The following is a 60,948-nucleotide window of genomic DNA, read 5'->3' on the forward strand; positions in this document are numbered from 1 at the left end:
GGTGTACACCTCACCCCTGGCGTCGTTGCCCACCTCTCAATTTTAAATACACTTAGACATTGAGGGCTATCAGGAGGGACTATGCGCTTACCTGCTGCTCCTTGGCAGGTAGCTCCATGCCCTCCTGGGTTTTAATTGCACCTTAGAACACACATGCATCAACACTACAATGAGCGGGTGGAGGGAGGTTTGGAGTCTTCTCCCACCCCCATTCTCTGCGGCCTGCTGGAGCGGGAGGGCTAGATGGAGTTGGCCGTCCGACTGCGGTCTGGAGTGTGGGGCTTCCCTGCTGCTACGGAGTCGGGGTGGTCTGCCTCTCCCCACCGCAGGGAAAAGGGTAACACCACCTGGGTCTGGGTGCAGTTCCCCCCTCCAGGGGCAAGGGTACCTAGACCCGGTTTGTAGAGTACGCTTGGGGAGTGTGATCGTGTGTACAGCATCTCTTTATGTCTGTCTCCACGTTGGTTGAGTGTGGAGTGAGTGCATATGAGAGCATGAGGGGGGGAATGGATGTTTGTGTCTGTGTGTGCCTGTATGTCTGTGTCTATATGTCAGCTTGGGTATCAGACGCCACCTCTCTGGGGACACCTCAGGCCCTCCAAGGTTTGGAGGCCTATCTCCACCTACCACCACTTCCCCTGCCGGTGGCGGACTCCCTCAGGTGTCGGTGCGTTGGTGGTTCTTTGTGTCTGGGGGTGGGCGTCCAGGTACACACCGGCTCACTCCTTGGCGGCCGCTTATCGGGGCCTGGAGCCTGGGGCTCGCTCGGGCCCCTTCGGGGGTGGGGTGCCCCCGGCCTCTCGGCCTGGGGCTCGGTCACTCAGGCACAGCTGGCGGCCGGCGGAGCTCACGGGCGCGTCACTGCAACTCCCCCTGGCTTCTGCTCCGCGGCTGCTGAGTGAACCCTCATCTGGGACTCTCCTCAGCTCTTACTGGAACAGTGGCGCGGCTGCCCCTCTGTTGGTCTTCCATGGTTTCTTGTGTTCTGGGGGCCTCTGGATGTCTGGAGTTTTGATCTCCTCCATACCTGCTTCACACCCTGGAGGACGGGGCTGTGGCCCCCCCACACTCCCCAGCAGATCGTTACATGGAGAAACCTTTGGAATACAAGCGCGCTGATCCACACAGGTATGCACACGGGTGTTCACTGCTTGTAGACCCAAATTACACCTTTTTTGGCTGCTACTTCGAAGCACATCTGTCCTGCGTGCTGCACAACAACATTGAATATTTAGTATTTACTGCTGTTTACACTTAGCTAGATTAATGCGATGGTGTTGTGTTTAGTATGTTGCTTTGTTTTTTGTTTTTTTTGTCTTTTTTTGCTTGTTTTCTATTCTTCTCTCAACAGGTGATCCAGGAGATTTTTATTTTTTTTCTCCCCCCCTTTCTCACTGTCCCTCTCCCCTTCTGTTTTTCCTTTCCTTCCTCTTTCTTTCTCCCTTTCCTATCTCTCACTCATGTCTGTCCTGTCTGTAACATCTGAAAATAAAATATAATAAATAATAAAAACAAAGATCGACCAAATGGACCAATACGGCAATGCCACGATGATCCATTTGGCAAAGTAAATCCATTGGGTATCCTTGTTGGTCTTCAGACAACAATTCTGATGGCTAAAGAACCAAATGGGACAGGCGAAAAAAAAAAAAAAAAAAAAAAGGAACAAATAAAATACTGAAAAAAGCCAAACAATAACATTTTTAAGTTATCTAAGTGACTTATATATCATGTTTAACCTGAGTAGCGAAAGACGGCGGTGGGTTTGAAAACGATTTGCCAGGAGTCCGGTGTTCTCACGGCTCTAGTGAGCCTTGAACCCCGGCTAGCTATCGAGCTGGTGGGTAACAGACGTCTCCGAAAACGTCAGAGCGCTTTTGAAAGTATGTGGTGTCTTGATAAACTGAGCAGATATTTGAGGTTTACACAGCTACATTCTCGCCTGAAAATATGTTAAACGTTTATTTTGTGACCCAGAAAGAATAATAAGAGTAATATTAAAACTAACTAGCTGCCGCCATTGTTGGAAACTAAGCAGAGCCGTGCTATGAATTCTGGGACACAGCTTCTTCTCCTTCTGGGTTTAACAGCAGCTGGCATCCTTGTACATGCACTTGCTGCCATCTTCTGTTTCAGTCCGTTATTACACTCTTAAATCCTACTACTTATTCCTGCGTCTTTTGGGATCTTACAAAGCTTCAAACGAGGCGTCGACTATTAAATTAGTTGTCGACGATTTTGATAGTCGACGTAATCGTGACTAGTCGACTAATCATGGCAGCCCTAATGTCCACCAACACAAAATAATGTTGGGCAATTTGTTCTGCCTTGAATTTAGTGGAATGAAATCCAAACAAAAAGGAGCAGTTTCTTGCTTTCATGCAGCATGTATTGGACAACAACCACGCAGAGCTAGCACCTCCACTGATACAGGGGACAGAGTGCTGGTATTTACCAACATTTGAAGTTTATCATCCAAGAAAGCCAGACCAGATCAGAGTAGTTTTTGATTCTAGTGCACAATACAAGGGCATCTCTCTGAACAATGTTCTACTCACTGGACCAAACCTGAATAATAGTCTCTTAGGTGTCCTTATGCGTTTCAGGAAGGAGCAGGTGGCAGTGACAGCAGACATCGAACAGATGTTTTACAGTTTTGTGGTAAGAGAGGATCATCGAGACTTTTTGCGCTTTCTGTGGTACCGTGATAATAACCCAAGCAAAGACGTGGTGGAGTACAGGATGCGAGTCCATGTATTTGGCAACAGCCCTTCACCGGCAGTGGCTACTTGCCTCCTCAGGAGAGCAGCTGAGAAGGGAGAAAAGCAACATGGGCCAGACACCAAACGCTTTGTGGAACGTGAGTTTTATGTGGATGATGGTCTAGTTTCTTTGCCAACTGAAGAGGAAGCCATTTCCCTGATTAAGAGAACGGAAGCCTCTCTTTCAGAGTCTAATATAAGGCAGGATAGTATCAAACAACATGAATGTGCTGAGAGCATTTCCAGCAGAAGACCACGCGAAAGAAATCAAGGATCTGGACCTAGGAGCAGAACCTATTCCTACACAGCGCAGTCTTGGTTTGAGCTGGGAAGTGGCTACAGATACATTCACTTTTCAAGCATCGACCAACCAGCAACCTTTCACACAGCGTGGGGCTTTATCCACAGTAAATAGCCTCTTTGATCCTCTTGGGTTTGTAGCTCCTATCACCATTCAAGGAAAGTTCCTACTAAGAGAACTATCCACTTCAGTAAGCGACTGGGATGAGTCACTCCCATTGGAGAAATACAGTGAATGGGAAGCATGGAGGGACTCACTACAAGACCTCCAACAGCTGCATATTCCTCGAGCTTACACACTCAACTCTCCTTCAAATGCCAAGAAAAAATAAATCTGCGTTTTCTCAGATGCTTCAACCAAAGCCATCGGTGCTGTAGCATACCTCAAAACAACTGACGACGAAGGACAGATAAACATTGGCTTTGTTCTAGGGAAGGCCAAACTGGCACCATTAAGTGAGCCCACCATCCCCAGATTAGAACTCTGTGCAGCAGTGCTAGCGGTGGAAATGGCTGAACTTATTGTCCAGGAGTTGGACTTGGAGCTTGATGCAGTCACCTTCTTTTGTGATAGCAAAGTGGTGCTTGGATATATCTATAAGTAGTCAAAACACTTTTATGTGTATGTTCACAACAGAGTTCAACGAATTCAACAATCGACGCAGCCAGAACAGTGGCGATATGTGCCCACAGAACATAATCCAGCAGATCATGCTTCAAGATCAATCCAAGCCTCTCAGCTCTAATACGAACTGGCTGACTGGACCAGCGTTCTTATATGAACAACACAAAAATTCTGCTGAGCAGCAAGAGATCTTCAGTCTTGTTGACCCAGACTCGGATAAAGAGATCCGGCCACAAGTCACATGCTGTGCCAGTAAGAAAGAGGAGAAGAAACTTACCCCAGAAAGGGTTGAGAAATTTTCTTCATGGAACTCTTTGCAGAGAGCAGTTGCCACACTTATTCACATTGCACATTCTTTTCAGTCCATGACCAAAGCACCAATGAATGCAAAGGATGGCATCAGTGTTCAATGCCACATACTGTCAGTGAATTGTCCAAGGCAAGGCGTGTTATTATTCGCTCTGTGCAGACAGCTAGTTTCTCTGAGGAGTTAGACACTCTCTCCAAGAAAGACAATATCAGCCAGAAAAGCCCTTTTGCAAAGCTGAATCCATTCATGGTCTGCTTCGAGTTGGCGGCAGGCTAAAACTAGCTGATCTTATCAGTAAGGAGAAGCACCCAGTCATTATGCCTGGCAAACATCATGTCTCTACATTGCTCATACGACACTACCATGAACAAGTGGAACACCAAGGCCGTGTCTTCACAGAGGGTGTGATTCGAGCAGCTGGAATATGGCTGATAGGTGGCAAAAGATGCATAGGCAGTGTTCTTCTTGGATGTGTCATTTGTCGGAAGCTGCGAGGCAGAACTGAAAGGCAGAAGATGTCGCATTTGCCAGAGCAACGACTTAGTACTTCTCCCCCCTTTACTTACACGGGTCTGGATGTCTTTGGGCCTTGGAATGTAGTTGCAAGGCGCACAAGAGGAGGACTGGCCTACATTAAGCGCTGGGCGGTGTTATTAACTTGTCTAAGTACTCGTGCCATTGACATTGAAGTGATTGAGTCCATGGATGCTTCATCCTTCATTAACTGTCTCCGAAGATTCTGTGCTATCCGGGGCCCATGTAAACAATTGCATTCTGACTGTGGGACTAATTTTGTTGGCGCCTGCAACAAACTCGAGTACCACAAAACAGTAAAAGACTCAAAAGTACAGAGATATGTGAACAATTATGGTTGTACATGGGAGTTCAACCTTCCACACTCCTCACATGTAGGGGGCACATGGGAGCGCATGATTGGAGTTACAAGGAGGATCTTAGACTCTATGCTAATGCGCACAGATTGTTCCCATCTCACTCACAAAGTACTGTGCACTTTAATGGCAGAAGTAATGGCTATTATTAACTCCAGGCCTATAGTTCCTGTCTCTTCAGATGCCAACTCACCTGAAATACTTTGCCCGGCTATGCTCCTTACTCAAAAGGCAAGCGCACCACCTCCACCTGGGAAGTTTACAGAGAAGGATCAAGCAGCAATGGCAGCAAGTCCAGCACCTAGCAGACCATTTCTTGAGGCGCTGGAAAACAGAGTATCTACACACACTCCAAGCTCGTCAGAAATGGTTGAAGTCATGTCCTAACATTGAGAAGGGCGATGTTGTCCTACTGAAGGATAATGAGGCAGCCCGCAATGACTGGCCTATGGCACTTGTTACAGACACTTTTCCCAGCAGTGATGGAAAAGTTCGCAAAGTGGAGCTCAAGGTCACCAAATAAGGATCAGAAAAAAGGTTCCTCAGGCCTGTCTCTGAGGTCATTCTTCTCATGAAAAAGTAATGTTATAAGAAAATATATCTCTTTATAGTTACAGACTAATTTGTGGCATCTTAAAGATACCAGGCGGGGAGTGTTCTGCCTTGAATTTAGTGCCCCCTACTGGGCCTTGTAAATTGTTGTTAATGTGACAGTCAGCTATGTTAGTTGGGGTAAACAGGTTCACATGTGCTGAAGTGTTCCTGTAGTTATCCGCTGCAATCCTCTTTCTTGTTTATGCCTTCGAAAGCATCATCTGTAAGTACTTGTTGACTTAAGAGTATAGAGTAGTGATGTGACGTTCTGTATCGAGGCTTCGAAGCTTGTGTCGAGTAATTGAGGGAGCGTTTCCGCGATGCACGTATCGAGGCTTGCTTCATTTATGGGAGGAGCTGAAAATGATGACGTCCGAAGCCTCGCTGCCCGGCTGTACCACGTCACTGGTTCATGAAGTGGTTCAAACTTTGCCGCAAGCTATGATAGAGATATAAACCCCTCAGACTTCATTCAAAATGTGGGTGTTTGATGGAGAGTTGCGGTTAGTGAGAGTTTGGAGACAGTTTGGAGGTTTATGAGAGTGAGGAGAGAAAGTCAGGAGAGAATGGAGCCGGCTAAGAAGAGGAGGATGTCCTCCCCTGTGTGGGAACATTTTGATCTTATTCCTCCCAACAAGGTATGTAAATTTCTACAGAAGATGGTTTTTCATAATACTGATGGTGCAATACAATTTATGTTAAGCTGTCTTTACTTTTGTACAAGGTGAAGTGTTTGCTATGTGCCAGGGAGCTGGGATATAACAACAAGACCTCATCCATGCTTAGGCACTACAGAGCTTTGCATGAGAATAAGGGGAACACCGATTGTGGAGCAAGACCAGGTGAGCCATCAAATGCCATGATAATATAGCATGCAGTAATGTTACTAAATGATATAACAATATCATACAACTGTAATAAGTTACGTGTGTGATGTTTATATTTGTGCTTTGTCTTTATTGTCTTTCCTCAGGAGAACAATCTCAAATAGATGAAGACCTGGTTAGCATGGTGATTGAGGACTCCCAGCCATTTAGCATTGTGGAGGACAAAGGATTTAAAAGATTTGTTAAATCATTAAATCCTAGCTATGTTCTCCCCACTAAAAAGGTCATAAAAGCAGTGGAAATTTAGTTTTTACAGAATAAAATGTGAACAGGCAGGACTGAGGCTCAAAGCCTCAGTCTGTAGCTGTCCATACCTCAACGTTACAAAAGCACAACTACTGTCCACACCCCAACCACACCTCACCTCACAGTAAATGATCATTTCCATTTTAAGCATTTCCAAATAATCATTTTCCATACTGCCAGTATAAATATACACAGTATACTGCATCACTACAATATAGATGTTTTACACACTCCTTTTGTTGTTGACATTTACAGGCTGTGTGCAAAAGGCCACACTCTTCAAATTCATGCCAACTAATATTTTTACATCCAGTAGATGTCCTACTACAGCAAATGAAGCTTCAAGAAGCTTTGCACTGGAGTGAACCAATTGGATGAAAAGCTTCAGTGCTTCATGAAGCTTCATCTGCCCATCACTAGTATAGCGACATATTTTAGTAACATTTTGGTAGTTTTGTGTTCTAAAGCCTAACTTTGTGTATAATTATATTGCTAAGCTAATCTCATGTCATGTATACATAGGAGGACCGATTACATGGATATTTCTTTGTCTTTTGTTGCTAGCCTTGACTTGCTGTAGAGTCGATAAGGGAATTTGTAATATCAGTGTGTTAATCACCTTACTGTTGTATTCTTGTTTTTGTTTTAGTTTCACTCTGATTCAATGGTGTATGGCGGTGCAACGTAAAATAAAGCCCCTGGAGCTTGGACGCTATATCCTGACTCCCGTATTCTTTTGAATGGAGTTTGGCTGGCTGCTGAATTGTGTACCTACGCACGCATGCATGCACACACACAAGGAGAGCAGTACACAATTTGTCATTAGAAACACTCAAATTAAATTTACATGTTAAAATAAAATAAAATAAAAAGACTGTGACTATTTCAGAACAATACAGAGCTGCACTGTTTTGTAATCAGCAACTGTCAGAACAGCATGCCAGCATTGACAAAGGGAACTAATGAGCTACCTGGGAAGTTCTAAACTTCACCTCATTCCTCACCCCTAATGCTCGGGAGAATAGGTCATGATCAGCTGTACTCTGAAGTTTCCTGGAACAATAAATAACATTTTCTGAGCTGGGCACTTGTTTGTCACAAGTACCACAAATATGAGCATTTGAAAATCCGCCCATCCATCTATAATATACTGTATGCAGTGAATTTTGCCATCCAGCAGTGTGTCACCATCACCTGGAGCAGTGGGACTGGAGAGCTAATTTAGGGATATAATAAAAAGACTGCTCAACACACTGGGGTTCCCTGGCCTTCCCATGCCTCATTTGAGAGGCAACAAGAAAAAAAGGCAAATAGATGAAAGGCGGTCCCCACAGTTGGAGATGATGCAACAAGGGTCCTCACGCTAAGCAGGCAGCTATTCAAATGAGTAGCTAATTGTGGCATCTGTTAACCCGTTGAAGAGGTGTCAGTGCAGTATCATGGGCCTGTTAATTGGTACAAACAGGTAGCAGATGCAGGCTCTGGGATTGAGCATATGCCAACCAGCGAGCCAACCTCCATGAGCAGTGATTATACAGCCAAGCTGATGGAAGGAGATCAAAGCCCAGGATAAACCAGTGAATATGTTCGTTATTGACAGTGCATCTAGTTCCATGTTTTTATTTAATGTTATGTATTTATTTAGCTACTACTTATAACCAGAGAAAGTTGAACATTTCCCTTCATTCACTAGTAAACCCACAGTGTCCAGTGTATGATTGATTCTAATAACAAATTGTTGAAGAGTCAAATATAAACCAATTTCAGAGTTCCCACCATGAATGGACCTGTCATGTTGCCTTGTACCAGCAGATGGTGGTAGATAAGTGGACAACAGTCGCTCTAACCTTGAATGAAACACTCTGTTTACAGTTTCATGTTTTGCTTGAATTTTACACCAGTTTTCACTGTACTTTGATCAACAAATGTCTGGCATTTATTCAAGTTTTAGAACATTAAATCATACCTGCAGTTCTGTAACAGGAGAAAATTTCATAGAGAATGTATGTAGTTATTTGACTGATATAACGAGATATAGTATCATGTTCTGGTTCTTATTGTGTATGTATTTGTGTTTATGTGAACGTCAAAAGTGGGATATTTAAAAAGCAATTCTGTTATAAATAGATTAAAGAGGAAAAATGAATCATCTGCTTTTTTCCTGACTTTGAACGATATATCCTCATTGCGCACATTGAGGATAGTTAGGAAAGCCTCAACCACCGAATACCTGCAGAGAGTAAGAAAAGTCCTGAGGAGTCCGCTGAGAAGAACAAGATGTAGGCAATCATCACCTACACCCTGACAGTCATCATATACCCTGCTGGGATAATAAACTGCCATAGAAGCCACTAACATCAAGGCAAGAAAGCTCCAATAATGGAGGGTTTCACCCCAAGTCCAGCCCCCTGAGACTGTTCGCTAAGCACAAGGAAGAAGGCCGAGGACTAGTGAGTGTCAGAACCACTGTCCAGGATGAAACAACAAAGGTCCATGAGTACATCGGGAAGACAGCCACAACTGACCACATGCTTAGTGAATACCTCAGGCAGCAGAAACTCGAGAAAGAAGAGAAGCAAGGAGAGGAACCATCATGGAAGGACAACCCTCAGCACAGTATTTACCACTGGGGAAAAAGGAGTGATATTAAAAACCCCTACCATCTGCTGAAGTTAAAAAAAAAAAGACTGCACATATGATAGCAGCAGAAATAAATGTATGTTTGTGTTCCTATAATGACCTGTTCTGGCTTTACTTTATTAATAATGAGCTTTTGCTCCTTTACTGTGAATCTGTATTATTGCTAGCATGCTACATTTTTATTATAAAACGTTTTAAACATCACTTATACAGGCAAACAAAGATAAAAGGCAGGAAAAACTGAGGCAACCAATACTTTAGCAGAGGAGAGAAAACTAAAACCGCAAAGTCAGCCCTTACCTGAAAATCTTGTAGTTTGAGAACAGTTTTTCTCCCCCTTTCACAGCCTCTGCTCGATCCACACTGACACCTGCTGGAGTTACTGGTAACGTAACACGTGACCATAGGCACACGCAGTGTAAAAGGCACAACTCCGTTTTTATAGATTTAATAATTGGTTACGCATTTCCCATTTATGAAATGTCACATTTATACACCTGGAAAAACCACCTGATTTTCGTTTAAAGTGTGTGATCATCTCATTCAACATACGTCGTTGATTAAAGTTGGTAACAGTAGCTACAACATGAAAAACATAAAAATGCTACCAACATAAATAAATGGATCTGTAGTATGTATCCATCAATACAAAAAAACCCCAAAACAAAACAAAACGATCCTTCAGTTCTGATGCACGCAAACAAACCCAGTTTTCTGCAGATTAAAAAAGCATTTCATTGCTACTGGTATCTTTTGTATTGACCACTGTTGATGAAAATAGTGCTCACATTTTATGAGTACGAGCCTACAATAAATCAACATAAATGATGGGAAAACACCACTAGAAGTTCAGTTGATATATCATTAGCTCATAATAAACTGTGATAAACTGACAGTTCATCTAAATCGTCAGCTAATGACACGACTGCATGTTCTGTAAGAGTTTGTACTTGAAAATATTATAATTAATGAACCTGAAAGGGGCTAAAAGACATTTGACTTCCCATGTCAACCTTTTCCACAGTATACAAATAAATAACTGATGATGAAGGTGACTCTGGGAACCTGAGGAAGAACCTGTGTGGAAATCTGCGTATGAAAACTGGCCATGCTGCGATGTGGACAAACAGAAAACTGTTTCTCCTCACATCGTGCCAGCTGTTAGCTCAGGTGTGTAAATGTGCGCCGCAGCTCTCTCACCTTGAAACAGTATTATGGAGTCTTTCCAAAGTAATCTTTAAAAAAAAAATTGATAAACTTAATAAACCACATATATTCCATATATATAAAAATGTATTTAAATGTATTGTTGACATTTATATTAGATTTGAAACTTTAGTGTATGCACACTATTAAATGTAGTGACAGATTGCTACTGCTAATCCACACAAGTCACAAGAATATTAATTCCTTCTAAATCTAAATGTCTGCCAGGCAGATATATGAACTTAAACCCATCTGTGATTGACTTCTCCTCTGTGATCACTAGAACTGGAACATTTTCTGAATCATTATTGTTATATCAGAGCATTAATGACAAAATGTTTACACCGTGTACAGTTAGGTCATTAATTGTTGTACATGGACACTTTGCTTATTATATGTTTTTTTTTAAAATAATAATAAAAATAATAATAATACTAATAATTTATTTTGCCTCTGTGCACCAGTAAAGAGAAATTTGTGAAATGCAGACTTCAAACATTTTGCATTAATTAGAATTACAGTAATTTATGTCTAACAGTCCCTTATTTTTCATATACTCTAAATTAACTGGATAATTGACTGGAAAACAGTTCCTGTTCCCTTCATTATTTCATAACAAATTAAGCAAATCTGTCTTTTAGAGCATTATAATATATATTTAATATATATTTAAATATATTTAAAATATGAGGTACAAAGAAAAAAACGATCTAGCTGGTGAAGATCAAGCAATAATTTAATGTGACACGCAGGAGGGAATGTGGTGAGTATTTCTTTTGGAATTTATTTAGCCACACAGCATTTTATGCATTTTATCTTTCTTGCTGTATCTGATAAGAACGTTTCTCGGAGTCAAATTCCATTAAAACGACTCACAGAACAGAAATAAAAAGAATCGTATTAAAAGAGCGCAAAAAGATGTAGAGTGACATATGTGAGTGTGGCTGTGGCTGCCAGGAGAGGGCGCTATAGCCCACATTAACTGTGTTTGTTTGAGGATCTTTAGTTGTGCTGTCTTTACCGACACTGAATTCTGCTTGTAATTTCAACATGAAAGATGTAATGATATATAACAAATAAGCTATTATGTAACAATCGCTCAATATAATTATAATCACATGTCATACTTAGTAGAATATAATACTGAAAATAGATTTGCAATAGTTTTAACATAAAATCACTCATCAGAAGAAATGATGAGTGATTTTATGTTAAAACATGTCCATTTTTAAACAAACCCTTATAAATATCCAAACTACTGAAAAACTATTTCAGAATTGTCACACAGAGTTTCGCAAAACATCAGGTGAAGGAAACAAACAGGTTCCAGGAAGGATCAGGAAACAGGAAACAGGAAATTTGCCTTGTATGTAGTGACACACCTTTTTCAAAAGTCTGCTTGTCAGTAAATGACTCATCATTGACTGTTTACTGGTAATACCATCAACAAACATGATCAACGTTGCAATAATGCACAGTTTCACAGTAATTATAACTTTCTTATGGGCAGTAAGTCTTTAAAACAAGATGACATCGGTAACACAAAAATGGAAAACACATTTACAATCACAATTCCAAAAAACTTGGGTTGTAACATAAATAAAAAAAGAATGCAATATTTTGCAAATCTCATTCTTATCTTATTTCAATTTAAAAGTTGAGACAGGGCCATGTTCACCGCTGTGCAGCATTATCTCAGCATCAACAATGGAGAAACATCTGGGAACTCAAGAGACCAGTTACATTTAGGACAGGATTTTGTTTGTTTTTTGTTTTTGCTTTTTTGTGTGATGTAGAATTCTAGCTGCTCAACAGTCTTGGGTCTCCTTTGTTTTATGTCTTGTTTTATGATGTGCCAAATGTTCTCAGTAGGTGAGAGGTTCTGGACTGTAGGCCGGGCAGTTAAGCAGCCTGACTCTTCTATGAAGCCATGATGTTGTAAGAGGTGTGAGATATGGTTCAGCATTGTCTTACTGAAATATGCAAACAATTCCCTTAAAAAAAGACATCATGTTATGTTTTTGCAGTTTCAAGTAGATTGGTTTGGGGGAGAGGTAAGCATTGAGGGAGAGGTAAGGGTGGAGGGAGAGGTAAGTGACGGAAGTGACGGACAAGGTAAGCGACTCATGTTGTAACTGACGTCAGACGCTGGAGATTTTGGCGGAAAATTAAAGCAAATGGTAGTTTAGATTTGAACAAATTCATTTAAGCTTCAGCATTACCAAATACACTTATCAATTGTCTTATAACTAACACTATTTGTCTAAATAATCTCCAACACCCTGGAGAACAACGAGGAGAGTTTAGAGACTCTCCAAGATTATATTGATCAGTGCTTTCAGGATCTCGTGATGAAGAAGACCCAGTGTGCAGCTTCCCCGGCCAAACCTGAGACGCCGTCGTCGAAAAGACAACGCCCGGCAGATTCCCCCGGCTCAACATCGCCAGCCGGCAAAGATATTGCTGACATACTGGAGTCAATCGACAAGCGATTGTCCAGTTTCGACGCAAGGCTGTCCTTGGTGGAGATTCTTCACCGAGAATTTAAATGCTTGCGAGAATCCCTGGAGTACAGCCAGCAGCAGGTGGAAACACTTGCTGCTGAAAATGCCACGCTAAGGGAGTCGGTGAAATGTCTCACAGATAATGTTACCCAGCTCAATAGAGAAAATAAAAAAATAAAAGAAACAGTTATCGATCTACAAGCTCGTAGCATGCGTGATAATCTGGTATTTTCTGGTATTCCAGAAGCCGCTGGAGAGGACGCGGAGACCACGGTAAAAAGCTTCATCAAAACCCACCTGAAGCTGCCGGAGGACACTGTGAAGAACATCGTCTTCGATCGGGTACATCGCCTCGGCCCCATTCGGGCTACGGCCGGGAGACCAGGTCCTATCGTGGCCAAATTCGGCCACTTCAAACAAAAGCAACATGTGAAAAGCCGCGGCAGGGAATTAAAAGGAACGGACTTCAGCGTGAACGACCAGTTCCCCAAAGAGATCTTGGAACGACGCAGGATCCTCTTCCCAATCCGACGCGGCTTCATCCAGAAGGGCTCCCGCGCTGTCATCGCTGTGGACCGGCTGTACGTGGACGGACAGCTCCACCGCGACCCCGACATCACTCCGTGGCTGTATTAACCTCACACCAGATAAGAATCAGCTGCACCATTTCCCTATCCACTCACACTAACTTGCATTAACATCTGTTTAACAAATCGCATCTTAAAGTGTGATTTCATAGCAGAATTAACACCGTCACTCTCCGTCAGTGATTTAATTGGAATGTTTACGTTTTGTTTTTGTTTGTTTTTTTCTCGTTTTTTTTCCCGCTCTTTTCCCCCTCTTGGTTTTATGCTGCTCACCCCTGTCCTTGGTTTCTTTCTTTATTCCTTTCACTGCCTCGATCACCTGCTTCGACACTCATCCACAAACATCCTTTATTTCGACACATACGCACCATGCGCTCAACGGCAGCACATTTACTTCAGTCAGACAGCGCACACAGTCATATAAGATACACACACACTTAAGCCAAGCCTACTCATATTAGTAACTATGCATACACAAAGTCAGACTCAGGGAGCATCTCGCCACACATTTTTTCTCTCTCTCCTTCTCTTTTTATGAACAAGTGACGTATTCTCTCCACCTGTCTAAGCGACGCACACAGCATACATCCCTAGTTAAACACAAACATCTATGGGTACACTGAGGTTCATTACATGGAATATAAATGGAGCTGGCTCCAGAGAAAAGAGGTTAAAAATATTTAACCAACTCAAAAAACTACAGGCAGATCTTGTCCTTTTACAAGAGACCCACAGACCTCTTAGAGGTTCGAATGAACTTAAAACACCTGAGTTTCCCAATGTGTTCTCAGCTTGTTATAATTCTAGACAAAGGGGAGCAGCAATTTTAATACATAAAAATATTAATTTCACAGTACTCGATACAGTTATAGATCCAGAGGGCAGATTCTTAATCATTAAACTATCTATACTTGATAAAAAGCTATGTATTGCAAGTGTATATGGTCCAAATGTTGATGATCCCTCATTCTTTCACGGTTTTTTCAGTGCACTCTCTGAACACTTAGATGGCACACTTGTTCTTGGAGGCGACCTCAACCTTGGACTAAATGAAGACATGGATAGGCTCAATACAGCGGGAACTCAGCGTAATTGGCAGTCCACAAATATAATCAAACAGTATATGAGCGACTTTGGTCTTTGCGATGCATGGCGCTCCCTTCACCCCACCAGTAAGGAATATACTTTTTTCTCACATGTCCATCACTCCTACTCTCGTCTGGATTATTTTTTGGTCAGCAGCTCACTGCTGAACGACATTTCAGACACTGAGATTCACCCTATAGCTGTCAGCGATCATGGTCCTGTATCTTTAACACTAATGCACAAGAATAATACTACGCCAAGAAAAAACTGGAGATTTAATATATCACTACTTAAAGATGAAGACTTTATTAAATATTTTAAAAAAGAGTGGACTTCATATTTGGACTATAATGACACTCCCGAAACATCAGCTTCTGTTCTATGGGAAGCAGGGAAAGCTGTGATGAGAGGTAAAATAATTTCTTTCTCATCACATAAAAAGAAAACAAAAATATTCAGGAATTAGAAAAAAACATCAAATCACTAGAAGAAGCCTACGCGTCCCACCAAGATCAGGAAACATTGAACAAAATACGCAAAACTAAACTAGAATTAAATGAGATAATTGATAAAAAAACAAAATTCTTAGTACAAAGACTACGCCTACAAAATTATGAACATGGTAATAAATCTGGTCAATTTCTAGCAAACCAGCTAAAAATAAATAAAGAAAAAACAACTATATGTGCTGTTCAAGATTCATCTGGGAACACATTATATGAACCGATACAAATAAACAACATTTTCAGGGATTTCTATAAAACGTTGTATTCACCACAAATAAACCCATCTAAAAAAGAAATTGATCAGATTTTGGACAACATAACTCTTCCAAAATTATTGGACACTCAAGCAATGGCACTGGATTCACCACTGACACCAGGTGAACTCCAGGAAGCCCTGATAAGTATGCCCAATAATAAGGCTCCAGGTCCAGACGGCTTTCCTGCAGAATTCTACAAAGAATTCTGGTCGATTCTAGCACCAGTTTTCTACAGAACGTTGTTGGAAATTAAAGAAAAGGGCAGACTTCCATCAAATATGAATTCTGCAAACATTAATCTCCTGCTAAAACCAGGCAAAGACCCTGTATATCCCTCAAGCTATCGTCCAATATCCCTTATAAATGTAGACCTTAAAATAATCTGCAAAGCTCTCTCAAAGAGACTGGAGAAAATAACCCCCCTCTTAATTCATCCTGACCAAACTGGTTTCATAAAAGGTAGGCACTCATCAACAAATACACGTAGATTACTTAATTTGATAGACTACTCATACAGTAAAAACCTAGAAACTACAATATTCTCTTTAGACGCAGAAAAAGCATTTGACAGAGTTAACTGGAAATTTCTATTTGCAACTTTACACAAATTTGGTTTTGGATCCTCTTTCATAAACTGGTTAAAAATATTATATAATTCCCCAACAGCTTGTGTTAGAACAAATGACCAGACATCCTCCAGCTTCTGTCTCTTGAGGGGCACCAGGCAGGGATGCCCACTCTCCCCTTCACTGTTTGCAATTTTTATTGAACCACTAGCAGCAGCAATTAGACAGAAGTCAGTAATTAAGGGCATAAAATGCAAGAACGTGGAACATAAAATCAGCCTTTATGCGGATGATGTGTTACTCTTTCTCCAAAATTCACAAACCAATATCTCTGGGGTGATTGAATTGATAAACTCTTTTGCAAGAATATCAGATTACTCAATTAACTGGTCAAAATCTACAGTCCTACCGATTAATTGCTCCTTCCATAATTCCTCTTCTACACCACTGCAATCGGGAAATATAAAATATTTAGGTATTAATGTTTCTCCCAAGCTTGCAGATCTAACTAAATTAAACCATATCCCACTTTTAAAGAAGGTAGAAGATGATCTGGCTAGATGGAAATCTCTACCCATATCACTCATGGGAAGGGTTGCTGTTGTTGACGGCGTCTTCATTAATCCCATGCAAACGTACACCTATCTGGAACAACCCTGACATATTACAAAACAATAATATGATAAACTTTTCAGATTGGAGTGGTAAAGGAATCAAATATTTAGAACATATACTAGAAGGAACAGAATTTATTTCATTTGACAGACTAGTTACACAATATGGGATCAACAAGAAAAGATTTTTAGAATATCAACAAATTAAATCCATAGTAAAAAAGAAATTTAAACCGGGTCAAGTTGAACTACAAACACCACCAAGTGTGGTTCAATTTCTTACTCTTAAAACCCCCAAATTACTATCCAAAAGATACAGAATGCTTTCTAAAACAGATGAATCAATATCACTTCCTATTGCAAAATGGGAAGCGGATTTATCAGTTAACTTAGACCTAAACTTCTGGTCTCAGATTTGCTTAAAAACCTTTCATCTAATTAGAAATCCCAGTCTTCAATTAATTCAATACAAAATATTTCATAGAGTGCACTATACAGGTCATCGGATGTTCAAGATGGGCTTTACGTCTACCAACAACTGCTCACACTGCCAAACCAATTCACCGGACAATTATATCCACGCTCTTTGGTTCTGTCCACCAGTTCAGAAGTTTTGGCGCGAGATATGTGAAGACTTATCGAAGTGTCTGAAATGTAACATTCCAACTTCCCCCTTAGTGTGTTTGTTGGGCAGCTTAGATAATGTCACTTCAGAAAAGAATATAGCCCATATGATCTTCACTGCCCTATGCATAGCCAAGAAAACAGTCCTCATGAACTGGAAAAATAAAAATAATCTTAATTCTAACCAATATAGAAATTATCTATTAGATTACATTAGTCTTGATACAGCCTCTGCCACCACATCAGATCAATTGCTCTGGGCTCCTTTGATCAGCTCCATCACCTAGTGGGGGTGGGGGGTCATAGTTTGGTCCCGCCTTCACTGTTGTGATTGGTGTGGGGGTAGGGACAGGCTTAGGGCGTCGGGGGGTTCCCCGGAGGTATCTTCCTTGGGGGCTCAACCCGGGGTAGCGGTCATGTCCGGTTGGGGGCTCTGTTGGCTCTCAGGTGACTGTTTCCTCGCGGCTGCGTGCAGCGGGGCTAGGGGAGGGTCTGTGCTGACGGACATGGGTTACTGACCTGGTAGCCTGGCTGGCCCTGGGTGGGTCCGGGATGGGCGTGAGGTTCTGGGGGCGCTCCGTCTCTGGGCTGGGACCCGGACCGGGCCTCGGGGGCTTGGGTCCTCGTTGCCCACCTCTCAATTTTAAATACACGTAGACATTGAGGGCTAGCAGGAGGGACCATGCGCTTACCTGCTGCTCTCTGGCAGGTAGCTCCATGCCCTCCTGGGTTTTAAATGCACCTTAGAACACACATGCATCAACACTACAATGAGCGGGTGGAGGGAGGTTTGGAGTCTTCTCTCACCCCCATTCTCTGCGACCTGCTGGAGCAGGGGGGCTAGGAGGAGGAGTTGGCCGTCCGACTGCGGTCTGGGGTGTGGGGCCTTCCTGCTGCTGCAGAGTCGGGGCGGTCTGCCTCCCCCCACCGCAGGGAAAAGGGTAACACCACCTGGGTCTGGGTGCAGTTCCCCCCTCCAGGGGCAAGGGTACCTAGACCCGGTTTGTAGAGTACGCTTGGGGAGTGTGATCGTGTGTACAGCGTCTCTTTATGTCTGTCTCCACGTTGGTTGAGTGTGGAGTAAGTGCATATGAGAGCATGAGGGTGGGAATGGATGTTTGTGTCTGTGTGTGCCTGTATGTCTGTGTCTATATGTCAGGTTGGGTGTCAGGCGCCACCTCTCTGGGGACATCTCAGGCCCTCCAAGGTTTGGAGGCCTATCTCCCCCTACCACCACTTCCCCTGCCAGTGGCGGACTCCCTCAGACATCGGTGCGTTGGTGGTTCTTTGTGTCCGGGGATGGGCGTCCAGGTACACACTGGCTCACTCCTTGGCGGCCGCTTATCGGGGCCTGGAGCCTGGGGCTCGCTCGGGCCACTTCGGAGGTGGGGTGCCCCCGGCCTCTCGGCCGGGGGCTCGGTCACTCAGGCGCAGCTGGCTGCCGGCGGAGCTCATGGGCGCGTCACTGCAACTCCCCCTGACTTCTGCTCCGCGGCTGCTGAGTGAGCCCTCATCTGGGACTCTCCTCAGCTCTTACTGGGACAGTGGCGCGGCTGCCCCTCTGTTGGTCTTCCTTGGTCTCTTGTGTTCTGGGGGCCTCTGGATGTCTGGAGTTTTGATCTCCTCCATACCTGCTTCATGCCCTGGAGGACGGGGCTGTGGCCCCCCCACACCCTCTAGCAGATTATTACATGAAGGAACCTTTAAAAAAAAACAAAAAAAACAAGCGCGTCCATGCTCACAGGTGTACACACGGGTGATCACACCCACAAACTACACCCTTTTTGGCTCCTACCTCAAAGCACACTGTGTTCTGTTGATCTTATGTGCTGCACAATAATGTTTAATATTTAGTATTTACTGTCATATTCCCATATATCATTGTGATGTTGTTTATTCTAGTACTCTTGTTCTCTTCTGCTTGTTTTCTTTTTTCTTTCTCAGCAGGTGAGCCAGGTGATCGATATATGCATTTTTTATTTCTTTTTTTTTCTTTTTCTGCCCGTTCTGTTGGTTTTTGTCTTTTGCCCTTCTCCCCCGTCCCTCTTCTCAGCTGTTTCTCTTTCCCTCTTTCTTTCTCCCCTTCTTTTCCCCAGTCAAGTCTGTCCCGTATTCAGTAAGTGAAAATAAAATAAACAATAACAGGTGAATCAAATGGACCATTACGGCAAGGCTGGGATGGTCAGTTTGGTAAAGTAAATCCGTTGGGCATCTTTCTTTGCCTTTAGACAACAATTTTGATGGCAAAAGAGCCAAACGGGACAGGCAAAAAAAAAAAAAAAAAAAAGACATCATCTGGATGTGTTGCTCTAAAACCTGTATACAGTGGGGCAAAAAAGTATTTAGTCAGCCATCGATTGTGCAAGTTCCCCCACTTAAAACGATGACAGAGGTCAGTAATTTGCACCAGAGGTACACTTCAACTGTGAGAGACAGAATGTGAAAAAAAAATCCATGAATCCACATGATAGGATTTGTAAAGAATTTATTCGTAAATCAGGGTGGAAAATAAGTATTTGGTCAATAACAAAATACAACTCAATACTTGTAACATAACCTTTGTTGGCAATAACAGAGGTCAAACGTTTTACTATAGGTCTTTACCAGGTTTGCACACACAGTAGCTGGTATTTTGGCCCATTCCTCCATGCAGATCTTCTCGAGAGCAGTGATGTTTGGGGCTGTCGCCGAGCAACACGGACTTTTCAACTCCCGCCACAGATTTTCTATGGGGTTGAGGTCGGAGACTGGCTAGGCACTCCAGGACTTTCAAATGCCTTCTTACGGAGCCACTCCTTTGTTGCCCGGGCGGTGTGTTTTGGATCATTGTCATGTTGGAAGACTCAGCCTCGTTTCATCTTCAAAGTTCTCACTGATGGAAGGAGGTTTGGCTCAAAATCTCACGATACATGGCCCCATTCATTCTGTCCTTAACACGGATCAGTCGTCCTGTCCCCTTGGCAGAAAACAGCCCCATAGCATGATGTTTCCACCCCCATGCTTCACAGTAGGTATGGTGTTCTTGGGATGCAACTCAGTATTCTTCTTCCTCCAAACACGACGAGTTGAGTTTATACCCAAAAAGTTCTACTTTGGTTTCATCTGACCACATGACATTCTCCCATCCCTCTGCTGTATCATCCATGTGCTCTCTGGCAAAACTTCAGACGGGCCTGGACATGCACTGGCTTTCAGCAGCGGAACACGTCTGGCACTGCGGGATTTGATTCCCTGCCGTTGTAGTGTGTTACTGATGGTGACCTTTGTTACTTTGGTCCCAAGCTCTCTGCAGGTCATTCACCAGGTCCCCCCGTGTGGTTCTGGGATCTTTGCTCACCGTTCTCATGATCATTTTTGACCCCACGGGATGAGATCTTGCGTGGAGCCCCAATCGAGGGAGTTATCAGTGGTCCTTGTATGTCTTCCATTTTCTGATGATTGCTCCCACAGTTGATTTTTTCACACCAAGCTGCTTGCCTATTGTAGATTCACTCTTCCCAGTCTGGTGCAGGTCTACAATACTTTTCCTGGTGTCCTTTGAAAGCTCTTTGGTCTTGGCCATGCGGAGTTTGGAGTCTGACTGTTGAGGCTGTGGACAGGTGTCTTTTATACAGATGATGAGTTCAAACAGGTGCCATTCATACAGGTAACCGAGTGGGGGACAGAAAAGCTTCTTACAGAAGACGTTACAGTCTGTGGAGAGCCAGAGGTTTTCCTTGTTTGAGGTGACCAAATACTTATTTTCCACCCTGATTTACGAATAAATTCTTTACAAATCCTACCATGTGGATTCATGGATTTTTTTTTCACATTCTGTCTCTCACAGTTGAAGTGTACCTCTGGTGCAAATTACTGACCTCTGTCATCATTTTAAGTGGGGGAACTTGCACAATCGGTGGCTGACTAAATACTTTTTTGCCCCACTGTATATGTTTCAGCACTGATGGTGACTTTCCAGATGTGCAGGCTGCTAGTTCAATAGGTAATTCTGCCCCCCATACCATCAGTAAGCATTTTGGCCCAAATCATGGAATTGTCCCAATCCCTAAAATCTTTTGCCAGGTTATGGGCTATGGTTATGTACAGTAGATAAAAAGATATTCAAAGTCTTTATTCTGAAATTTATTCACATTTTATAGACAGTTTTTTGCAGATTGGGGAACCTCTGCCTATCTTTATAAGCGTGAGAAACCCTGCCTCTCTGAGATGCTCTTTTTAAACCCGATCATGTTACTGAATTCAAATTCAAATTTTATTTGTCACGTACACAGTCATACACAGTACGATATGTAGTGAAATGCTTTGACAACTGCTCGTGACCAAACAAAAAAGGAAAAGGCTATGAATAAGATAGGAAATAAATATGAAAAATTAAAAAGGGTAAATTTAACTAGGAAGGAATAAAATATAAATTAAGGTTAAAAATGAAATAACTGTACAACACAAATTAGAATGAAGGGTAAATTTAACTGGGAAAGAATAAGATAAAATATATAAATTAAAGTTGAAAATAAAATAACTGTACAACAAAATACACAATTTAGAACTATATAAGAATGTATGAAGAAATATAAATAAATAAATATATACACAATAACAGCAGCTGTACAAGTATTAACTGGAAATGAAGAATATAATGTCCAGTGTCCAGTAAAACGTGGCCAGTACCGCTCATTCTCTTCTTGCACCTGTCCCAACTTTTTCGAGACAAGTCTAAATACATCTGATACATTTTCTATGCTCTGTTGTGAATAAAATATGCATTTATGAACCATTGCATTCTGTATCATCGTTGCTATTTATTTATTGACATTTTAAATTGGCTCTGATTGAACTGGGGTCTGCGTAAACCAGTGATATACCAGTTGCATTTGGTAAAGTAATTCAAAAAACTAGTAGATCAGGCTAGTAAAAGTACTAGTCTTCCTAAAAGGTCGACAGCAAGTAATGTGTGCATTTAAGCAGCTCCTGCACATTTGCTAAGAGAAAAGAAGCAATTAAAGAATAAGTAAGAATTTGATCTGAAGGTTGGAAGTACATCGGAATGGAGCGAGAGCCTCATTCACTCTTTTATTCAAGTAGAAAGACACTAGTATTTATTTAAACTTTGCTAGTCTTAATGAAAACTGCTTTAAGCTATTATCCACAATAACATTCTAATACAGCATTTTTTTATTCTATGTATTTTAAGCACTTGTCTCACAGTAATGCACACATTATTATTGTGAAACCACTCTTTAGTATAGGACTTGGAAAAAAAACATTACGTAAATATCAAAGCTAAGACAGTGAAATGGAAAATAACAGCTAGTAGCTGAAAAAAATCCTGTCTTTAGACAAGTGCCTTAGAACATGTGACAGTAATATACCATAAAACATTAACTACCATTAGTTAACTGATTTGTCACTTATTACTGGGCAGAACTGAATTCCTGGCTGATTGTTCTGATAATATGTGGAAACAGACTCCAGTGTGAGCAAAGCTGTCATCCACAGCGCACACAGAACACTTAAAGTACAACTTATTTCAGAACATTTGACATTGGTCATATTTTATTTTGAAACAGTTATGAGATACAACACAACAGTGTGTGAATGTGTGTGTGAATGTGTGGATGACTGGATATGTAAAGCGCTTTGGGGTCCTTAGGGACTAGTAAAGCGCTATATAAATACAGGCCATTTACCATTTTTTACCATTTAACTCTAGTGGAATTTATTACATAACATTATGTGACACAGTCAAAATTTGATTTCCTGGCTTTGACCTTGCTGTTCCACTTCAAGGACATCATACTTAGTTGAGGTGGGAGCTAAAAGGCACATGTATGAATTCATTTCATTGTATCAGGCATGGCATAGCAAGCTTCGTTAGCCAGGCAGAAGTAAGAAAAGCAAAGCTACATTTTTCTGTAGCACATCTATCGCACAATGTGAATTTACAAAAAAACAACTCTTTGCTGAAAATTAGTTTTATTGGACCAAATAATAGCTTTATTTTGTCCAAATGCAAGAAATTCAGTGCATGCTATAAACAAGAATATAAAAATGCTGATCCATTATTTTGTTGGTTGATTTTTGTTTTGCAAGTAACTCAAGTAGTTCCTTTCAAAAATTCACCGACGTCTCAGTTATTCTATGGAGGTAAAGAAAAAAAAGTATGATTAGATTTAGGGGGAAGAGCAGATTCTCTTTTGTTCTCTTAGATGATTATTAATCACCAAATTATGTATCAGAGAACATCATTTCACACAACATGAAAAACAGTCAAACATTCAATGTCATGTACAAAGTGAACAGAAGAGCACGCACAAATAAAGCACTGCTATGACTTTCTAGCTAAACTTACAAATATAAATGTATATTTGATGTGGCAGAGAAAATACAGGATAAACATTTGACACCACTGATTAATCAACAGATAATTTCACAGGACTTTATTCTCTATTCTCCTCCCATTGCATACGTACCTGTATGTTTTCGTATATCCAGTCAATAAAGAATGGTACATTGGCATAGACTCCTGGCTTGTTCTTCAAAGCACATCCATAACCATAGCTCGTAGCTCCTGCCAGCCACCATCGATTTCCTTCTTTCACGACCAGGGGACCTCCACTGTCACCCTGCAGCACACAGAACCACAGACATATCTCAGGTTGTACACTTATTGCTACATCTCAGAGTGTGTGACAGGAGGATCAGACTGACCTGACAGGAGTCAACTCCTCCCTCCAGGCTACCTGCACAGAACATGGCCTTGGTGACTTCACCATTTAATACTTCAGGTGCATTACAAGTGGCCCTGCTGTAAATGGTCACCTTGGCTTGATTCATTATTTTGGGGGTTGGCCCTGGAAAAAGGATTATTCACACTGTTAACTCAGACAAACATGAAAGGCAGTGCTTGCTAAGTCCCATCTGAAATAATCGACAATGAAAAATGAAAAGGAGCGTTACAGGTTTCTCACTCAACGTAGTTTATATTAGACAGTGCTGTGAAAAAAGTATTCAACCCCTAAATTTGTCTTGTGTTCTTGTGTTTGTGTCAACGTGGACACAAACTACATTGACAGCTGCTGGAATAGACCCACTCAGGTCTGAATACTTTTTTTTCATTCTGAGAAGCCTGAAGCTGGCTCAAAGGTCCTGTCACTAGCGAGGTAATCCCAAATCCAAGGCCATAAACACACTGTATATTGTTTATAACAAGTAACAAAAATCCAAAACAGCGGTAGTAGTTTTTACTCTTCTGCTCTGGGTCACACACTGAACTTTGTATTTCTTTTCATTCTCAGTTGGAAAGAGTCTGTTCTGCTCACTGGCTTTATTTAATATCCATTTATGTTCCTATTAACTGAGGATATCACAGTCACTAGTTTAAGAGTCATTAAAAAGTGTTGTTTAACATGGACAGGACATGCATAACTGTTTTACTTTTTCATGGAAAAAGTGTAGTGGTAGCTATTAGTGAAGATACAATAATGAACTGGTGGTGGTTGCATTTATTGTAAAGAAGAAAAAAAAGGTGACAGTAAACATTAGATCAGTTTTGATGTCCTAATACTGACTCCATATTTCTGGTATTGCTAAAAACAGCTTGAATAAATTTAACTGAAGTTAATGAAACAGATGTTAATCAATCAATGAAATTCATTCACATATTGTAATAGTCTAAACAGTGTCTGCCTTTTTTGAAAATGCTGGTCAGTGTTACATGATTAAGAACTTACAATTAGAGATGCATCGAACAATTGGCCAGGACTGGAATCAACTAATTTCCGGTGACTTGGGTCATTTGAGCCAGCCTATTGGAATTAATGGTGTTTTGTGGTTTCTTTGTGTGTAGTATTTTGGTTTTCCTTTTCGGCTGCTATGTTTAGTTTCCATGTTGCTTTGTCGAGATGTCTCGTCTCCACTTCCTGTGTGTCATTCCATGTCTCCCCAGCCGTCATGTCTCTCTTACTTGTGCTCTCTCGTCCCCTCTCTCGTGTTCCCTCGCTCCCTCTCTCATCTGCCTTGCCTCCTGTCATGTTGACGCATGCTCACGTGTCAGTCTATGTCTCAGTGTTTCCTGTTTTACTTTGCTAGTCTCACGGTCCATGTTTTGTGTGTTTAGTTTTGCTTCCCCTGTGACGTCACTTTGTATCAGCTGTGTTCCCCATGTGTTTCCACTTTCCTCATTGCCGTTCCGTGTATTTAAGTCCTCTGCTTGGTCTGGTCATAGCAGATGACCCCGCCCCTCCCTGAGCATGAGTCTGCTAGAGGTTTCTTCCTGTTAAAAGGGAGTCTTTCCCTCCCACTGTCACCAAAGTGCTTGCTTATGTGATTGTTCCATTGTTGCATTATTGTAGAGTATTTTCCTTACAATTTTAAACATTTGGTGCTATATAAATGGTGTAAATAAATAAATATAAATAAATAAATGGTATAAATAAATACCATTGAATTACATTTTGGGTGTTATGGTAAAGGCTGTTGCCAAAGGCTGAAGGTTTGACATATTCAGTTATGGTTTTGCCTCACCTGTTGACTGCAGTGCTCCCCATCCTGTGATCCATGCTTGACGATTAGCAGAAAGGTTCAGGTCAACATTGGGGAGACACACCGGCCGAACTTTATCTGAGGCATAAGCATGTATCACCTTAGAGTGCTGGATTTGCAATCACGTAATCACAGTATCATTGAAATTAACATGTGAAATTAACTTCCAAGTACTTACTGTTAAAAGTCAGAGGTGTATCAAGCTTTAGGAGAGCAATGTCATAATTATTCGTTCTTGTGTCAAAATCTTTATGTTTGATGATTTTCTGAACTCTGCTGTTAAACATGTTTTCCAAGTTCACGTCCCCATAGTATACCCTCCACAATGAAGGAGAAGAGGAACTGCCAAGGAAAAGACAAGGTGAAATGGGCATGGTGGATTTATTAAATATTAGCCAAAACACTGTAGATAAAAGATGAACACGAGGTCACTATTGATCCATTATGAATCCTCCACTTGAGTGGAGGACTCGACAACTGATAGTTGGAGACTCGACATAAAAAGTAAAGGTGGCTCTCACTGAGAAATTGAGGACACTGTATGATACCGATTTGGCAGTTCCAGTCTTACACAGTTTTATCATCTAATTGAATGTATGGTGGTCAAAGCTGCATGGCCAAACCTTAGGCCTGCTTCAACTAAGATAGTTAATGTTAATGTCTTCTGTGGGATAAACACAGTAAGTGAACCTGTTGTCGAAAAAGAGACAAACCTACTGAACTTGCAAACACGTCGCGTGCTTCACTGCTATCAGTGACACAGTTACCTTTCTACCAACATGTGAATAAATATATTGCAATAAAGTAATATTCCCATATATCCTGTGTACTTTGTCTTTGAAGGCACACCTAAGTCATTAAGCTGTAAATATGACACACACACAGGTAGTTCTTTGAATCAGGATTACTTCCGTCAGAGGGATTATGTTTTTGCTATTGTTCAACAGCACAATGACATGTTCGGGTGAAAGAAAGCAGAGAATAGAAGCTCTCACTATTTAAAGCAGTGTGCAGCAGACAGGATCCAGTATCGGCTGATAACGGAGCCTCCGCAGCTGTGTCGACCTGAAACCTGGAGGCTGACCTGCCATGGCCAGGCTCCATTTACAGCCTCTGTGCCACCAACAATACGACTGCTCGGAGCTGCTGAACTCTTGCCACATTCTGAGGACCGAGGAGCTCAATGTTACTTTCGCTGACTTTCAAGCTTTTAAACCAATTCAGACACTGTAGCACCAGACAAATGGACAGACTAAATGATTACATTGATGTATGATCAATCATCCAAGTAAGGAAATCCCCAAAACTTGATTCTGTCCATCACTCATCCAAGTGAGGAAACGCTTCTTCACTGAAACACGACGTCCAGATAAATAGAATCAAGTTTTGGGGATTTACATTATTATTTCACGTATGTCACAGAGAACACAGTAGCTTACCAGTACACTGAAGTGTGACAGCTTTGGAGAAGCACAGTAAGCTGAAAGTGAAAGGATGAAAAAAACGGCACATTTTATAAATGCTGTGGTGTGTATGAAGTGAGCACTCAGTGATATGTGGTTGTGTATACCTGTGAGTGAGCTGTGACTGTATTAGTGAGCCACTATTACTTCCAGACTCCAGCCTCATATATCCATTGGAGGCCAAAGAACCTGCACTGGTTTGGCTGTAGGCAAAATAATCATCTCTGTGGGACAAAGAGGCACGTGTGACAGGGAGATGAGACCAGCAGACTGTACTCACACATACATGCATGTCACGCAAGGACATTCCCTCTGAGTTAGAACTTTGAAAAATATGTACTAATCAATACTGCACATTTGTCATTTCAGAAGAATATTAGTTGTTGTCTCAGTGGGTGGAAAAACTAAGTACATCCATTGTTTCCACAGGTAAGCAGTAGGTCTGTGCAGCTAAAAAAACAAACACTTTATCACCCACGTATCATACAGGCCACCAGGTGTAAAATTACAAGATGATTCTTATCATTTTTGTCAAAGGGCTGAGGAGTTACAGTAATGTGACGCACACATTATTATATCAAACGAATATCTATTATATCTAATCCAAGAAAATATTTTTGTATGTAATTTTAAAAAAATGCTTTAGTTTGGAAATTATTCAAGGTCCAGTAGCAATGCAAATCATGAGTCGTGTAATATGAGTGAGCTTTTTACACCACACATTGCAAAAGTGTGTCAGTGGGAAAGGACAATGAGCACCTGCTGTAACCAATCTGTCTGCACACAGTTCGTCCATAGTTATCATCCCAGTTGTCAGCACACACGGGCATCCAGGTCTGGCTGCTTGATGAATAACTCTCCAGCATGGAGTTGGCCCCTTGGAGGCGAACTGTGAAACATCAAGTCTATTAAAAAATAGATTCGTACACTAAATAACTGTGTGGAAGACTGAGACACTGATTTGAATGCCTTACAGCACTGAGATTCATCCTCTCCATCTGGACAGTCAATGGTTCCATCACACCACCGGGTATGGCTCAGACACATCCCACCTTTTCCACACGACTTCCCCAGTAGACACTGGTAGTATACTGTGAGCACATGCATTTACTACTGTGAATCTCATATATATACAAGAGCATGCAGAATCATGCCATATTACAATACTTAAATTATAAAAATAATTTTATGCAGCTGCACAGTCTCCAGATCAACTCACGGAAGTACCACAGCAAGAGTCCGAGCACTGCCAGGATAACAGTCACACACAGAAATGCACTCAGGATGTACTTCCAGTGACATTTCTTTCTTCCTGAAGGCCAAGATTTAAAAAAAAAAAAAAAGACAATCCTGTATCAATTTGTAAAAATTCATGGAAAAACTGTTGATTTGGGAGACAGACACTATTTCTACTTTTAAGATTAGGCTTCAAACTTTCCTTTTTGCTAAAGCATATAGTTAGTGCTGGACCAGGTGACCCTGAATCCTCCCTTAGTTATGCTGCAATAGGCGTAGGGTGCTGGGGGATTCCCATGATGCATTGAATATTTCTTCTTCCGTCACCTTTCTCACTCACTATGTGTTAACAGACCTCTCTGCACTGAATAATACTTGATATTAATCTCTGTCGTTCTTCCACAGCATGTCTTTTATCCTGTCTTCCTTCTCTCTCCCCAACCGGTCGCAGCAGATGGCCCCGCCCCTCCCTGAGCCTGGTTCTGCTGGAGGTTTCTTCCTGTTAAAAGGGAGTTTTTCCTTCCCACTGTCGCCAAAGTGCTTGCTCATAGGAGGTCATATAATTGTTGGTTTTTCTCTGTATGTGTTATTGTAGGGTCGACCTTACAATATAAAGCACCTTGAGGTGACTGTTGTTGTGATTTGGAGCTGTATAAATGTATAACTATCCCAATCATTAATGCGCAGTCACAAACAAGACACAACTGCACTGAGTTTGCCCATGTTTTAGAAATCTAAACAGCCACTGTGACGACAGATGAATATTGTGATATTGTAGTAATGTAAACCATAAAACAGTTAACAAGAAGCAATAAACTCTACCAAAGAAGAGTCATAAACACAGCTAACTTACTTTGAGGCTCATATAAACATTGTAAACCAAAATTCTTGAAGTAAATAAACACATCATTTACTTTTTCTTTTCTTTTGCTTTTAACATCTTCTAACTTTAATATTTAGAGTTTCTTTTTATTGAGCTTATGAAACTAAAACATTTCAATTAATATGAAGAGTTTCTGCATTGCACTATATAAATAAACTTTATGCAAAAGTATAACTCCACTCTGTGTTTTATTGTTTTGTTTTGTATATCTTTCATAGTTTGCAACTCTCTATGAATGCAGTCATATTCAGAAAGGTGTGTCTGGATAGTTCAGTGTCTACGTTCTGAATTTGTGAGTATCTAGTGGTTAAGAGGAAGTTACAGTTACCTATTTTATGCTGCATATTAAAATTTGCACAGTATTTAACTTGTGGAAACACCGTAAAACTCTTCAAGTTTATCGACTTTAAAAATCAGTTAATCAATAAATTCATCAGTTGGTGTAACAGTCACCACGGCTTTCTGCCTGCCAACTTTTAGACAACAACAGTTTAAAACTATTTTAGCCACGTTGTCTTGTGTCTCTAGAAAAGACTCGATTGAAACTGTATTCATTTAATCAAGGAAACAATTTTAATTATTTAGGTTAAATTAGTATGTGTGGATTTAAAATGTGGAACAAAAATAAGTTAATGATTCTGTGAATGTGCAATACATATTTCCAGATGGATATTTGCCAAGTGACAACCTTGGTCAAATCAAATATTCCAGTACCTTTTGTTTGCCTTGGATTAGCTGGTATTCCGGGTGTTGAAGTATAATACTGGTTGATGGAGGAATGGCTGGGGATCTGCTGTGTTACAGAATATGGAGGACTATATTCTTCATGTTTAAACACTTGGTTGTCATACATGGGACCGCTCACCTGGAGATATACAGACAAAAAAAAGATGAATTTATTTGCTCTACCTGTCACTGAGGTAATCATTTCATCAGCATCGGTTTGTTAGATTCAGTTATAAAGTTGAGATATCAGATCGAGCCTGTTTGTATATGTATGTTTAGTCAAATAACAACCTGAGAATAACACTTGAGGTGACCATACCTGATTATTATTCATAGTGAAACTGATTTTACTGCCCGAAGAAGAAGAACTCTGTGAAACCTGAAAAGTGATGTGTAAAATTTAAACACATTTAAATACTAGTTGTTAGGTGCAACACAGGTATAAAAACATTCACACATCTTTGCAGATTTGTATTTTTTCATTAAACTGAACAGCTTGGCCCCACAATAAGAAGCTAAAAAATAACACACACATATTAAAATGAAACAGAAATACTCGTTTACACTTTTCTGTTATTCACAAATAAGATTTAAACTGAAGAGAGAACATTTTTGAATAAATATTTGCTCATCTTACTTTGGTATGAAGGTATCATGTGATCCAGGACAGCTAAATTACTTAGAATTATTTACTAGTTCTCACCTCGAAAGTTTCCTTCGGTTCTCTGACTCTGTTACCGCACTCGTTTGTTTCTCTCTCTCCCTGTCTCATTTTCTTTCTCGCCTCGAATGTAATCAACAGCCAGAGTCACGCCCTTTCCCACTGTGTGCGCACCCAGCATGTGGTGCTCAAGTGGATTTACACACAACTGGATAAAAAAATGACAGGTGCAAAGAATATGGGCATATCTCAGTATCTTAATTCACATGTACATATTCCAGTTCGTGTACGTGTAATCAGATTTGTGTGTGCGTAGAGAAATCAGTATGTCTGTGTGTTCATGTCTGTTCTGTGAGTATGAATGGTTCAAAAGTATTAAAGCGCAAATCTCTATAAAAAACAACAACAACACACAACATCACAAGTTACAATCATGCAGTTTTACTTTTTCTCTCTTTTTTTTTTAACATGTAACTTTTGCTACGCACACACAAATCTCCACACAGACTGAAATACACACGTTCGGATTGAGACAAATACAAACAATGCTTTTGATACAATACCAGCCCCATTACAAAGCACCATACTTCAGTACAGATGAAAGACAGTGTTCTATATATATTTCCGAGAGGTTTGCAGATTGGTGTAACAATCCTGTGCATCTCATACAAGCTTAGGTTCTTTTGCATAAGGCACGTGTTTTGGTAATCAAAGCTCCATCTCTTACCAGTCTTCACAGCTCTACTCTGGGGCCTAATAAGATTCTACTATATTCTGCTAACCATAACATGAAGATTAAAAATAGGGTGAAAAGGTGTAATATATGCACTTACATTAAGTGTAAATCTCGGTCCTGTCAAAGCAAAGAGTTCCCTGAGTTTAATTTGTGACGTCTAAATAAGTGGACTTTAAAAAAAGAATGGACAAAGGACTTTCAGACCCTGTTAAAATTTAACTCTGTATGAATGTGCCAACTGTTAGGAAATGCAAAATAGAGAAAGAAAGATGACGGTCATGAAGGACAGGGTGGAGGTACATAATGTCTAAATGACACACTCACAACCTTAAACTGACTTTGAAAGGGTGTGAGGATAATGAGGGATCATCGAGTTCAAGCTAATTAGAGGAAACAAAACATCCTGCATAAAGCTAACCACTCATTGCACCCTCCTTCCCCCGGTTTTGATGAAACTTACCTTTACTGAGCAGCATATCCTGACTAGGTGTTCACCCACAGGGGAAAAACATGATACATTTCCAGCAACACTACACTTAAACCGCACCCCACAAACATGAGTCCACTAAACTCTATGGGCGAATTCTGTCTATTTAAAGACATGGATTACCTTGTGAATATTTACAAATGCTTTAGCCATCAAAAATGGTATCTGTCTAGCATCTTTTTTGTTTTACATTCTTGTCTTAATATAAATAATATAGTTTAATTCATGTTTTATCATTACAGACAAATGTTTGTTTCCCTTCAGGCAGAGAATATTTAAGAGAGGGGAAAAGTGCAGTTCTTATAATCAGAGGCAAACTGATCCTTTAAACCCCAATTTCAAAAGGTTAAAAAGACATTGCTGTTGCAGATAATGCAGCCAAACAGAGCACAGTCAATGTTATCGCTTATCTCTGGCACGTTATGTATCCAGTGTAAGAACAACTTAACTTAAGAAAGGTAGTTGCGGCATCTAGTGGCCAGTTTGAAAAACAACACAAACTGGTAATTGTAGTAATACCCAGTAAATACACACGCTCACAACAGACCAATAACAAGACAGTGCTTTCAAAAAACTATTTATTTAACCAGAGTTAAACATTATTCTATTTTTTGCACAAGACGTGTTCTCAAACAAGAGGAGTGTTTTGTACACTGGAGTCACGACATCACAGGAGTCCCGTGTTGCTGTTTGCTAAGGCCGCTGACATTAACGTAACAGATTCTTTCTTCACAATTAACAGGAGCTTATAGATGTGAGAGTCCTTTGGAACCAGCAGACAGTCACTGCACAGTTCAACACTCTTAAAGGAACAGAAGCTTCTTGCCAGGTCTTCTTACAGCTTCTGGATCAGAATGGAAGAAGCTCCGCCGCCTCCATTGCAGATGCCCGCCAGCCCGTACTGACCAGACTTCAGGTTGTGCACCATGTGACCCACAATTCTTGCACCAGACATCCTGACAGAGGAAAGAGAAATAGAGGGTAATAGTTTCTTTTCTACTCTAGGTTTAAAAAGCCATGGCGTACTACAGAAGTGCACAGAAATCAAACATGGGACTGTATTTAAGGTAGGCACACGTAATTAGTGTCAGATGTTGTTTGGTCGGAAAAAGCAAACAGTTTGTGACCGCTATGCTGTTGTGATTTATGATAAATGAGGTTGGATAAAGAGAACTGTTGAACAATAAATACAACTGATGGAATGCAATAAAGATGTTAAACGGACAAGATAAGTACGGCTGGAGTTATTGGACTGTGGCAAATTTCATTCATAACAGTGACATCACGTCAGCCCCGCCATCGAACACCTCGGCGGCTTCAAACGTAGGCTGAGCCTGCCATGAATAGTCATTTTGGGAATGATTAATTTGGACTGTTCTTTTTCCAGAGTGGAATGATTTTTCTGAGATTTTTCTTCAATGACTTTCAATAAATTGGGTAAACAGGTTTGAATTTATTTTGGATTTTCTCTCATCTATGCATGTTTAATACTATATATACAGGCTCAAATATATACATACGCACCTATTTATATTGCTTAAATGTCTCTTAGCAAGTTAATCTCGGCCATGGCACCTTTGTTAGCCATTGACAAGCTTCTAGAATAAGTCAGGCTGGACATTTGAGCACACTGTTTCGCAGAATTTGTAGAGTTAATTTAAATTATGTGGTTTGTTGGCACAGAGCTGGCTTTTTAAGCATAGTCAACAAAGTCTCAATTGCTAAGGTCAGTGCTTAGAGAAGATCCACATACCTGTGGTTAAGCATTGCTCCAGTTAAATAATTAACTCTGACAAAGCCAAAAAGGTTAGCAGGGCTGTCACGTGTCAGGTTTCTTGTTTGCGAAGAGAAACAGTTATGATGTATTGTTTGCAATATTATGGGCCACATCTGAATATTTCAGACAAATGTAAACACATTTACTAGAAAAAAATACTTTTGAGAAGAACCAGGTGAGTTAAAGCCAAGTTGTAACATTTTGTTGTGTCACCTACCCAATGGGGTGTCCCAGTGACACAGCTCCCCCGTTAACGTTGACTTTTGCTGGGTCGATGTTCAGCATCTTGATGTTAGCCAGCACAACCACGCTAAAGGCCTCATTGATCTCCCACATGGCAATATCATCCTTCTTCAGCCCTGCTGCATCCAGCACCTGGCAGACACACACACACACGGGTCTAGTCATACACATATATGGGTCTAAATAATTATTATATTATGCTTTTGTATATACTTTTAATTTAACCTAAAAATATAAATATGAACAATCTTTAGTAATCACAAAACAAATATAACCCAGGCAAATACGACATGCAGTTTCTAAATGATGATGTCATTGTGTTGTTGTGTCACCCTTTGCAGCAAGAAGCAGGATCGCGCATTTGTGATAACTGACGATGAGCCTTTCAGGTTGGACTTGGTTGAATTCTTTGTTCACCTTTTGTCTCCCATGTCCACAGAATATTTCCCAAAGGTTTTGGGTTATTTACCAAAATCATCAAGATATTTTTTGAAAAATGGAGTTTGTGTTTATTTTGGTCAGCAGTGGTTTTGTCGTTGGAACTCTCCTATTTGTGGTCAGGCTTATTCTTATATTATGTAATCTTGACTGGAAGAAGTGAGGCCTTCAGTTCTTTAGATGCTATTCTGGGTTCTTTAGTGACCTCCTACACGAGTTGTTGATGTGCTCTGGCAGTGCTCATCTTATTCCTCCTTGCACACAGGGGCAGACACCAGTCCTGATGATGGGTTAAGGACCTTCTATGGCCCAGTCCAGCTATCCTAAAGTAACTGCCTGTCTGTTCGAATCTCTCCCATACTCTTGAAATTGTGCTGGGAGACACAGAAAGCCTTCTGTCAATGGCAGATGTTGATGTGTCACCCTGTCAGAGTTGGTCTACCTGTGTAACCTCTGTAGGGTCCCAAGTATTGCCTCAGACTACTAAAAGCATAAGGTGATACAGAGACAGGCCTAATAGAGGACTAGTCTCATCAAACTAGTGAAAAAACTGAAAAGATGAGGAGGGAAAAAACTGTTGGTGGCCTCCATCTGTAAAACCATGTTTTTGGGGGTTGTGTCATTGTTGCAAAATAATTAGAAAATGTAAGTGCCAGACTACATGCTCATAACCCACCTTTGGTACAGCAAATGCAGGAGCAATGGGGAAATCAATGGGTGCAACTGCAGCATCGGCAAAAGCTGTGTAAAACAAATCAGAGAATGTACAGATATATATGAACTGTTTGGCAACCAAAAGTCATCCAAAGATACTCTCAGGAGGAAACAAGAAACACTTTCATTTCAAAAGGAGTTCATTTTACCACCGTGACTTGATATAAACAAATGCTGAAGAACTGGTGTCAGACTCAAATGGATGCATTGAAAAACAACAACTAAACAAAGCCAGCTAACGGTTTAACAACAGAAGATTTTTTATGACAGATTTTTGTTACTTTAATGAAGGTAGTTGAACAGATACCACTGGAACAAATGATGGTCAAATGTATCAAGTCAGCTTCTACCCAGTTCATTATACAGGTCCAACTATTTGGAGCCAGTCGGCCTTTGGGTTTGCAATAACCCTCTTTTAAAGATGCCTCTAACGAATATCAATGCTTAAACTTATTTGCTGTTTTCTTGTGATTTTAAATGCTCTGAAAAAAGCATAAAAAATGTGGTCAATGTGGTTCTGCCAGAGGTTTCTTCCTGTTAAATGTTTTTCTTTCCCACTGTCACCAAGTACTTGATCATATGGTGTCAGGTAATTATTGGGGTTAGGTTTTACACTGTCTTTTTGTTTTTTCCAGCAATATCGACCAGCACTGCCTCCTTCCTCACCTTGTGAGTGCGAACCAAGAGCAAACCAACAGTAAAGCTCTCCATGAAGCAAGCGTCCATGAAAAACTTACAAACAACCCTGGCCAGTGGAGTCACATTGAGTCTTTTTGCTGCATCTGCTGTCATTAAAACAAGAGCTGCAGCTCCGTCGTTCAGTGTGCTGGCATTGGCTGCTGTCACCGTGCCTGAAAACAGCAAAATAAAAAAATAACAAGAGACCCATCAAAATAAATTACACCTTTAATAACGCACAGATGAGCAACCACATTACTGTTATTAACATTTCCTGTAGCAGCAGAACTACTTGTACAATTTTTTTTAAGTTATTTTAATAAAAACAGTACACACTGTATTTGTCTGATGTTACACGTCTTAGTTAAAAATATTAAAGAAAATCTCATTTTTAATCTTTTTGTTTTATTTTAATTAGTGTTAAAGTGCAAGAAGAATGTGGATGCTTCACACAGCTTCATGTTGCTCTATAACTCATCGTTACCGTTCTCTTTCTGGAACACAGCTCTCAGTTTGGGGACTTTGCTGAAGTCGACCCGTCTCCACTCCTCATCCTCAGACACCACCACATCAGGTTTGCCTGCAAAACCCCATCAACAACATTAGCTGTGCAATAACACTAATTAAAGTCACTGGGCCGAGACAAACATGGTATATCTTCCTGTACCTTTCTGGGTAATAGTAACAGGTATTATCTCCTTTGCCAGCACACCAGCCTCGTGCGCTGCTCTGCTGCAGCTATAAGAGTTGATGGCGTACGCATCCTGCTCCTCTCTGCTGATTTTGCAGTTCTTGGCTGTGTTTTCTGCACAGTTACCCTGTAAGAGAGCAACAATATTATAATGCTCTAAATGCACATAGGCCTTATAATTTTCCAATAATAAGTAGAACATGAGGATCACCATGTGGAATTTGTTGTAGACATCAGTGAGTCCGTCCTTCACAATGAGGTCTTCCATCCTCACTCCTCCGTAGGATGGGGTCTCTCTTGCCATCACATAAGGTACATTGGACATGCTCTCCATGCCTCCTGCCACCATCACATCCTAAGTCACACATATAGAACTATAGTCAGAGTAATTTGCATTACAAAGCCAGAATAACCCATTATAAACAAAAGTTTCTTTCAGTCCTGATAAACACGTGCATTTATGCATTTATCAGGATCACATCTGTGATCGAGTACTAGCATGACAGCAAAAGATGCAGTATTTCAGAAGAATCTGCACTCGTGTTTTGTTACACCTTGTATATTTAATGCTGATAATACCTGGTGTCCACACATTAGACTCTGAGCTGCCATCATGATGGACTTCATTCCAGATGCACAGACTTTGTTGATGGTTGTTGCTGGTGTGCTGAGGGTCAGTCCTGTAGAGGCAATCAGAGACATCATTCTTACTATAACAGAAATTAGATGAAGACAACTTCTCACCAGCTCTGGATTCTGCTTGGATGCACATTTGAACTCCAATGTCAAGAGATAATATTCAAAAAAACAGTGTTTAGCTCAAGAAATTGGGAATAATTCATATTGCAGACTCAAAAATATCCCTCAAGGCACCACAGATGTATCAATATTGTGGGTTAAATATAGCCGAGAGGTCATACCTGCTCCGAGCAAGGCCTGTCGTGTGGGGGCCTGTCCTTCGCCAGCCTGAAGCACATTGCCCATGTAGACTTCCTTCACTTCTTCCGGAGCAATTCCTAAACACAAAGGCAACATACTGAACATGCACAGCTGCCTCAGTTTTAATGCAGCCCTGTTTCCACTCATGAGAGACAGATACTCAACCTATTGTATGGACACAGCGCCAGCCGACGTTTATCAAGCAACAGAGGAAAGTGGATCCGTCCGAGCAGTGAAAGTGAAGTGGCCAAACATACCTGCTTTGTCAATGGCCCCCTTGATGGCAATAGAGCCCAGTTTGGTGGCTGGAACTGAAGCTAGGCTGCCTTTGAAGGATCCCATCGGAGTGCGGACTGCGCTGACAATGACGACTTCCTATGACCATACAATTTAGTGTATATATGTTATTGTGCTCTACAGATGATTAACTATCAGTGCAGGCTCTCAGTGATAGTACTTACATTGAGGGAAGGATGAGATGTGTAGGTTCTTGACAGATACTTGTGAGCCTACAGTGACAAGATCATAAATGTTATAAATAATAAGTGAACATAAGTATTCAGCTGATATAATGCTTATGACAGGTGTCTGACCTTTGTTTTGTGGATCTGATGGACCCAACACATTTAGGGTTTTTATTAACCAATACAACAATAACAACGTATCTAAAAGTACTTAACAGATGTTTATTTTACCCCAAGTCCAAGAAATATAGATAGACCATATATATGGTTAATATTTGGTCATTTACTTCTATTGAAGCCCATTTATGAAATATGCTGTTTGATTTTTGGTCATAAAATGTAATAGAAATAGAAAATTGAATCAAATATAAAGGCAGCAAACTGTCATCACTACTGACATTTATATCTTTCAACAGATTGATATATCATCTACAAGCAGCCTTTTTGTGCTACCCTATACAACAGTGTGTGTTACATATGTACTACTTGCCGTCCACCTCTAAAACACACATTGCAGCTTGTCTTTCTGTTGCTAAGGATCAAATCAGGGAACATCTACTGACACTGGTATATTTGTAGATGGGATCTAGGATGAAGAGTAAAAATCAGCTTTGATGCCCTCCACAAGATGGACCACCATTTGTCTTGGCCCTGGTTGCACGATGCTACCAGTCAAGCTCAATGGCTCATTCTTTGGGCGAGGAGACTATTCAGTGTCACCATTTTTGATATCCAAGGGTTTGCTTTGGGGCAGGTGTTCAGTGTCAAATCCTGTCTTCGTGCTCACTTTCAGACTCTGAACTGATGGTGCTGCTTTGGCTCACCTGGCTGAGGAAGTGACCAACGTATGGAATTTAGAGCCCCAGATCATTTATTGTGTGTTATACCCCTTCACTCTCGCCCTGCGCTGATGTCTACTTTCTGCACTGTTCTATCCAATAAAGGCAAAATGACTCACGTTCTGAAAACTCTTCCCATCTGTTATCTTCCAAATGTTCTCTCTTATCTAAAAGTCCTAAAACTCCTCAGAGAATCCTTTCAACGATATGGAGAATTACAAGAATGCGAGAACAGGCAGATGAATGTGACTGAAATGTTTGAACCTCGTTTGGAAAAAGCACGAGCAGAAACACAAAACACACATTGGCGATCGTGGCTCAAGAGTTGGGTGTTCGCCTTGTAATCGGAAGGTTGCCGGTTTGAGCCCCGGCTCGGACAGTCTCGGTCGTTGTGTCCTTGGGCAAGACACTTCACCTACCGCCTACTGGTGTTGGTGATGGTGCGATATGGCAGCCTCGCTTCTGTCAGTCTGCCCCAGGACAGTTGTGGCTACAACTGTAGCTGCCTCCACCAGTGTGTGAATGTGTGTGTAAAGCGCTTTGGAGTCCTTAAGGGGGACTAGTAAAAGCGCTATACAAATACAGGCCATTTACCATATGTACACCACATAGTAGAAACAGGTTTTGTGAAACGTTTAAACGTCCAGAGGCTTTGAAACTTTCTGACACCCATCTCCACCAGAACATCTGCTGGCCACTTTTAACTATTGACAGTCTCATAATCCTATTCTGTGAAACAATAACACAGGCAGCTGCTTCACAAGTCTAAATAAGGGTACTTGTTATATCAGGCTATTGATAATTATGAAAACAGCATGTGTTATCGCGGCTAAATCCCACACAAACAGGGAAAGAAAAACATTGAGACTGTTAAAGACAACAAGCTGTGACTGTAAAGAGCAGAGTACTTACTTAAAACAATTTATAGAATTAAACATACTGACAAATGAGGGCTATATTGAATGTGACAGCCACACAGGTTTTCAGCTTTCAGACTGAGTTGGCCTGGTTTTTTCCCTCCAAGTCACCTCCTCAGCTTTGTAAAAAAAAAAAAAAAAAAAAAAAAAAAAAGAGTTTGGATGCGTTTAGTTGATGTTTTAGTCGTCTGACACTTTCCATCATCAGGTTGTTCCACACTGCCAAACAAAGCTAGAAGCAGCTCTGATGTTTTAGATACCTTTTTGAATCTAAGCAAACACAACACAGTTAAGAGGTTGCTCCTGAACTTTTGCAACGTGTCAGTCTGCGTCTGCGTTTTTAATCACACTGAAATTGCATCTGCATGCAGCTCTCCTGTTTTTTATGACACAATTACACCGAGAGTATTAGTGGGAATAAAAAAAGAAAGAGAAGTTTCTCTTTTTGTTTTTTGAGGTCAAGGACTCATTTGTAATGACAATTATTTAAAAAAAAATAGTAACAAATTATATTTTATAGTAATAGCACAACAATTCTTTAATTTTCATTGGTTTCATTACTACAGTCAAAATAATAAGTTTCTGAATGTGCAGGATGTTAGACTGTGTGTGAAGCCACTTGATGCAGCAAATATCATTTTCTGTTAAAAGTAAAAAACTTGCATGAGCAAGTAATAATTCCAATAAAATCATATTTATTCAATTACACTTTCTGGTGTTTTAGTGAATGAATACTCTATATTAGTCTTCACAATCCACAGCATAAATAACAATGAGAGATCTAGTATTAATTTTCTTACATGTGCACGTGGCCGTTTGTCTTAATTAAAAAACATTCACTTAATAATTACAAACACCAGCGCACATGACTCCGTCCCGGGGAAAAACAAACAAACAAACAAACACAACAACAACAAACCCAAATCCTGCCGCTTCACCTGTCCAGAAGCAGCAGCTAAGCCATCTGTCATAACTGGGGCGAAACGTGTCAAACACGATTACAGTGCGAGATCATTAAAATGGGTTATTTTATGTTCTTCACAGAAAATTAGCCGTTGTTGAAATAATGATAAATCTGAAAAACTTGACGTTTACTAAACAATGAAAAGGTGTCCCACAGACCCGAACATCACACGTTAGAATCAAGCTCTAGAATAAAACTGTCACCGTGAAAAATATGACAATAAAGGCAGGTATTCAGGTAATATCAGCTGCCTAATGAAGTGACAGGAGCTAGAGTTTCAATGGTACTCTTTGTGGGCGCTAAGCTAGCTGCAGCTGATGCTATAGCTAGCCTGTTTTGGTGTCAACTAGTCCTTTCTGATACACTGTCGACTGTATTGAAGCCAGTAAAGCATACTACTACTGCTTCTTTAAAGTACTCTGACCAACCAGCTACAAGTACAGTATGTTTTCAGGTGTTTGCATTACTTTAACCTGCCAAGGACGCTACTCACACACACACACACACAGAGCAAGGTTAGCACAGCTACTTGAAGTTAACCAGGGCCCTGTGCTGCCAGCCTAGCCTTCCTGTTTCTTACAACAACATGACCACGAACCTAAGATGACAGTTTCACAGCCCATCACTTACCAGACGTTTACAGATTTGAGCGTGCATGGTTAAAAGTCCACTGGATGACATTTCGGACTGAGACACAGAACTGACTAACGCTTCACCTTCAGCAGCGCACGAATAAACACATCAGCCAATCACAGGAGGAGATGTGCTTCCTACGTCATCTTTGGCTAAGCATTGTAGTTATTGTAGTTTCATCCACAACATCCAATGTGTATTGCTTAAATAAAATATATTGGGTTATATATATATATTTTAAGATCAACACACAGTAATCACATTTACCTTGAAATAAAAAATATAAATAAATATTTTATTTTACAGTATTTCACAGGTTCCAGTTCCACTGTTTATTGTTTATTCATTTAAGTGCCAGTAGGAAACGTTTCTGCTTAATGAATAAATGGCTGTAGAATATAAATTGATTCTCTCATGGTCCAGGGACTTTGAGTCAGTATTTTGGGTTTCGTGTGAGGTTTGGGCTCTTGTATTTAAGTCTGGGGTGTGTGTATTACAAGTGCATTGCTATTTTCTCTCGTCATATATTTTGTCCTCTGTAGTCTATTTATCTTCTGTTCCCCAGTCATTACCCCATGTCTGACTGGTCCCTCTGTATCCTGTCTCTGTCTTCCTTTTTGTCTGTGTCAAGCTGGTATGTCTCAGTGTTGGTTTTCTGTTTTATTTTGATAGTCCCTCATCGTTCAGTTTCACTTCCCATATACGTCCCCTATGATTAGTGTCAGCTGTTTTCCCACCTGTTCCTTCTTCCATCCTTATCTGCTATCTGTATATATTGCCTGCATCTTTCTCCCTCTGTTCTTTGTTGTGTTTTCACTCATCCCCTCACTCCTTATGTTTTGTTTCCTTGCTTCCAGTATGCATTTTTTGTCTGGCAGGAAAGTACGAAGAAGAAATCAAAGAAGCAGGAGGCCCAATTTATGCCATTGTATCTTTGGTTAGGTTAATGTTTCCCTTAAAATAATAACAATTTAAAATGTATAGTTTAATTGCTGGTATTAACTATTTCAGACTAGGTTAGAGAGTGCAATGAGTCAGTTAATACGTTGTCAGCATATTTGGAAATATGCAAAAGTATTTTCATGCAAAATGACACATAATTCCCTGCACGGCAAGCTGATCATTATCTGATCAGCTAAAGAATTATAATCCAAGTATTCGCTATAATATGGAGCACAAGCTTACCTTCAGCAAAGGTCAGATTATTAACATGATTAGCAGCTATGTTTCAATGCTGTGGAAAAGACTTTAAAGCTTATAATGAGCTAGTTGCATATTTTTTATGGAAATATTCAGTGCCAGTGTTGTGAATAAGACCAGCATTACAATGTTAATGTGTGTGTGTGTCTATAGGGGGAGATATATTCCTTAGATCTGCATGTAAAGGAATTTACGTCATGTTCATGCATGTTCACTTCATCAACAAGAACATGTTGATTTCAGTCTGAAAAGCCTTGAAGCAGGACATCAGGGTATTTCATCAGCACCGTGTGTGTGTGTGTGTGTGTGTGTGTGTGTGGGGGGGTGTCTATGTACAGATTTCTGTGTCAGGCTGTGTGGTAAGCAGAGGTTGTTTTTTCCCCTTTTTCCAAAAAAAACTAAACTAATAAATATGAGTCACTCTAGAAACATCATAATGATTAGTCAAGAAGTCCATGAACACAAAGCACTGAATCAATGACCCATGACCATGACATTCTGCTCCGTACAGATGTGTTGTTATGCCAAGAAGCCATGTTATGTATTTATTATATTGTGTGAGAATGTATTATTTATATTGGATATAATAACCAAAAAGTATCAGATGTTTTTAAACAGTTCAGCTTTTATATAAATAAGACATGTAGCCATCAGTTATTTAAAATTCATACAGTCATTTTTCATATCATAGTTAAGAAACAACAGTCTAAAGACAATGAAGTCATTTCGTGTATTTATTAGTGAATGCTCCTTTTAAAATGAAGTCATCTGAGCAATTACAACAAAACACATTTAGAAAATACATTTGAAGCTGCATTTAGAAGGTCATTAAAATATTCTCAAAATTAATTACTTAATGCAGTGCTCATCAATCTCATACCTTCTGCAGCTATAGCACAATGCAGTATTAAATCCCCCTTTAACATAATACTACTTGGTCAGTGGTTCAATTTCTCTTTAATATTCTCAAAATCTTTAGAGGGTGTTCAGTCATATCAGGATACCAATATCAGTTTTTAATTTAGTTGTTTCCAGTATAAACTTGTTTTGTTTTGTTTCAGCAAAACTTGCAGCACTAAACAATCTTATTTGAGCTGTAACTGTTGTTAAAGTACAATGAATTACTCAGGCAAGGGCAAAGATTTTGTGTCCACCTGGGATCAAAATAATTTAGCAGAGGCAAGGATGTGTAGATCATATATTTATAGATCATAGTACTGACTCCTTAAGCCCCACTTTTATTATATGTTTAAAAAGAAATTGAGAAAAGTGCAGTTTAAACGTTTTCAGTGAAGTACTTGAATAATACTGTAGGCTTTGTTTACAGATTTTTGTCTTAGTTTGCACAATTACTACATACTGTAAAAACAAAGACCCATTCGTCTAGGAGTTCGTGCAGCGCAGGAAGTAACTGTTCCTCAACACACGGTGCCGTGTCCCAGTCCCCAGGTCGTACTCATACATGTAGGGTCCACTGTAAATGTAAGTGTAACCTGCAGAACAATGGCTTAGTGTTAGTCTAAATACTAGTTAAAGAAATGGTTCACAAAAATAATACATTGTCTTAATTCAATGATATACATGAGGCCACTGCTTTCATGTGTTGGTTATACTAAACTAAAAGACGGTTAGCTTAGCTTAAAGCATAAATACAGCCAGCAGACTTTGCCAAAAAAATCCACCTACTACTGTCTCTAAGCTCAGTACTTAATACTTAACTGTTGTTCGGGGAGGTTATGTTTTTAGACTCATTATAAAGTAGGTGCTACTTTTCGGTTTTACACTGGAGCATATAGTTTAAGAGTTAAAGAGTTTTCAAGAGGTTTTAGAGCTGCTTCTGGTTCTGCTGTTATGTTAAAAGTGTGGAAATTACAATGACAGTAGCATGACTTTTAGTCTGGCAAGACATTTTTTAAAATCTCTAATTTCAGGTTAGCAGTGAGGACCACTCACCTTTGTGCTGGAAAGCTGCCGTAACTCTTCTGGTCAGGCCTGCAAAGGCCTGATTCACCAGTCTGGGATATCCCTGCTCCATAGTCTTTCTGGACTCATCATAACTGGAGAAAAACAGAAAATAGATTGATCCAGTTGACGTTAATAGTATAGAGTAGCTCACAGTGAAAATTGGAACTGGTAAACTTTCAACTCACCTGAAGTAATTATTGCCTACAAAGAAGAGAGTTTTGCCAGAGTTTACATCATGAAGGGTAGCGTCGATTTTCCTCACTCCTTTTGGCAGACCAAAAGCAGTTAGTGTTTTAGGGTAGCCCCGCACGGGCTGGTTGCCAGTGAAGGCCCACACTTTGCGACCTGTAGAAAACGATTGAAAACGCTTAAGTTAGATTCCAAAATATGGAATGTGTTTCTTACATAGATAAGGAGAAACCAGTACCTTTGAACAGAAACACTGTGTCTAACTGTCGGCTCTCATACGCAGCATCGATGTCCACAGGGGCACTGGGCCACAAGCTTCTGATGAGGCTTTGCTGTGGAGTCTGGCTCTGGGGGAAGCTACGCCACAAGAAGCTGATAATAAATAGAGGCAAACATGAGCCATCAAACAATCATTACTAAACTGTGGATTTAGATGTTTTAGCACTCTGCTGCGGCGCATATCTGAAACCTGTCTTTGAAGAAGATAATCTCTCCTCTGTGGGTTGTGACAGCATCCAATACCATGGTAGAATCACAGGCATCAGGAGTAGTGGGAGGTTTGGGATCATCCACAGAGGGATCCTTCCTAGAGTTTGAACCTAGAATTCAAAAGATACGTTTTGGGAACCCCTGCTTCACAATCCACCAAAGGTCAAAACGAGCAGCAATACCAAAGCAATACTCAGACCCTCAGTACTCACCATAGAGGTACTGAATGCCCCTAACATCATCCTGAGGCAGAACAAAGGTGTCAGGGTTTCTGTAGGAGTACGTTGGGTACATTAGGGCACCAGGGACATTGGAATGACCTAAGCCCAGAGAGTGACCAAACTCATGGGCGGCGACAATGAAGAGGACGACGCCTGAAGCCGAAAACACATAATGGCAGGCCGGTTACAGGACAGTGCGACAATGCAGTTATTTTCTAAAATCACACGTAAAGCACGTAAAGATCAAAAAAGGAAAAATGATAAGTGAAAACCTCACCACGGCTTGAGCGGAACGTGAAAGATTCATCATCGTCAAAATGAGCATCCCCTCCAAGACCATCACCGGGAGCAAAGGCGTGGGCGAGAGTGTTACCGGGCCCATCAAAGGAATTAAAATCACCATGTTCTGTTAAATAAGGCAAACAAGCCAAAATTTACAAACCATTTTGTGTACACATTGACATGAAACATTTGGTAAATAGTTATCTCCAAGTGGATTCAAACAGTCAATCTAAAACATATATAACTCTATGTAATACAATATAATGCCGATTAGAGGTATCGTGTGTATAAGTACATCATTTCTTTAGGATTTTCTGATTCTGAGTAACCTATCCATACTCTATTTTCTATTGTTTTAGACTCATATTTTTAATAATGATGTTATCTGAGTGCATCTTCCATTGCTGAAAAAGATTTGCACTCACCCCGGCGAACAAAGGAGATCCTAATATCAGCAATGCCGCTGTAGATCCTTGTGAACCTCAGTGGAGTGACTTTGGCCCACACCTGCAGAGCTTTGCCTATGGAAGCATCCACCTCTGCCACAGACATGTCAGGTGTGTAGTTCTCTATCCTGCAGAGCACAACAATAATCAAGAAAATCATTAGTGTGGTCACATTTTCTCAGGTTGTGTGTTATGTTGTGTCTTTAGATCATTCACCTGTATGTGAGGCTGCGTTTCTGCCATTTTTTTCCATAAATGGAGAAACGAGCGACCTGTTCATCGGGAACCCCACAGCGGGGCTTCTTCATCATGGCCAAAGTGTCAGCATCCAGAGACCCGGTGATCTGGAGACCAAAGAATCTCTGCATCTCAGCCAGCTTCTTGTTCAGCGGGCTGATGCCCCTTCTGACAGCTGGACCCTCCTCCTCTGTGAGGTTGAAGAATTTCTTCAGGTAGTTCTGTCAAAAAACATGAGATCTGAACAATATTCTTAATACCCCATAATCCTAGGACTTGTGTTACAATTATAGGACAAGCAAAGGAAACATATACATACCTTTGCAAAACTTTCATCTTCCACAGAAACTTCAGAAAGCGGCACAGAGAGAACTGCAGTCGCCAGACTGAACAGAATACACCCGGTGAGAGACCTCATACTTCTTCACTGTTTTGACTTGTGTGCATACATTGAAGTCTGGTGTTATATAGGCTGTGGAGGGGAAGTATCGTAGAGTGGGTGTGTTAAGCAACTACTTCCTTGAGCTGATGACTCAGTAATAGTTTTATTTAGGATGACATGACTGAGGAGAAGATCAGCACAGATAGAAAATTCCCAAATCAACTCTGTGATTATGAGATGACACATTACAAAACATTACATACCAAAACTACAGATTTTTAAACCAAATATTATGTTAATAGTGAAACAGTAAGGGATAATAAAACCAGTGAGTTTTGACTGCTGTACATATCATTGTAGGATCATGCTAGTGTATTTCTTCATCAGTGTTTTGCTGATACTCATTCAGACAATATTGTCTCTATGTATTTAAACAGGAGGGAGATGAAACATTTATTGTATATTTGTCATTTTACTTTGAATATGTTTCCTAATTTTGCATGTTGTTCGAAGTTATATTACAACAGACACTGTAAATTTTGCTTAAGGCGGTTTAGCACAAGTCAGAAGATATTTATCGAATCCATCACAAAAGGGAGTACCTAGATTATTTTTTCTACTGATAAGTGAGCAATGTGTCCTGAGGCTAAACCCAAACAAGATATATCGTGCTGTCAACAAACCCTCTGTTTACTCTCAATTTTGCATGTGGTGCACAACAGTGCTGCCATTCTTTTCAGTATTGGACACTGATGGTAGTATCGTTTGGATTGTGTCTTAGATATACTGAACAATGCTAAAAAAAACCCAGCTAGTACATGTGTAAACTATGACCAGTTAGTACTTGTTATGAAAAAGTATCTATTAAGTGTCTATTAGGTCCTTCTTCTTTTCTTCTTTTATTTTTTAAGAAAACATAAAATGAAACACTTTGAAAAAAGTTTTTTCTATGGTTTAAATATGCACCTATTTTGGGGGCAATTATATGGGTCAATATTACAACACTCCATTACACAATGAGCTGATGTTAACAGATTTTAACACAGACTGCATCAGTCATCCGCAATCGTCTCGTATAAGGATTACAAGAAGTCTTGTATAAGGTCCACCGGTAGTGGGGCACGATGACTGTCTTGGAAAACAAGAGAGCTTGTAATGCATCAACAGAACCAAAAAAAAGAAAGTATGCATTTTCATCATTTTGTATATATATGAGTGCTGTTGTGACATGAATCAGAGACTCGTCAGGATTTTGACTGCATGACAGCAAGAAAAAAGAGTTTTTTTTAACCTTATTTGGGGCAAATTCATTGAACGTCATAGATATTTTGTGAATCATACTTCAGTGGTATAGTGTTCATGCTTTTACAATTAGAAACTGAAATTGTCACTTTTTAAAATTTCTCATATTTAGAAACAGGCTTCAAAATACACTACTCTACTGTAGTAACAGTACCTATTTCCAGCATTCTTACAATGTTTATGCTTCTGTTCCAGAAGTCAGAAAACCTCATTAAAAAGCCAGTTTGTCCACTGTGATTGCAGCTGAACCTGATGGGAACTGATAACTCAACCTATGACTTGTTACTGCAGCTTGATGATCTGATGCATGAATCACAGAGATTGAATCACAGAGGTTGTTGTAGGCAGAAGATCTTTTACTACTGAATGTTGAGTTGTCATGACTGAAATTACCCAAACACTTCAGGGACTCTTCCTCCTTCTCAAGAATAGTACCCTCTATCTGCTGCCTTTTAAGGTAATGAGGTAATGAAGTATTCAAAAAAAAAAGAAAAAATTCCAGACCATGCTGAGACGACTGAATGGATATCAAAGGCTGATGCTCATTGTTATACATCCTTTTGGCTTTTGTTTTGGTAACTTTGCAGTACAGTGTGTAAAAACCATGCTGATAACCCCATCGTTATATGAGTAGTCATCATAGTTTCCCTCCAAACAGAGATTATGATTCAAACATCAGGTCTATCTCCACAGTCAGGTGTATGTGGGCAGTCTATGATGAAACAGAGATCCACACCCATAAACATAACAGTGTGCGTGTGAGACAGTGAGACAAGAAATCCAGACATTTCCATTTTGGCAGCTTATCAACAATTTTCTCAGATGTTAGTTCCTGGAATGATAGATGTCAAAATGGCTAAAAAATAGCTCAGACATAACAAAGATGTGGCATGGATTTGGCAATAAATAAAAACCAAAGTGTGAAAATTATCTTTCAAATGTCACCATCACCATTCAACATTTCACCATTCATCATATCAGAAAAACATACTCCTCCAGGAGTGAGAGTTCTAGTCACCGTCTGGGTTCTCCTTGGAATCCAAACCATTTCAATTCCAAATGTTTACTTACAGACACCAAGCAAATCTGAGCACAGGAAAAGCAGGTAAGATACTCTTTTGCAGGCAAGGCAAAGAAACTTTCAAAATTGTGAGGAGCCAATGGACTGATCCAGACTGCGAGACATGAAAAATATGGTGACTTTTCCTGTTCTGTGGTCATTTCAACCGGACAGAGACAGGAGTAATGATAGAGTCAACTCAAAGGGACAAGTATAATTCGATCCCAGTTTCTCAGTTCGTAAACGAATGTTTTTGTACACAACCAACCCTTCTGAGCCAATGTGTGAAAAAAGGCGTGGGTCAATATCACCACAGGTTTCAGGTGAAACCATTGTGAGACCTTGCATTACCCTATTAGGCGACCTATTGAGGTTACTTCACACTGTCAAGTAACCTCAATGGGAGTTGAGGTGCCTGGAAAGGAATCTCAAAACTGCACTGTAGAAAGTTGGTGTTTTACAGGGTCAGATTTGAGTTGTCCTTTAACCACAATGAAAACAAGGAATGAAACAGAGTATGTGTGAAACTCACATTTCTCACCGCTAACACAGAGCCAGTTCTTAAGATGGTGCTAGAGGACCAAACAGCCATGGCTTTAATGATGATGGAGGGTCTTAGAGGAAATGGGAATATCATCAAACTAAACAAAGACAAAGTGATAAATGAAGTATTGAAACACATTATTTCCAAGGGAATGGGAAACTGCCAGAGCACTGGTCAAACAAAATGCTATAACAAGGTATTCAAAGTGCGCAAGATGTGTTTGAATGCTGTTTTAAATTTGTCTCCCTCTTTAATCCTTACCAAGTAATAGGCATTACAAAGGTCCAGTTTAGTGAAAATGGTGTTGCCTTGTAGGAGTTCCAATTCAGTTTACAGGAGGGGTGAGGGGTACTTGTTTGTCACCTTGATTTTTTCTTTGTCATGAAAAAGAACCCAGCACCAAGCTTTGTCCAACACTTCTGCAAGATCGTGCTACACTTGAGGCATGGAGGGACGGGGTTCAGGTGTTTTGGCTCTAATGGAGGAATTGACCAAAGGGGTGGTGGATCTGAGGAAAAGTAGATGGCAATTTATACTCCACCTAGGGCAGCCCGCTCTCACTCCCGATGCGTAATATACAGATGATTTGTCACGTCCCGAGGCATTCCAGGGAATGCGAAAGGTTACCTTTCTGCGTTCCTATGTAATGTGCCGGATTGTGGATGAAATCTAATTGAATGACGCTCCCGCAGTAACACACATTCCAGCTGTGTATTCCGGGCCTAACCCTAACCTTATCCCTAATTTTAACCACCACCTTAATCGTGTTAGACAGTGTTTTCCAAAGCGATTTAAGTCAAATAAATGTACATGTGTAGATTTATTCCAAACAGTTCTTATGTTTCCTCATTTTAATATAGGGATGTGTTAGGTGGCCAAAGGCGTAATATACTGACGATTTGTCACCTAGCATAAAATGTTACGCTTTGGGAGTGAAAACGTGTTGCCTGGAGATGCAATCTTTAGAACAATAGATATTGGGATTATGAGTACTAAGTCTGTGAGGACCGAAAACCAGGAGTGTTTAAGGTGCTTCGAATAGGAAAAGGCTAATTTGCTCTACATGGTTGCCTGAGAAAGTTAATGAAAAAAGTTGTAAATAATCTATGAACCATTGCGTCAAGAACCATTATTAAACATACTCAGAAACTTATTAACAAACTCTTCAGAAGACAGACTTGGGTACAATTTAAAAACTGTTTGTCCCTATCTAATCAATCTATCTATCTATCTATCTATCTATCTATCTATCTATCTATCTATCTATCTATCTATCTATCTATCTATCTATCTATCTATCTATCTATCTATCTATCTATCTATCTATCTATCTATCTATCTATCTATCTATCTATCTATCTATCTATCTATCTATCTATCTATCTACCTTGATGCTCTTCCCACTTCAGGGATTGGTAGAGGCCACTCTGGAGGCTTGAGAGGCAGCAACAGCCTTGAAACGATAGCCTGTGCAGGCCCCTGAGAGACAGGTGGGCTAAGCAGTTTCTGCTGAAACACTGGAAAACACTGGGTGAACCACCCAGGAACCTTGACAGTTTCATGGCCAGGTGAGCCATGTTTCCTCAATTTTTCAAGTTCATTCCCAGTGTTTTTGTTTGATATATTTGTGGGATGTTATGAGATGTGGATGTAAATGAAGGGCAAAACAGAACATTTAAGAGCTGCCAAATCAGACACATGCGGAGGTGGTAGTGTAAAGAGGCAAAACTACAAATAAACAAAAAACCTACAGACCTAACTGCATCATGGTCATGTGTCCTGGTAATATATTTTTGTGTTACCCCCCTTTTAAACTTTTATTGATATTCTTTCCACTCTTCAAAATTTCCCAGGCTTCCCTGCGATTCCTTGTCTTTGCTAGTTGCCTTTTCTTTCTTGTTCTGTAATGCTTAACCTGCCATTAACCTGATGATTGTATACTACTTGTTCTTTGTTCATTTTTGTTTTTGGCTGTTCTCTCTCCAACATTCATTCATTTATTCATAATCCATCAGTATGAATGGACGGTAATTGAAAATATGGCGCATGCATTCATCAATAGGATGACCTGTAACAAGGTTTTGAAATTAAAGTGGGCTGTGATGTGAATGAACTGGGAGGTTGTTGTATGGTGTTAGTTCAGCAGGCATTACACACACATGCAGGTAGGAACAGATGATCACCGGAGATAACTCCTTTCTTTATTTTTATTTTTCTTCTTTCAAATACCACAACCAGAACAACATACTCACTAGCGCCCTCTAGCGCTTCTGGTAAATGCATCTACAGAACAAATGCAATAGTATGTGGACACAACAGAGGTTACTTCAAATGCAACTTTTCAGCAGCTCAACAAATATGACCAAATAGGGCTGGGTATCGTCACTGATTTCTAGAATCGATTCAATTCCAAATCACAACGTCCCAATTTGATTTGATCAACGATTCGATTGAATTCGATTCAATTTTGAGTCAGACAGTCAGAAATATTACAATTCTGATCATTTATCAGTACCGACACTTCATCAGAGGTGTAAGCATCACAGCACATGGCTTTGTGTCACAGTAACTGAGGATAAAACCAAAAAAATATCATGAAGGAGATTTTCCCAGGGATCCCAGGGGCTATGTTGTCTGGGGGCTTTTGCCCCCTGGTAGGGTCTCCCATGGCAAATTGGCCCTGGGTGAGGGACCAGACAAAGAGCGATTCATAAGACCCTTATGAAAAGGACACCGAGGGAACAGTTTACCCTGCCCGGGATAGGGTTACCGGGGCCCCGCCCTGGAGCCAGGCCCGGGGAGGGTGCCCGAGGGCGAGCGTCTGGTGGCCGGGCCTTAGTCCATGGGGCCCGGCCGGGCACAGCCCGAAGAGGAGACATGGGCCTATCCACCCGCAGGCCCACCACCCGCAGGAGGCGCCATAGGGGTCGGGTGCATTGTGTGCCGGGTGGCGGCCAGGAGCGGAGGCCCTGGCGGACTGACCCCCGGCTGCCAAGACTGGCAATAGGGACATTGTCACCTCTCTGGTGGGGAAGGAGCCTGAGTTAGTGCGTGAGGTTGAGAGGTACCGGCTAGATATAGTCGGGCTCACCTCTACACATGGCTTGGGCTCTGGAACCAGTCTCCTGGAGAGGGGCTGGACTCTGTCTCAGTCTGGAATTGCCCCTGGTGAGAGGCGGCGGGCTGGGGTGGGTATTCTAATATCCCCTCGGCTGGAATGCTGGAGTCATTCAGGTTGAAAACACCTAAGAAATAAGATAAATTGTTATTTCCATAGCCCTTTTACACACAATGAAACACATAAACATAGAACCACAAAAGACCTGCAACATACCTGAGTGGTGAATTCATTGCGATCTGTCTGTCTAGTGGATTGAGGAATTTCCCTGCGAATCTTGTTGACTGTGCCGAGGATGGTGGTTTTCCGTCCAAGAAGTTTTTGCGCAAGTGAAAGCGATGTGAAAAAATTGTCCGTGGTAACATTTCTGCCCTTGTCTAGGAATGGTTCCATCAGCCTCATTACTACATTTTCAGAAAGTCTCTCCCCAGTGGGACGACTGGGGTCCTTGCCAAGATATGGGAAGACATTGCAAATGTACTTGGATTTTAGGTCGCAAGCCACCCAAAACTTGATCCCAAACTTGTCCGGTTTACTTGCAATATACTGCAGGAAACAGCACCGAGTCTTTGATGGGAAAAGCTGTTCATCAATGGTGATATGTAGACCAGGGTTGTAGCACGTGATGCAGTTGGTGACAAATGATCCCCACACACTGGAAATTGCAGCAAACTTGTCAGTCTTTGCGTGTACACTGTTAAGATATTTAAGAGGTAATCCTTCATTGTTTTGTAAGCGTTAGAAGCATTATTTTACAGTTTTGTGCACATGTGCGTGGTGGTTTTGAGCTGTGTTTTGTACTGTGTAATGGCCATTACGATAACTGCAGGAGCTAAAAATGCCGCGATTGTCAGCCATTTTGTCAGGAAACCTGCTCAAGTATATGTATAGTAAGCACTTTAGTATTTCGGTTTATTAATTAGTGTTTTTCTTCCACCATGTGACATTTAGCAGTACAGAATGTGAAACGTTTCTGCTCATTTTCACTGCAATAAACTACTGCATGAGAGACGCAAGTCATAATCACTCTCGTGATTCTTTTCCCCCTGTTTTCAGGGGTGTAACAGTGCTGTAAACAACAGTAGACTGGTGGGTAATAAGCAAGCGACAGCAGAGACACTCAGAGGCTGTGGCAAGAAATACAAACCATCACAGACTACAAGCCCACTCCACAGACTGCTGTCAGTTCCACCCCTTTATCAGATGAGCTAAACAAATTCTTTATTTGCTTTGAGGCACAGAACTTCTCCCCTGCAGAGAAGATTCAACCCCCCGCTCCCCGAACAATCAGGTGGTGACACTATCCCCAGACAGTTTGTGGAGATCCCTTGCCAGGATCAACACACGCAAGGCCCCAGGTCCTGACAACATCCCTGGACGAGCACTGAGGGACTGTGCTGCAAAACTCACAGATGTCTTCACAGACATCTTTAATACATCACTGACCCAGGCTTGCACATGCCTCAAAGCCTCCACCATCATTCCTGTACCAAAGAAGTCATCTCCCTCCTGCTTTAACGACTGCCATCCGGTGGCACTCCCCCCATCATTATGAAGTGCTTTGAACAGTTAGTCATGCATCAAATCAAGACATCTCTTCCCCCCCAACCTGGATCCATTTCAGTTCGCATACTGGTCAAACCGCTCGACCATTAGAATGCTGTTCATAGGCTTCAGTTCAGCATTCCCCAGCAACTAATTCACAAACTGGATCTGCTGGGGATCAGCACCTCGCTTTGGCTGCTGGATTTCCTGACAGTAAGACAGCACGGGGTCAGCAGCAACACCTCCAGCACAAGAACACTGAATACAGGGGTTCCCCAAGGATTTGTGTTGAGCCCCCTACTCTTCACTCTGCTGACCCACAACTGCACACCATCTCACAGTTTCAAGCTTCTGTAATAAAACTGTTAGGGGCGCACCACCATTTGGAGATCCACGGCAATGTGTCATGCAGGACGCATCACCCTTCTAGAAGTATTGTGTAAGAGAATAAAGTGTGAAATGGTCTACTGAACAGTGTTTTGTCTTCCATCAGATGCCTCTGAGGGATCAGAAGAACTCGATGAAGTGTTGATATTTAACACTACTCAGTTATTAGTTCTCACATCCTGATATATGTTATAGGGGTGCAACGATACTCGTATCGATATTGAACCGTTCGATGCAGTGCTTTCGGTTCGGTACTCATATGTATTGAACAATACAAATTTTTAATTTATTTGATCAACTTTCCTTCTGACGATGCTGTCTGTGTTGAGCGCTCAGTGGATCTGCGCTCGACAGTGCAGCCTAGGCGGAGTAGTCGAACGCAGATTCACTGAGCGCAGGGCAAGCTAGCGAGACAGAAGTTTAGCTCTCCTTGCAACATGGCAAATTGAACCTCCCCCACCCTCATTCAGATCTGGCGTTTGGAACTATTTTGGTTTTCATGTGAAATATGACCCTGAAGGTAAGCGCGTCATGGACTAAAGTAAAACAGTATGTCGGATGTGCAATGCTCAATTACATTGGTGGGAACTACTGCGTTAGCGCAGTTAGCTCGTTAACGTGTTGGCTGTCCAGCCCCAGGCACGGGGCGATCCGCGGTAGCTCGTAAACTTGCCGTGTTGTGGCGTTAACGTCATTTCAACGAGATTAACGCTGACAGCACTAGTGGGAACACAACGAATATGACTGCACATTTACTCCGACATCATCCTCGTGCAAAGACAAGTGGAAGCAGACAAAAACATCAAGCACGCATGCTACAAACTTTACCCGAGTCATTTAGACAGCCGTTAGCACAGGATTCTCCTTATGGGGAACTGATATGTTTAATATGCTGCTGAGAATATAGCCCAGAAGAAGCGTATAGCTTTTATTTTGGTAAGAGCCATTTCTCTGTAATAAACTCTCTTTTCCAAAGATGAGTGATTCCTCAATCAGATATATATATATATTTTTTTTTTATTACTTTGTTGTTTCAGCAACATTAAATTTAAAAACTGTACTTTTGAGTTAAAATATATAGTTATAATTTTAATAAATGACAAATTAAAAAGGCATGAACATTTTTTTTGTATCGAAAAAATATCGAACCGTGACACCAAAGTATCGAACCGAACCGAACCGTGAATTTTGTGTATCGTTGCACCCCTAATATTTTAGTAGTCATTTATCTCTATATCACTTTTATTCTACCGACTCTACATTCGTAAGAACTTTCTATTGTATATTTTTATTATAATATGACTGAGTTTAAGTTAGCTAAAAATAACTCCAAAGAGATACTTTTTCTTTTATACTTGGATTATATATGAGAGGTAAGGAAGCACTTCTTCAACTTTTGCATCAGTATTTTGTAAATAAAAGATCTGTACTTATTCTTACATTACCAGTGTGTGTACTTTATCCACCTTTGGTTGTAACATTGTAACACAACAGTAACATACTTAAAATGTGCTTATTGATGATGTCAATTTAATTTTACTGCACTCCATTTGATCTTTTGTATACATAAAGTCACAGTAATTAAAGTTGAAAACACAACAAAAACAATTAGCGAGTGAAAGAATTACATAATGACTGTGCCATAAATAAAACAAAATAAAAAGGTGAACCTCAATGAAGCAATGATTAACATAACAAAAACAAAATTAAGTACATAAGCTGCTGGTAATTGTTCAACAATAATATTAGATATCCAAAATTATATTGATACAGTTTCTCTTTATTTTTTTTACTGTGCCTTATTTAACATTCAAAATCTTCTGTAAACAAGTTAGAAAACTGGCTTATAGTAGCAGGGCAAGAAGTAGCTGTTCGGCAGCACACGGTACAGCCTCCCGCTCCACATGGCATACTCAAACATTTGTGGTCCACTGTAGAGGTAGGTGTACCCTGCAGAACAGAGATGCTACATGTTAGTGCTGTATAACAGACCAGAGGGATTTTTAAACATGTTAAAATAGCAATCATTCATTACATGTAAACTCAAAAGATAAAAACAGAAATATAAAAAACAGAAATCATTGTCTCGTTTCAGTGGTCTTCAAGCCTGAATTGCTGCTCACCTCCTTGCTGCAGAGCTGCAGTCACTTTGGAGGTCATTCCCAAGAAGGTCTCATCCACCTGTTTGGGGAATCCCTTATCCATCGTCTTTGTGGCCTCATTATAACTGGGAAAAGAAAAATGTATTTAGATTCATCTAACATTTGTAATACAACTTGTAAGCTGCTGTATGAAAATCAGTTGCCTAATTTTCTCAGGTCTTAGTGGAACACACCTGTAGTATTCACTGCCTACAAAGAACAGAGTCTTCCCACTTTGTTCGTCATAGAGGGCCGCATCAACTTTCTTCACTGTTTTGGGCAGACCAAAGCTGGATATTGGTTTAGGATAACCACTTACAAGATCATAGCCGCTGAAAGCCCACACCTGCTGACCTGTGAACAAATAAGAAGTAGACTTTATAGTAAAGCTATGTAAAGGCACAAAAATGCTGACTTCAAAGGAGTGCTGCATTAGGTGGACACTGAGAAAGCATACCTTTAAAAAGTAAGACACGGTCTAATTTTTGGCTCTCATAAGCAGCATCAATATTAACAGGGGCATCGGGCCAGTTAGCTGAGATGAGAGTTTGTACAGGTGTGCTGATCTGAGGGTGTTTGCGCCAGACTAATCTGTGAACACATGCACAAAATGTAAATTAATGTAAATGACCAATCAGCCAATGTCAGAAGCCAGCTCTGCTATGAGAGATTTCTCACTCAGGTATTCATGCATTTATTTTGTGATACCTGTCCTTGAAGAAGAGCATCTCTCCTCGCATTGTGGCAACAGCATCCAAAACCATCGTTGAATCACAGGCATCAGGAGTAGTGGGCGCTGTAGGTCCAGGCTTAACGGGATCTGGATTTGGACCTGGAAGTAATTTAATAAATATCACACTGTTGTAAGTTGTAAAATTATTTATGCACAGGCTCTTCTAAGATTTTGGTCAACTCAAATATTTTTAATTGAATAAAACCAAAAAAAGAATTTAGCACTCACCATAGAGGGACTGGATGCCATTAACGTCATCCCGGGGAAGAACATAGGTGTCAGGGTTACTGTATGAGTACACTGGGTACATGAGAGCACCGGGGTCATTGGAGTGAGACAAGCCCAGAGAGTGACCAAATTCATGGGCAGCAACCATAAAGAGGACGTAGCCTGAAGTAGAAAACACAGAATGACAATTGGTTACAGCTAAGGATAACTCAGGTCGCACACTACAGAGTAATAATTTGGACACCACAGTTCATAAAAGTAAACAAACTTACCCGTGTTTGAGCGGAACGTGAACGTTTCATCTTCATCAAAATGGGCATCCCCTCCAATGCCATCACCGGGAGCAAATGCGTGGGCAAGAATTTCATTAGGGCCATCAAAGGGGTAACCATCACCATGTGCTGTTAGAAGATAGTGGTATTAGACTTGGCCAAACAAAAAAAAAAAAAAACCACTAAAAAATATAGGTGAGATGGTGAGATAGGTGGGATGGTCATGTCTTGTGCAATAATACAATAAAAACGTTCAGTGATTATATTACTTAGTGTGTTTTTAGACTCACCCCAGCGACCAAAGGAGATCATAATATCAGCAATGCCGCTGTAGATCCTTGTGAACCTCAGTGGAGTGACTTTGGCCCACACCTGCAGAGCTTTGCCTATGGAGTCATCCACCTCTGCCACAGACATGTCAGGTGTGTAGTTCTCTATCCTGCAGAGCACAACAATATCCAAGAAAATCATTAGTGTGGTCACATTTTCTCACGTTGTGTGTTATGTTGTGTCTTTAGATCATTCACCTGTATGTGAGGCTGTTTTTCTTCCATTTGAGGTTGTTTTCAAAAGTGGAGAAACGAGCGACCTGTTCATCGGGAACCCCACAGCGGGGCTTCTTCATCATGGCCAAAGTGTCAGCATCCAGAGACCCGGTGATCTGGAGACCAAAGAATCTCTGCATCTCAGCCAGCTTCTTGTTCAGCGGGCTGATGCCCCTTCTGACAGCTGGACCCTCCTCCTCTGTGAGGTTGAAGAATTTCTTCAGGTAGTTCTGGAAGAGAGAAATATTCAGAGCTTTACACTCAAATATCTGTCAGCATGTTTAAGCTCAAGAAACAAGACAAATAACAACATGGAATGGACAATTAAAATAATCACAACGTTTGTCCACTCTAGCCTATGCCAAAAAATAAAAAACAGCCAAGTACACATACCTTTGCAAAACTTTCATCTTGCCCAGTAATCTGAGATACTGGCATGCAGTAAACTGCCACTGCCAGGCCAAGCAGAATGCTCAGAGTCAAAGTCTTCATGCTTCCTCGTTGTGTGCAACTTGTGTCTCAGTGCTGTGAGAAGCTGTTATATAGGCTGGAGTTTGGATGTGTTGAGTAACTACCTGCCGTCAGTGACTAACGAAATGCTCCTTTTATGGTGAAGATGGGAACTCTGGCTTTGATTGCTCATGACGGTGTTACATGTACAAAAAACCCCAAAACACTGATGTTGAATCATTGTTGCAGTTTGCAGAGGAAATTGGTCATGAGATAATTAGAACAGCCCCAACATCTGTAATTATCAGATTTTAATAATAATAATAATAATAATAATAATAATAATAATAATAATAATAATAATAATGGATTGGATTTATATAGCTCAGTGAACTCAGGTTAAAGTTGTTTTCCCTCTTTATGAAAGTTGTAGAAATAAAATGTAAAACTATTCCTATTTTCAAGCTCTCAAACAAAGAAAACAAGCGTCCATTTTTCCTTTTCCAGAATTGACCTCATAGCTGATTTAAAGCAGATTTAATCACATATTTGAAGATTTTCTTTGTGTGTTTTTTCCACAATTATTATTATTGTTGTTGTTGTTGATTCACTTAATTTTAATATAGGGTTCAAAGCTGGTTTCCTTCTTTTAGCTTAGCTGTTATTATTTAAAACTTAGTTTCTAGTTTTCTTTCATATTTTCTCAGTGGTATTTGGTATCTGGACTTAATAATCTCAGAACAGTTCTTGTCTCATTAAACACTTTCACCTGTGTTTTCTTGTAATGGATGTGTTAACATAAATTTAATATTCTGTCAAACACTGCATTGAGGAATTGGAAGGTTTTTTTTCACTATGAACACTTTGGTTTTTGCACGATCCAACATGATTCCAAATGAAAAGAAGTATTTTGCCAGGAATTGGTCATGGAGGGTTTCAAGTGCTGCACATCACATACAGGAAAGGAAGATTAATGTTGACATTGCCACCATTTCTGTTACAATTGTGCAACCACATCTTCTACAATGAGCCACCTTTTGAGGTGCGTGGAACAAACCCGTGGACCAAGCTGAAGTCTATTAGCTGAAGTTCTTGAAAACCCTGTCCTTAATGCACAACATGTACTTTAAACGTGTGCCTCACACAGAGCCAAGACAAGATCAGATTCACTTTACTACCTGAAGTCTTGAAATTGCTACAGTGAAGTGTTAATGTTATCAGTGGGGTGGCTCAGATGGCAGAGCAGATCAGTTACTGATCAGAAGGTTGGTGGTTTGATTCTTGGCTTCCCCAGTCTGCGTGCCAAGCATCCTTGAGATACTAACCCCAAATTGTCCTCTGATGCATTCATCGGAGTGTGAATGTGTGTGAATGCAGATTAGTTTGCACTTGTGTTTAGAAGTGCTTGTATGAGTGGGTGTGAATGAGGCATGTTGTATAGAGCACTTTGAGTACTCCAGGAGAGTAGAAAAGCGCTATATAAGAATCAGTCCATTTACCAGAAACATTAAAGTCAGTTTATTCTACACATTCAATCGTGCCCAACCGCATAACGTGTTGGAAACTGGAAAGTTTTTTTTTTCTGTGAGTCAACTGCAGGTGGGTGTTTTCCACCTTACCTGTAATTATCTCAAAACACTTTGTGTCAGTGTTACACAATACTGGACACAGGGATGAAGAGTTTTGACTTCATAAAGTAACGTTCAGCCTCAGGTAAATTAGGCAACAGCAGTAAAAAGACACACACACACACACACACACACACACACACACACACACACACGCACGCACGCACACACGCACGCACGCACGCACGCACGCACACACACACAGTGAATATGTTTTAATAGAAAAGCAAAGATATTTTTTTTTATCAGGAAAATATCAAATTTTCTTTGCTAAGTAAAAAATAAATCCCTCTGATGGAACGACACGAGCTTAAAATAAATGTTACGTTTGGCTGAATAGCTCTATATCA

General features: G+C 40.6%; 4 protein-coding genes across 4 annotated transcripts; all 4 read right to left on the reverse strand.

Annotated features, from left to right (window-relative positions):
• Positions 1 to 23,175: 23,175 nt before the first annotated feature.
• tmprss2 (transmembrane serine protease 2) lies at positions 23,176 to 32,048 on the reverse strand. The gene is made up of 15 exons (XM_026182385.1): positions 31,548 to 32,048; positions 30,757 to 30,922; positions 30,373 to 30,432; positions 30,042 to 30,192; positions 28,428 to 28,520; positions 28,183 to 28,299; positions 27,968 to 28,097; positions 27,316 to 27,432; positions 27,185 to 27,225; positions 26,741 to 26,909; positions 25,924 to 26,087; positions 25,728 to 25,823; positions 23,913 to 24,055; positions 23,675 to 23,827; positions 23,176 to 23,340 (listed from the first exon to the last, which is right to left on the reverse strand). Exons 2-15 carry the CDS (start codon positions 30,823 to 30,825, stop codon positions 23,332 to 23,334), a joined length of 1,512 nt encoding a protein of 503 aa, XP_026038170.1. The 5' UTR covers positions 30,826 to 30,922; positions 31,548 to 32,048; the 3' UTR covers positions 23,176 to 23,331.
• Positions 32,049 to 32,498: 450 nt separating this feature from the next.
• Positions 32,499 to 41,370, reverse strand: acat1 (acetyl-CoA acetyltransferase 1). Its single transcript, XM_026182390.1, has 12 exons — positions 41,232 to 41,370; positions 37,879 to 37,926; positions 37,675 to 37,792; positions 37,399 to 37,494; positions 37,058 to 37,158; positions 36,690 to 36,833; positions 36,455 to 36,605; positions 36,272 to 36,367; positions 35,847 to 35,960; positions 35,072 to 35,136; positions 33,932 to 34,089; positions 32,499 to 32,893 (listed from the first exon to the last, which is right to left on the reverse strand). The coding sequence occupies exons 1-12, from the start codon at positions 41,280 to 41,282 to the stop codon at positions 32,773 to 32,775; spliced, it is 1,263 nt and encodes a 420-aa protein (XP_026038175.1). The 5' UTR covers positions 41,283 to 41,370; the 3' UTR covers positions 32,499 to 32,772.
• Positions 41,371 to 43,817: 2,447 nt separating this feature from the next.
• LOC113030714 (collagenase 3-like) lies at positions 43,818 to 46,681 on the reverse strand. Its single transcript, XM_026182389.1, has 10 exons — positions 46,583 to 46,681; positions 46,243 to 46,484; positions 46,006 to 46,154; positions 45,576 to 45,704; positions 45,290 to 45,451; positions 45,058 to 45,187; positions 44,827 to 44,960; positions 44,585 to 44,744; positions 44,388 to 44,491; positions 43,818 to 43,927 (listed from the first exon to the last, which is right to left on the reverse strand). The coding sequence occupies exons 1-10, from the start codon at positions 46,679 to 46,681 to the stop codon at positions 43,818 to 43,820; spliced, it is 1,419 nt and encodes a 472-aa protein (XP_026038174.1).
• Positions 46,682 to 56,219: 9,538 nt separating this feature from the next.
• LOC113030712 (collagenase 3-like) lies at positions 56,220 to 59,019 on the reverse strand. The gene is made up of 10 exons (XM_026182386.1): positions 58,914 to 59,019; positions 58,503 to 58,750; positions 58,266 to 58,414; positions 57,976 to 58,104; positions 57,704 to 57,865; positions 57,451 to 57,574; positions 57,200 to 57,333; positions 56,937 to 57,096; positions 56,725 to 56,828; positions 56,220 to 56,551 (listed from the first exon to the last, which is right to left on the reverse strand). Exons 1-10 carry the CDS (start codon positions 59,010 to 59,012, stop codon positions 56,433 to 56,435), a joined length of 1,428 nt encoding a protein of 475 aa, XP_026038171.1. The 5' UTR covers positions 59,013 to 59,019; the 3' UTR covers positions 56,220 to 56,432.
• Between the last annotated feature and the right edge of the window lie 1,929 nt (positions 59,020 to 60,948).

Source organism: Astatotilapia calliptera, chromosome 10, assembly GCF_900246225.1.
Source record: "Astatotilapia calliptera chromosome 10, fAstCal1.2, whole genome shotgun sequence".
NCBI classification, from domain to species: domain Eukaryota; kingdom Metazoa; phylum Chordata; class Actinopteri; order Cichliformes; family Cichlidae; genus Astatotilapia; species Astatotilapia calliptera.

What these genes read in the sequence shown, in the direction of transcription:
- LOC113030714 (XM_026182389.1), bottom strand. Translation starts at nt 46,681, where the DNA reads ATGAGGTCTCTCACCGGGTGTATTCTGTTCAGTCTGGCGACTGCAGTT. An exon ending in AAGATGAAAGTTTTGCAAAG is followed by an intron (nt 46,485 to 46,582) that starts GTATGTATATGT and finishes GTTTTTTGACAG; the next exon opens with AACTACCTGAAGAAATTCTT. An exon ending in GTAGGCAATAATTACTTCAG is followed by an intron (nt 44,492 to 44,584) that starts GTGAGTTGAAAG and finishes GTTTTTCTCCAG; the next exon opens with TTATGATGAGTCCAGAAAGA.
- LOC113030712 (XM_026182386.1), bottom strand. Translation starts at nt 59,012, where the DNA reads ATGAAGACTTTGACTCTGAGCATTCTGCTTGGCCTGGCAGTGGCAGTT. An exon ending in AAGATGAAAGTTTTGCAAAG is followed by an intron (nt 58,751 to 58,913) that starts GTATGTGTACTT and finishes TCTCTCTTCCAG; the next exon opens with AACTACCTGAAGAAATTCTT. An exon ending in GTAGGCAGTGAATACTACAG is followed by an intron (nt 56,829 to 56,936) that starts GTGTGTTCCACT and finishes TTCTTTTCCCAG; the next exon opens with TTATAATGAGGCCACAAAGA.
- acat1 (XM_026182390.1), bottom strand. Translation starts at nt 41,282, where the DNA reads ATGTCATCCAGTGGACTTTTAACCATGCACGCTCAAATCTGTAAACGT. An exon ending in TCTACAACAAATTCCACATG is followed by an intron (nt 36,606 to 36,689) that starts GTGATCCTCATG and finishes GCTCTCTTACAG; the next exon opens with GGTAACTGTGCAGAAAACAC. An exon ending in CTGCATTTGCTGTACCAAAG is followed by an intron (nt 34,090 to 35,071) that starts GTGGGTTATGAG and finishes TGTGTCTGCCAG; the next exon opens with GTGCTGGATGCAGCAGGGCT.
- tmprss2 (XM_026182385.1), bottom strand. Translation starts at nt 30,825, where the DNA reads ATGAGACAGGGAGAGAGAGAAACAAACGAGTGCGGTAACAGAGTCAGA. An exon ending in AACCGAAGGAAACTTTCGAG is followed by an intron (nt 30,433 to 30,756) that starts GTGAGAACTAGT and finishes ATCACTTTTCAG; the next exon opens with GTTTCACAGAGTTCTTCTTC. An exon ending in GCTGCACACTGCTTTAAATA is followed by an intron (nt 26,088 to 26,740) that starts GTGAGAGCTTCT and finishes TTTCCTTGGCAG; the next exon opens with TTCCTCTTCTCCTTCATTGT.